Below are 72,089 nucleotides of genomic sequence, written 5' to 3' on the forward strand. Positions count from 1 at the left end.
AGGGGAGTTGACACATCTGCTCTCATATTCTTGATCCTCTCTCTGTCACTTGTTTTGTTCCCCAAGGAGTGTTAATGTTTTTGTTTTTTGGCTTTATGTTGTGTTTTCACTGCATTTGCCCAAAAAGTCTTGAGGCTATATAGTGTCATGGAAGTTTGACAAGTTAGTCAATTAAGAAAATATGTAATGTTTTTAGTACTTGTTTGTAATACTCTGTTTGAAATCTTGCTATTTACACTGTAAAGTACCCATACTAATGTTTAACCCCTTTGCCTCTGTTTTCTTTTTTGCAACAGATCTTCAATGGTGTGTTCCTGAAAGTCAACAAGGCCACAATGAACATGCTTCACCGGGTTGATCCATATGTGACCTATGGGTATGTAGACTTGTGCTGTCATACCTTTTTGAATGTGATGAATCCCTTATTTTTTGGTCTAAACGTAACAATTCCTCTCCTTTTGTAGATACCCAAATCTGAAGAGTGTAAAAGAGCTTATTTACAAGAGGGGCTTTGGTAAGTTGAACAAGCAGAGAATTGCCCTAACCGACAACTCTATCATTGAGAAGGTCTGTAATATTATTTTTAGCATTAGGGTATACAATTCTAATACATTCTATCTACTCACTTTTTCCTTGGATGACGCGTCAGGCACTGGGCGAACATGGAATCATCTACATTGAAGATCTTATCCATGAGATCATAACATTTGGACCACATTTCAAGGAAGCAAACAACTTTCTTTGGCCATTTAAGCTCAAGGCTCCATTAGGTGGCTTGAAGAAGAAGAGGAACCACTATGTTGAAGGAGGAGATGCCGGAAACAGGGAGAACTAGGGGTGGGCATGGTTTGGATTTTTGTAAATCCAAACTGGATCCATTTCAGAACCAGTTTTATGGTTCATAAAACCAAACCAGAACTGGATTGAAGAGAAAAACCGGTTTTAAATCGGTTTGTAAAAATAAAAACCGATTTTAAATCGGTTTTATAATTTAAATCCGGTTTTACTTATAAATCGGTTTTAAATCCAGTTTTACATATAAAACCGATTTTAAATTCGGTTTTTTTTTTTAATTCATATCTAAAATCTGGTTTTTTTAATTCAAATCTAAAATCTGGTTTTTTTTATAAAATCCAGCTTTAAAACCAGATTTTTTAAAACCAGTTTCTTCAACCAAAAATCCAATTTTAAAACTAGTTTTTAAAAATCCAATTTTCAAACTAGATATTTTAACAAAAAATTCACTTTTGAAACCAGTTTTTAGAAATTTAATTTTCAAACCATATTTTTTTAAAAGTAAAATTAATACTAAAGTCATTTTAAAGTGTGTAGGTTCATTACAAGTTTACAACTAGAATTTGGTTCTATATAAATCTAATGACAATAACTAATCTATATAACATTTAATCATTCTCAAGACATCAAAAGAATACCACAAAAAAATCTATATATATGTGTGTGTAATTTAATTCATTATTAATATATATTTTATATTCTAATATTATATTCTATCTTGATGACTAATTTTAGTATATACTTAAAATAGTTATTTATTTAATATATTATATTAAATCAATGGCATGAGATTTTGCATTTAGATATGTACCGCACCAATTATGCGACATGATGCTTATATTTGTAGAAAATTTTAACGTGAAAGAAATAACCAAGAGATTGTGGTCAACGAGGTTGCTCGTAAATCCAATTTGGGAGATTTTAAATCATGTCTTTATCAACATCGCTTGATAATATCTTCAGTACTGGTATCAAGTAATATATTTGTATGGTTATAGATATAAGAGAATGAATACAAAATAATTAAGCTATAAAACTCTAATGAAAACAGGTACAATAATATAAAGTCATGATTAAATATATTCATTGAGAAATATTTTACGTACTAATCTTTTTGTCAATTAAATTCAATCAAATTAGTTTTTTAAGATTTGGATCTTAATTTGGATTTGGATCTCGATCCGGATTTAAAACCATTTAAATGGATTGGATCAAAACCAAATTATAAAATAATATAATTTGGTTTGGATTTTTTTTGGTTTAAAACTGATTTTTTTTTAATGGTTTGGTTTGGATTTGGATTAAAATCCAAAATTTGGATTTTTTGCCAACCCCTAGGGAGAACTACATCAATGAGCTTATTAGGAGAATGAATTAGGTTGTGGGATTCTGTTCCAAGCACAGTGGATTCGGTCTTTATTTTGGAAGTAGTACATTTCTGACATTGATAAAATCTTTAAGGTTTATTTTATTTTTTTTTTTACAAAACAGTTTGTTGAGTTGTCCTTTAAACATTGAGTATTATCGGTTTATATGTTTTTTTAATCCCTCATTTAGTATTGCCGAGGTCTTTTTACAGATCAATTACATTTCTTCTTTGTAAATTGAATTGGCTCTTTCCTTAATCATAACTGATGACTTGTATTATGTCTAGTATAAAATATACTAGATTATGTTATATCTCAAAATTATTTGATGTTGGTCATAAATAATTACATACCAAATTTTTTAGTAGTGCAGAGGTAAATAATTACATATCTGTTTGGTTCACACTTTAGAAAGTGTAAAAGGCGTTTTCTTATGAAAACATAACCATTTTTTTTTCTATAAAATATATTTTTTTTTCACAAGGATATATATAAAATATTTTTTTATTTTAAAATATCTTCAAAGCTTTGCTATCTATACGTCATTTTAAGATGTGTCATAAAATTATTTTTCTTACGAGCTTAAATTGATAGAAAAGAAATATATGAATTGTTGTATTTTTAATATATTTTTTATGCAAAACTTTATTTTAAATTTTGTGTAAATTTATAGGTATTTTTTAAAATTTATCTTGTACTAAATTTTTTTATTTTAAAATCAATATAAATTGAACTAAGCACCTTTTTATCATGAAAATTTTGATACTATGTCATAAAATTATTTCTCTTGAAATTTAAAATAATACGAAAAGATACATAAATAATCATATTTTTAAAAATTATAGTAATTAAATAATTAATTAAAGTATTCAGTACTGGCGCCGCCGGTTGCCAGTTTGGTCACGAGTAAATGAGCCATTGGCCACTTGCATTCTGTGGTTGTAAGTTACGACAAACCAAATCGGCCTAAGATCCTATTATTTCATTATTAAATTCACTTTAAATTCCACACCATATATTACCTTCTATCAATACATATATTATTCTTACTATTGTTCTTATTATCATATGTAACAGCATCAATAGGAGGATATATAGATGCATGGAGTAAATATTAATTCGAACATTTCTATTATTTTTTAACAAAAGTTTAGGTCAATTGAGTATTGATTAGTTAATAAGCTTTGAGATTAAAACTTGATAAGTATTTATAGAGGTATTTATAAATTATTGATAAAAAGAATTGTCATAAGAAAAAAACCCTTAAACTTGCATTTTTAGTGTGAATATCCCACTCGCCCCTGACAATTATCTCGAAAGGACATCGAGATTTTTAAGAAAAAAAACACCTAATTCAGCTCCTGATTTTTTTTGGGACTGATTAGCCCCTGTGCAAAAAAAATTGATTTTTTTTTGTTGCACAAAGACCTCGTTGTCTTTTCGAAGTAATTGTCAAGAGCCAGATTGAGTTTTTTTTTTAAAGATCTCGTTGCCTTTCGAGATAATTGTCAGGGACTATTTTAAATTTTTTCTCGCATTTTTTATCATATGAAAATATAAAGTTATGAGCATTTATCAACACTTATATTGATTCCATTAAAATTTCTTCTTAATTCTTAAGTGGGTGGGGAAGCAAGTGGAAATATGAGTGTATTATCAACCATACAAAATGAATTTTGTGGTTCTAATATAATTTTAATTCTTCCCACGTGAAGAAGATGATAGCTCATACAATTTTATAGTACAATTTATTAAATGTAGAAAAAAAAACTTTTTTATTTTTCAATATTCATTATTGTCTTCTAATCTAAAATTTCTTCTAAACATTAAAAGTTGTCTCTATACAAGAACCAGAGCTTTGGAGAGAAGTGACGCAAGCATGGTCTATTGGATGGCGTCATTTTCTAATTATTAGGTGTTATATATTTTCTTAAAGATGCTGTTAAATTACTTATTAGTCGATATGTCCAAATTAAATTTTAAATATTAGATAATAAAGCAAATTAGAAGATTTAGAAATACACTCGTATATTTCCATTTTGCTTGTCTATCTAACTTTGTAGCAATTTTTCTCCCTTTTATGAGTGTATATTCACCTAAATTATATTATTGGAAACAAACAAAAAAAAGAAGTTAAAGGTTAGAATTTAGAAAGCATGTCGTCTTAGCACTTTAATAATTTGTCTATAAAATATTATTCACAACTAACAAAGTCAATCACTTTGGTTATAGTATGTAATAATTAATACAAAAATATATATGTAAACAAAAAATAAACTATTAAATCATCAGTCATTATTTGTCTACACATATATATAATGTTTAATTTATTTTTAATATATATTTTATTTATATATTAATATATATTTTATATAAATAACTAATTTTTAGCATACACAAATCTTGACAATAATAATGCATAAAATAAAAGTAATCACATTTTTGTGTGTGCTAATGACTAAGAACTCTACATACATATCCTCTTAATTGACTCCAAGTCCTCATTTGATTCAAGATGAACATTTGATATAAGATATTCTATTTGCATTAGTTAATTGTCTCATCTGAATCTATATTATCATATTATTTTATAGGGGTGAGCACAGGTAGCGGGTATCCGATTACCTATTCGAATTCGAACCGAACCAATTAAATTGGTTTTGGAATTAACGGATAATCAGGTCCAATTCGAACCAAACTAATAGCCTTTGTTATTGATTGGTTCGGATATCGATTTTGGATGTGCGGATTCCGAACCAATCCGTGAATCCGATCATATATTAATTAAATAATATATATATATATATATATATATATATATATGGTTTTTAGTGGCTTTTAGTGAAATTATTCACTATTAGTATGTTTAAATTTTAGTCCGTTTAGTTTTTAATGTATTTAGTGTTTAACATGTTTAGATTGTTTATATTAATGTTATATATTTATTGTACTTGTTGAATTTTTAAGATAAAAATTTGATTTTTTTATGAATTTTAAAGTCATCGAATACCCAATTATCCGAACCAAAGAAAAATATGCACATGCATGTGATGAAATTTAAAGGTAGTAGATAGATAGATTAATACGTGTCCATTATCATTATCAAGAAATGAATCATTATTAAATCTGCTTTTTTTCTTTTCCGGGTTTCAATAATGACACTGTTGCTTAAACGAATGAGATGTCTACACAATTTGAATTGTGTTAGCGTGGTTTCTTTTGGTTATATGTGATTGATTTTAAATTAACAAACATGAAAGATTTTTATTTTTGAAAAATTAATAATATTTTAAGAGGTAATTTAAAACTATACTAGGATATTATGAAATCTATTGTTATCAACAAACACTTCAGAATTCTATTTTGTTAAACATTATTGTTAGAATCAGGATATATTAAACATTAATGAGAAAATTCATGCCATTTACTAGAGAGAGATAAATAAATCATATAAAAAATAAAAAATTTAACTTTATCTTTCTCATTTTTTAATTATTATTATTATTATTATTATTATTATTATTATTATTATTATGTTAATAAAGATTTCAGATGTTGTGACTTGTGAGAGGGTAAGGGTATTATACACTTTGATGTAATTATTTTTTGCTATTACATAGAATAGGTTTTTAAAGAAAAAGGTTTTAAGAGTTTATTAATTATTTCTATATTATTAACATAAAAAAGTTGAATATTTTCCACGTTATATTCTAAACACATGTTATCACATGAGTAAAAATTATTTCTTTTTAAATGAATTACTTTGTTTATATAATATAATTAATATGATTAAATATCAGCATAAAATTTATAAATTAAATTAATCTCGTATTTAATTTCCATTTGTTTTTGAGATATATTGCTTGAAGCAACAAAATTCTTTTCATTAAAAAACAGTACTATAAATAGTATATATTACAATATAATAATATTTACAACCACATAGAAAGTCTACAACCTTAAAAACATTTGTCCCTCCCTCAGAAGCAGTTAAACACTCTGCTTCTTCATTCTCCACATTACTCTCTCATATAATATTATTGATTATTAATTGTTGAATCTTATATAGAATTCAACAAGATACTACCACCAATAACAACCATTGAATAAGAAGCCATCATCATTATCACTTAAATAAACAGAAACTTCTCTTTTTCCTTCTCATATGCTTCAACAACAACAAGAACAGTGAATTATATATAATCTTAAGAAGAAGATTATGGGAATATTGCATGATGATGTAGTGATATTCAGGGAGGCAGAGAAAGAAGGAGATCCAACAGTGATAACAGTGAACTGTCCTGACAAAACTGGTCTTGGTTCTGATCTGTGTCGTATCATACTCTTCTTTGGTCTTAGCATTGTAAGAGGAGGTAATTTCAAAATCTAATCTTTCTCTGATTTCTTAGTCTTTTGTTTGGATTTGAGACATGGGTTTGTTTTGTTTTGCTTTAATGTTGACTCTTTTTGAATGAATTATTAGATGTGTCAACAGATGGGAAATGGTGTTACATAGTATTGTGGGTGGTTGGGAAAGAGAATACAAGATGGAGTTTGTTGAAGAAGAGGCTAATTGGGGCATGCCCTTCTTGTTCCTCAGCTTCTGGAATCTCTTATTACTCCTCTGATTTCCATCCACCTAACCCTCCTCATGTCTTTCTTCTCAAGTTTAGTTGCTATGATCGCAAAGGCCTTTTACATGGTAATTCTTCATAACCCTTCAATCACCATATTTACATGTCTTTTCAATATATTTTTGTTCAAAGTCAAGAATCAAGATTTTGAGGTTTCTGATATACCTTTGGTTTTAGTTTTGAGTGAATACCCCACTCATGCCACATATTACCTTGTAGTAATAATTACAACAATTTAGTTAATGATTAGTCACTAATAGATTTAAAAATTAATTTATTCCAAATTTAATCTTCATTGAAAGATTTTTATCTTAACTATCATTAATTAATAAATGAAAGCCATTTAAATAAAAATATCTAAAACATATTTTTTTAACGATATTTTTAGTAATTAAAATTTTATACATATAAGTAATTAAATTGTAGTATTTTTATTAAAATTGGATCAGATAAATTGATTTGGCAAAAAAATCGATAAACCAAATCTTAAATTGGTCTAAATTAATTTTTTTTATAGAAAATGACTATAATACCCTTATTATAAAAAGTGACTAAAATACTCCTATTATATATATATATATATATATAGATTTTGAAAATTCTAAATCTTAACGATTTTCTTTTTTATGTGCCGTCATAGGGTTAAGATTTAGGGTTCTTAATATATATATATATAATAGAAGTATTTTAGACATTTTTTATAATAGGAATATTATAGTTATTTTTTATAAAATAGAATATTAATTTAAATTGGTTTAAAATTTGGTTCATCAATTTTTCAGCTAAATCGATTTGTCCGATCTAATTATGACAGAAATAACATGATTTAATCGATTATATATGTTAAATTTTAGTTGTTAAAAAATATCTTTAAAAAAAACATTTTAGAGATCTTTATTTGAGTGACTCCCTTAATAAATTGCTATATACATAAACATACATAATTCAAATTCTTAATATTTATTTAAACAGATGATTAAACTAATTTGTCGAACAACTTATAGCTAAATTAACAATTTATTTGACAACATTTTAAATCATCAAGAGGTGCATAAACTTACTGTATATCTCTTTGGCTTTTCCTCATTATAGTCCACAAAACTCCAATTTAGAACATAGAGGCTGAATGTTGTGACCATGTAAATCACAAATGCAACAAATCCTCCAACACTAATATATAATCTATGTGATATAATTGAAAGACTGAAAAAATTAAATAAATAATAAAAGGGTGAGGTAGATTGTTACTAGTGTGTTATCTTGATCCTTATAATATCATCCATTAACAAAGCCTGGGAAGATGCTCTGAGCAGCCATAACAAACACAAGCATTGCATTCATTCCTATCCATTCCAAGAACAAGAATGGCTTTCTAAATCCCCAAACATCAATCTGATTTTTCCATTAACAATATAATATTATTGTTAGAGAAGAAAGATAATAATTAATTAGGTAGTTGTTGAAATATTGTATTCTTCTAGCTACTTAATAATAAATAAATAAATAATATTCTTATGTATGTTATTGTTCACTTAATTACTTACCAGTATGTAGAGTGCAGAGAATACAATTCCTGCTGCCCCAGCTGTGAAACAAACATAGCCGAAGCTGTATAGTTGCTTGTTGATTGGGATAGCTGCATTTCAATTTTGAATTTTCCATGCAGATTAATTTTTCATGCAGATAATAGAGTTTAATTTAAGTTTAATTATTCTATTAGTCTCTATAATTTCACCAAATTTGTAATTAGATCTTTATATTTTTTCTTTTTTATTAGATTCTTACATTGCTTTTAATTTTTGCAATTAGATATTTTTCATATAAAAAATATTAAAGTAACAGAATATTTCTTGCAAAAAACATGCGGTCAAAGATTTAATTAGATTCTTAATTATGAATGTGTTTAATTTGCGAAAAAATATTCAGATAATTCTAATATTTTTTACATTAAAAAGGATTTAATTACAAAATTAAAAATAATATAAGGACCCAATTAAAAAAAAATATAAATACTTAATTATAAATTTAGCAAAATTATAAGAACTAACAAAATAATTAAACTTTTAATTTATTCTTTGTTTTACAATTTACAGTTAATGTCTCAATGAAGCTAATTGCAGATCAACTAGTTATTAGCATAGAAGAAAGCAATTCTGTTTTAGACATGTAACCGAATAAACTGAATTACCAGAATCAGTTAATGGCAGTTACTTCTATGAGTAGCTTACCATGTGTTAAATGAAGGATGATGCCAAGGATTAGTAACACAAACCCCATTGAGACCCATTGCTTTAACCTCTCTGAATGCCTCTGATGATAAAATAATAATGTTTTATAAATTAATTACAACAAATATAATATAATATTATAGGAATAAAGTAGTAAATTAAAGTAGTTAATAACCTTGAAGTAAATCAAGACATGACCATAGTGGATGCCAATGGTGCCAGACAGAATAGCTGATATGGAACTAATTAAAATGAACAAAAGAAAAAGTGAAATATAAAATAGTTAATTTCTTCTAATAAATCTTTCTATTTATTTTACATTTTCCCCAAAAAAAAAAAAAAAAAAAGTAAAGACAAACCTCAACAGGCCCTCAGGTTCAAAGGGAGCACGACACCAAGTTGGAGCATCTTTACGAAAATGCCCCTGACTTGGAGAACTTAATGTGCATGCCTGTTAATTATTAAAATGAAGAAAAAGAGGAAATAATTATTAATTAATGAAAAGCATAAAAATAGCTAGTTTAAAGTTATTAATTAATGAAATGACATAAGATGCCTTCAAGCGTGACCAAACAGGGTGAGAGACTGAGAGTAAAGATGGTTAATCCCCCAAACTTGTCTATCCACGTAGCCAACTGCATTACATGCTGCTCCTAAGTCTCCTCTCATGCCACATATTACCTTGTAGTAATAATTACAACAATTTAATTAATGATTAGTCACCAATGGATTAAAAATTTATTCATTCCAAATTTAATCTTCATTTAAAGCTTTTTATCTTAACTGTCATTAATTCATAAATGGAAGTCATTTAAATAAAAATATCTAAAACGTCTTTTTTTAAAAATATTTTTTAATAATTAAAATTTAATATATATAACTGATTAAATTGTATTATTTTTGTTAAAATTAGATCTTTGACAAAAAAATCGATAAATCAAATTTTAAACCGGTTTAAATTAATATTTTTCTATAGAAAATTCTAAATCCTAACCCTTCTCCTTTTTATGTGTCGTCATAGGGTTAAGATTTAAGATTCTCAATATATATATATAGAGAAGTATTTTAGACATTTTTTATAATAAGAATATTGTAGTTATTTTCTATAAAATAGAATATTAATTTAGATTGGTTTAAAATTTGGTTCATCAATTTTTCAGCTAAATCGATTTGTCCAATCTAATAATTTTGATAGAAATAACACGATTTAATCGATTATATATGTTAAATTTTAATTGTTCAAAAATATTTTTAAAAAAGACGTTTTAGAAATCTTTATTTGAGTGACTTCCTTAATAAATTGCTATACACATAAACATACATAATTCAAACTCTTAATATTTATTTAAACAGATTATTAAACTAATTTGTCGAACAACTTATAGCTAAATTAACAATTTATTTGACAACATTTTAAATCATCAAGAGGTGCATAAACTTACTGTATATCTCTTTGGCTTTTCCTCATTATAGTCCACAAAACTCCAATTTGGAACATAGAGGCTGAATGTTGTGACCATGTAAATCACAAATGCAACAAATCCTCCAAACCTATGCAACATGTAGTGTTAATTAATAATTAATCAAAGAATTTTTACAATCACATCACAATCTCAACCATTTAATTTCAGTAGAATTTGATTTGCCCCTCTCACCATCGCCATGTAAATGTCTCTATTAGAGCAACAACACAGTATACAAGACCTATTCTCTGCATGCACACACACAATATACAAATTAAAATTCTCATAATTGCATTAACATCTGACAATCAGACAATATAATTTAAATAAAAATTAGGGTAAAATATTTTTTATTCCTAACGTTTGCGATTTTTTTAAAAATACTCCTAACTTTTAGTTCTATTTAATTTTGTTCCTAACATTTTTTATTTGTGTCGAAATTACTTGTAGATGTCAATTTCATGTAAAATATTGAGGACAAAATTGAGAATTTTTAGGGATAGTTTTGACAAAAATAAAAAATATTCGAGATAAAATTAAATGAATAAAAAACATTAAAGACAAATTAAAATTAAATAAAAATAAATGTTAGGGGTATTTTTTAAAAAAAATTACAAACATTAAAAACGAAAAATATATTTTATCCTAAAAATTAAATGAGATTAATTTGCGTAAAAATAAACTGATATTAGATGTTAGTTTAAAGGAGAATTTAATATTGATATTTAGAAATTAAATTTATATTATAATAATTTAATTAGTTTGAGGATGATTGGGACCTGAAGAATGCCACACCATCTAATAAATTTCATGTCAACCCCATATGAAAGGTCATCAGGGGCATGAGAGTATCCACCTGAAGTTAAAACTTTATTAGTGTTCTAATAATAACATATTAACATGTATTCATGTGTATATATATGCATCTGATGAGGCAAAATTAAGAAGAGAATTATTATGGTTAATTATACCTTGCAAAAGTATACCCCAGAAGAGAAGTTTCAATGTTCTAATGAATATCTTCTTCACAGCATATTTAACCTTAGGGACTCTCTGCATTATTATTGAATCAACACTAATTATAACATAATATAATTTTGACTAGTATAATATATGATAGCTGATGTAATAACATTTTAATTACCTTGAATGCAAGAGCTATGGCAACTCCAACAATGAAAAGAAAGAAAGGCATAACAAAATCAGCCAATGTGCATCCATTCCAAGGAGAGTGATCAATTTCTGGATAAGCCCCCCCAGCATCATCAACCAATATCATCACCTTTACATACAATTATACACATAATATAAGCTCATAATACATAATATAAGCTCATAATACAAATTAAATAAATGTTTAATTATTTTGTCGGTCCTTATAGTTTTACTGAATTTTTAATTAGATTTTTATATTTTCTTTTTATTGAGTTTTATATCATATTAAATTTTGTAATTACTAATTAAGTCCTTACTGTGATGAAAACGTTAAATTAAAGTAGCGTTTGTTTTGAGGTACTAAGACAGAGACTGAGAGACTGAGACTCAGTATCATGTTTGTTGGTTTAGAGACTGGTACTAAATTTTGTTTCTGTCTTCAAAATTTCAGTATTTCAGTACCTCTAAAAAGTAGGGACACAGGGGACTAAAATTTTTAGAGATGAAAATTGAAATTTTAATAACATTTTATACCTAAAATACCCTCATTTCAATTAATTAATTCCAAATTTACCCTTTGTGTAAATTAAATTAGAGTTTCATTCTTGTTTCAATTTCTATCTCCCACTTTACACCAAACAGAATACTGAAATTTATTTCAATCTCTTTCTCTTAGTCTCTGTCTCTCAGTCTCAATCTTTCCTTCTCTGTCTCTCCACCAAACGCTACCTAACAGAATATTCCATTAATAAACAAAATGAATATACTTAACACTTGACTGAATATTCTGTATGATTTAACAGAATATTCTATTAATTTCAACATTTTTATCACAGTAAAAATTTAATTACAAAATCTGATATGATATAAGAACCTAATTAAAAAATCGATAAAAATATAAAAACTAACAGAATAATTAAACTTTATCAATAATTAAGACTTACCACGATAGTGAAACCTCTAAATGCATCAAGTGTTGCGATTCTCTTTGTTTTCTGTTTCATTGCTCCTTGATCTTTCTCATGAGAAATGACCGTTTTGTCCTTTTCATCATGATCAATAACAATAGAGCCATTCAAACCTTCTTCCATTCTCTTTGCTTCTCCATTATTATCATCCATGGTAGCTATTATTCAAAAGTAGTAGTGTAAAACTCAATTAAGACATGCAAGAGTTATATAGTAATTGCATCCAATTTAAGACTTGAAAAAGGTCACTGAGGTGAGAAAGACACCAAAAGGGTCCACTATTGTGAGAATACATTATATTGCTCAATAATAACAGTTTAATCCTCTTTTATGTCTTTAAGCTTTGACTAAAATTTTGTACTAATCACTAATCAGAATCCTCACCGCGGATACTATTATGGGCCTCAATTGGGCCTTAAATTATATAAAAGCCCAATTAATCCATATGAAAGCTCGAAAGTTTTATAGAATTGTGGTGATAATGACCAAAACAAAAGGGAAGAGTGAAAGTATGGTGTGGGCTTTGGCCCATCAAGCTTGTAACTATGCTGAAAAAAGAATGAACATGAATTTAAATTAAAAAAGTGATATGAATTTTTGTATATTAATATTTATTAATTATCCTAATATAAGCAAGGTAAACGAAATTAAACTGTAATGTTGATGAGATATTTATGTGAACTACTTTTGATGAGATAAGAGGATTGAATGAAGTTGTTTTGTCCTTTTGAATTTGACACTAAGTTCGATTTCATAGTCACAACTCATAATTAGGGTTGTACATAATTAAGATTAATCAAAAAATTAAATCTATTTTTGGTTAACTAAAAATTTATTTTAGGTTAATTAACTAAATTAGTTTTACATAATAAAATTAATTATTAAACAATAAAAAATTTAAAAATTGATTTTTAACCGATTAAAAAATAATCAATTTTCATAGAAAAACTAGTTTTTGCACAGAAAATTTGAATTTTTTTTACAGAAAAATCGATTTTACCAAACATATATTTGGAAAATATGCGTAATCCATTGTGGTTAAAAGAATTATTAGCATAATGACTTCAGCGGATAAAATTTCAAATCGGATTTAGACAAAGATTCTAGGAAGGAGCAAGATATTATAAGGTGAAATATATGGTAAAGATGTTGTTTTAAAGATGTGCTATGTGGCAAAATTTGAACCACACATTCTAAAACCACACTTTTAACTTAAAACCGTAGCCCTTTACAAAGAAAAGCGTCACCTAATGGAAAAAACTAGTAAATTAGAAGATTTAAGAGAAGAAATAATTAATCTATCAAAATTAATAGATCAAAAACTAATGATCTTAACTAATGTCAATAGTAATGACACTGAATTTTTAAAATCAATACAAAACGAGTTTTCCCAAAATCTTAATTTTACTTTAAGTTTTATTGAAGGTATTCAAAAACCAGAAAAAACTTATATTTCACACGGAGTTTCTAAAAAATATTATCATGGAGATAATTATCCCCATCTTCATCATACTTTTAATCCACAATTAAATTTGATAATAGATATGCTTGAAGAAATATTAGTCTCTCTAAAGTTTCAGAAAAATAAAGAAAAAGAAGAGCCTAATATAATAAATAAAATTGAACAAATTCTTGATAAACATTTCCAAAAAGAAATTCCTAAGAAAGAAGAAATCCAAAATAAAATCGATACAACAAATCTAATAATTAGACCGCCTCTAAAATTATGAATATTGATGAAAAATTAGAAGAAGTTACAATGCTTTTTAAACAATTAAAAATGGCTCAAGAAGACAACTTTTTGGAACAAGGTTTTCAGATTAAAGAAGAACCAGAAATCTCTGAAAGAGAAGAATATGTTTTAGACTATTCAAGTGATGATGAACCAGTACATCCAGTACAAGTAAAGGATGAAGCTGGAACATCTGGGAATAATAATCAAACCCAATTTAAATGGGAAACAGGTTTTGAAAATTATGCCTTTAAAAAAGGATTTATAAGCAAAAATTCGAAATATACTAAAATACCATCAAAATATAATCCTAAAATTCAAGATCTAGAAGGAGAAAAATGCTTGATCTAGATTGCAAAAAGAACGAAAAATAAATTTTCGAAGATTGGATGAACTCTTTTCTATTAGAAGCTTATACAAACCCAAAATTAAATGAATTATCTGAAATGGATATCTGGAATTTCATAGGTTTCCACACTAAAGGAACTATACGAAATTATATGTTATCAATAGATAATAAAATAATAGAAGAATTAGCTGCAAAAACAACAGCTTATGATAGAATAGCACACATAATGAAAGTTCTATACAAAGAATTTTTTGAAAAAAATGTTATAGATCATAGAAAAGAAATTTCTGAAAAAGAGTATTTAGAAGCAAAAAATCATTTGGCCAATATTCAAATATTCGATCTATGCTATATAGAATCCTATATTTGCGAATATAGAATATATTATTATAAATTAAAAGAAGAAGATAAAAATCATTATCTTAGCATGTATATCACAAAACTTCCATATCCTGCTAACGAAATCATCATGGGAAGATTTATAAGAGAAATAAATAATAAAACAATCGAAAATAATTTCGGTGGAGCAACATTTGCTATAAGAGAGGAAATAAAAGAACGCTGTATGCAAGAAGCCACTCAAAAAAGATTTAATAATATAATTAGAATTTGTTGTCAAGATAACGAAGAAATTCCTCAAAAATATGGTTCTAATAAAAATATTCGGAAATACCATCCTTATAAAAATATCCAAAGAAAAAGAAAATATCACTTTAGAAAAAGAAAATATTATCCAAATTGGAGAAAAAAGAGATATTTTAGGGAAAAAAGTATCAATAAAAAACCAAAGAATTATTGCCCAAATAAAAAAGAAAACTGTAAATGTTGGTATTGTCAAGAAGAAGGACATTATGCAAATGAATGTCCAAAAAAGAAGAATAAAAAAGACTTAACTAAACAAATGGAAATCGCAAAAACTTGTTTTATGGAACCTCTAGAAGAATCTGATGATGAACTAAAATATATTTTTGAATATGTCTCAGAAACAGACTCAGAGACAAACTCAGGAACTAAGTAATAGTGCTACGTTTATTACTGTAAAAATTACAGAAAAATTTATTAATGCCTTCATAGACACAGGGGCAACAAAATGTTTTGCAAGTTCAAATATAGGACTTAATTGGAAAAAGTTAGAAAATCCACTAAGAATTAGAATAGCCGATAAATCTATACACAAAATTAATTTTAAAGCAGAAATGATTGAAGTCTTCATTCAAAATTATAGATTCATCGTTCCATCTATATATAAATTAGAATCTGGAATAGATTTAATTATAGGAAATAATTTCCTAAAGCTGTATCACCCTTTTATCCAAGAATTAACATATATAGTTCTAAAAGCCCCATATGATTCCTCTCTAAATCAAAGGGCAAAATTAATAAAAATCTCAACTACTACTATAAGCGAAATTTTAAAATTCAAAATATTTTCAATTCTAGAAGAATGTTATTTGAACCTTTATTTCCAAATAAAAACTCCAAAAAATGACCTTGAAATTAAAATAGAAGAACTTTTAAATGAAGTTTGTGCTGAAAATCCTTTAGATATTAAAAATACAAACAAAGAATTAATAAGTATTAAGCTAAAAGTTCCTACAAGGGAAATAAATGTTCCAAATAGAATTCCCTACTCAGCTCGAGATAAGGAAGAATTTTCATCTGAATGTAAGGATCTTTTAGATAAAGGGATTATAAGACTAAGTAAAAGCCCTCATGCGGCTCCAGCCTTCTATGTTGAAAACAATAACGAAATTAAAAGAGGAAAACGAAGAATGGTTATTAATTATAAAAAAATGAATGAAGCAACTATAGGAGATGCTCATAAGCTCCCAAGAAAGGATTCCATTCTAGAAAAAATCAAAGGAGCAACTTGGTTTTCATCGCTCGATGCAAAATCAGGATATTGGCAACTTCGTTTAGACGAAGAAACAAAGAAATTAACTGCCTTTACTTGTCCAACAAAAGAATCAACAGGAGTATTACTCTACGAATGGAATGTCCTACCATTTGGACTAAAACAAGCTCCAGGTATTTATCAGAGATTTATGGAAGAAAATTTAAAAGATTTAAATGATTTTGTTCTAGTTTACATTGATGATATACTAATCTTTACAAAACAAGATAAAGAAGATCATCTTCAAAAATTACTAATTGTCTTAGAAAGATGTAAGGAAAAAGGTTTAGTCCTTAGTAAAAAGAAAGCTAAGATAGCAAAACAAGAAATAGAATTTCTTGGATTAATTCTATCTACTGAAGGGAAGTTAAAACTTCAACCAAATGTATTAGAAAAAGTAGATTTATTTCCTGATAAAATGGAAGATAGAAAACAATTACAAAGATTTTTAGGATGCATAAATTATATTAAGGATTTTTAAAGAATATAACAGATTATACTAAAAACTTATTTTCAAAAATAAGTATAAAAAAGAATTGGAAATGGGAAGAAAAGGATAGCCTGCAGATTCAGAAAATTAAAGAACTTTGTAAAAATCTTCCAGAACTTTATATTCTGGAAGAAGATGACTATTTAATAGTAGAAATAGATGCTTCAGACAAGACCTGGTCAGGCTGTCTAAAAGCTAAAAAAGCTGAAAAAAGCTTGAACAAAGAAAAAGAATCACTAGATTCTAAACATTCCTCAAAGGAATTACTATGCAGATATATTTCTGGAACATTTACACCAACAGAACAGAGGTATACTACCCATGAAAAAGAAACTCTAGCAGCAATAAAAACTATTAAGAAATGGAGGATTGATCTACTTCCAAAGGAATTTACATTACGAACAGACTCAAGTTATTTAACAGGTTTTATTAGATATAATTTACAATCTGATTATAATCAGGGTCGTCTGGTAAGATGGCAAATGTTTTTATTACAATATCCGATAAAAATCGAGTACATTAAAGGAAATAAAAATATTATTGCAGATACATTGACAAGAGAATGGAGTTCATTGTCAACACAATGAATCAAGAAATCCAGAAGCTTGAACAAGAGCTTGAAAGGTGCAATCATTGCCACCAGCTAAGAGCTAAAATTCAATCTATCAAGAAGGCCATGGAAGCCATGAAAGTTCCCCAGCAAGCAACATTACCTGCTCCAATACCAATGCTCGCAACACCATCAGAGTTCAGCCAGCTAAGCGTGGTGGACCAGCCACAAAACCCAAAACCAATTTTTTCTGAAAAAATCCCTGAAAATAAAACTCTGGCAGAAATAGTTAAAAAATCAACTCAGGATAAAAAATATTATGTCATATATAATGGCCCAATGAAAGGAGTTTACGATGATTGGGCTAAAGCAGCCCCATTCACCCATCAGCCCAAAACTATTCACAAAGGAGGATTCTTGACAATAGAAGAGGCAAAAGAATCCCTCAGAGAATATGAAGTGCTCCATCCAGAGCAAATTCTAAAAAGAGCAGAAAAAGCTCCAGTACAAATCCAAAGAACAGCCCAAACCCAAAGGACTGGACTAATGAAAAATATTCCCACAAGAGCCGAAATAAATGACAAAAAAAGGGTCTGTAGATCAAACTGTAGAGAAAACTTAAATCTGGTTCTAAATTGGACTCTAGACAAAAGAGCAATATTGGGATATTATCCCATTAACAAAGAACAGCTAACAAAGCTGGTAATCTTCCCAGAGGCTTCACCCTCTGATACATATCAGTTTTTCCAATACGGATTAATTGATACAATCCTAATTTTTGACAATTTAAATATCATTAAAGAATTTCCTGCAGGTTTTATAGATGCAGTGAAAAAATTCAAAAATATGATTGATGCAAGAGAACCAAGAGATATATCCCTAAAATTTACAAGTAGTCAGCCAATCTTCAATGAAGAAGGAGAATGTTTGATCCCAGCATTTCAAGTAATTTTCATGTCAGTCTTCCCAGGAGATTTTCAACCAATAGAACAAGTTCAAGATCTATCAATTTATAGTGACGAAGGAAGATTGGCCAGTACATTGGCAAGAGTCTTCGAGAGAGCCCAAAAAATAAACAAAGAATCCAGAACAAGAATAAACTACAAAAGCAGAAACACTCTAATTGTTTCTAGTAAGAAAAACCAAATTGAATCAAGAGAGATGAGACTTCTAGTGGATTTTGAATCAGCATTTTACAACTTTTCTGGATTACTGGAAAAACTTTCTGACGGGATAAGGAGGAATCTATGCCATTTACTAAAAGACAAAGAAGACCATAGGTGCCAGCTGTGCGCCTCAGAAATGTCTGAAGAAAGCAACAATGCTGAAGACCCCACCCACATGGGAAAAGAAGAGGATGAGACATCTGAGTCATCCATCAACATTATTGTTGAATGATGTAAGAAGGCACCAATAATGTAGTTGGTGCGAATTATTGCTCAATGACGTAAGCAATGACGTCATAAGAAGGGTAAGGATGGGATTTGTCCATCAAACCCAACCATTATAAATAGAGTGCTAAGTTATTTGATAGAGCATCAGAAATCAGAAAGCAGGAAGCTTAGAGTACTCACAGGCCAGGAGGGCGAAGAGGAAGTAGCTGAGGCGATTCTGGAGTCTGATCCATTAGAAAAATAATTCTAAGAAATTCCCCTCTGGAATTAATCTCCCCTCTGGAGAACAAAACACATATTGTAAAATAGCAATAAATAAAGAAGTTTATTCTCCAGAAAGGTACATCTTTATCCCAATCTTTTTAAGTTATGAATTATTTAGAAGATATAGAAATAACTGAAGAATCTGATTACTATAAGCTAACTGCTTTACTTGATAATGAAAAACAAGCTATTTTAAAAACGGAATTAGATCTTAAACCTAACGATAATTTTAATAAACAAAATCCTCTAAAAGAAATCTTTAATAGAAAAAATATAATATATTATGGAAAGATTCAGATTGAAACTCCAATAAAAATACAATCCGCAAATGGAGAACTTGAAATAGCTCTGATAAATGAACAAGATGTAAATAAACAAATTGGAAAAATTAAAGATCAACAAAAAAGATCTAAAATTGGATGGATTCATATTAGTACCATTCAAGTTTTAGTTAAATCCACATACATGAAAGGAATTAATTCTCCAATAAGTCTGGCAATCTGTGATAAAAGAATCACTAATCCTAGAGATCAAATAATTGGAATAATCCATGGTAACTTGGCAAATGTAAATGTTAAATTCAATGCTCATATTGGATACGCTATTCCTCTATCAACCGAAAATCTCGGCAGATCCTTAAGTCTGGCTTATAAATTCCATAAGATAGATTTAATGGAACAAAATGATGAACCATTTTCTATCACATATGCAATTAATTATGCGCTGACAAATAGTCATCATAGTATAGACTTCAAGGATAAAGAAAGAATTTATGTTGATGAACTATTTCAAAAGTTTGTAAAAACAGAAATTCCAAGAAATAAGGCTATTGAAAGCCCAGTTTTGTTATTAAAACAACCGTCAAGAAATTCATTTTCATCATCTAGTTTTAGAATAAGAGAATCTAAAATTAACAGCCCTCTAAGTCTATCTCATTTAAAAATTGAAGAAAAAGATTCTGAAATAAAGGAATTAACAAAAAGAATTGAAAAGTTGAATGAAACTTTAAATAATAAATTATGACGATAAATAAAGAAGAAATATACGTGTCTTATCAAGATAAGAAACAAGAATTCTTTGAAAGAGAAAATCATTTGAAATATTTAAAGTTTTCTGAAATAAACCAAAGAGCTTTCAAAACTTTGGTATTATCTTATAACAATCTGAAAAAAGAAGTCGAAGAATTAGAAAAAATAATAGAATCTTTAGAAAATAACAATGAAGCTATGGCAGAAGATGCAGAAATTCTAATATGAAAGATTTTCAAAAAAGTCTTATTTCTTTAAAAACAATTAAAAGGAATATGAAAACAAGAATAATGGCTATATCTATAAAAATAAGAAATTTGACAACTGAATCTTCAGATTTAGAAACAGAAATCAAGAAGGTAAACAAAAAGATATTTAGAACAAGAAAATTAATACAACGTTTTAAAACTAAAAAATCAGTCAAAAATTTAAAAGAAAATATTAAGAATAAACAAATTTATCGTGCTCGAATATTGCATTATCTTCACATACAAAATATGATTGCATTACAAGCTTTTGAATCAAGAATACATGTTCAAAATATTCAAGTAATACAACCTCTACAGGTTGAACCCCTAGAACAAGTACAAATTGAATCTGAACAAGAATTACAAGTATAAAATGACTGGTTTAGCAAATCAAACGATACAAGAATTAAAAAATGATTTAGATTTTCAGAAAAGTCAAAAAAGATATTATGAAGTAAGATTACAGAATAGTAACATTTACACAAGAAATAGAGAAGAAGTGGAACAATTCTGTAAAAATTGTATAGAAAGCATATCAAGAGAAATAGAAAATTTGTTAAAAGAAATAGAAAATTTTAATAATGCAAATCCAACCCAAGAAAAATATTTCAAAAACCTGCATTGATAAAAATTGGTATCAGAGCCAAGTTAACGATTAAGGATAACACTTTTCTCTTTAAAGCAACGCTTTTTAGTGACACGCTTTTTTGCCATAAAAGACAAAAATCTGTAAAGATGCATCTTTACAGTAGTAGGCACCTTAGTATAAACCAATCCCACACTTGAAACAATGTTCACTTTTCATCATTGCTTCAAAGCCTCTTTTACTATATATATATATATATATAGCCACCCACTCTAACATACTCTGATCTATACACAATCATCACGATATTATAATAAGCTAAAATATCATACTTATTATTTATATTTTAAAAAAAAAACTTATATATATATATATATATATATATATATATATATATATATATATAATGTATGTTACTATCTTATGTATAATAGTTATTTATCTTCTTTATCAATTATTCAAATAAGGCAAATTGGAACTTTATCTTAATCTCTCTCTTCTTTTAATTAATTCCATATTAAAGTTGATTAATTAATGGAAAGGCATCTAATTAGGCTATTATATAGTAGTGTAATCGTTCAATTTGAATCCTTCTTTGCATACAGCAATTATTGCATCCTTAATTAATGGTCCTATGTCTCCAAGTGCGAATATTTTATAGGCCATGTTTGAGAAGCTACTGTGGAAAATTTGTTCCAATGGGTTACTTTAATTTGAATAGGATCTTTGGATATGTTGCCCACATAAGTGATAAGAACGGATCAATGATCTTATGGCAATAAAATATGATGTAATTATGACAAATAATCTTCAATATTTCTGTCATGAGAAATTCTCCATATACAAGCATTTTTTTATACAAGTCTTTACAAGTTATTATATTAACGCGCTTGAACGTTACTGCACGTTCTTCTTCCTCTTCTCTTCTTTTTTTTCTTTCGTTTCTTACTTTCTCTTTCTCCTTCTTCAACTGTTACTGCACAATTTCACTGCATCGTCTTCTTCTTCTTGCTGCACATTCTTCTTCCTCTTCCTCCTCTTCTTCTTCTTTTCTTTCGTTTTTTGCCTTCTCTTTCTCCTTCTTCATTTACGTGCTTTTCTCTTTGTTTTCTTTTTTCGTTATTCTTGATTTCCATTATTTTTTGATATCAAGCTCTGAAATCATTTTTGAAGAAGAAGAAGCAGCAGAATATGAGGAGGAGAAAGAGAAAGAGTTCTGAATTATGCATAAAGTGTCCTTTGGGTGTATTTTCTATAATCGTTTGGGTGTATTTTCTGTAATCGTTTGGGTGTATTTCTGAAGTTTCATTATTTTCAAAACGATTTCAAAGCTTGATTTCAGAAACCATGAAAATCGAAAAAAAAGAAGTAAGAATACCAGTAATAAACAAGTAAAACAACTAATGAAAAGGCAAAGAGAATAACGAAGAAATATCGTTTGGGTGTATTTTCTATAATCGTTTGGGTGTATTTCTAAAGTTCTATTATTTTCAAAACGATTTCAAAGTTTGATTTCAGAAACCATGAAATCGAAAAAAAAGAAGCAAGAATACCAGTAATAAATGCAAGTAAAACAACTAATGAAAAGGCAAAGAGAATAACGAAGAAATATCGTTTGGGTGTATTTTCTATAATCGTTTGGGTGTATTTTCTATAATCGTTTGGGTGTATTTCTGAAGTTTCATTATCTTCAAAACGATTTCAAAGCTTGATTTCAGAAACCATGAAAATCGAAAAAAAACGAAGCAAGAATACCAGTAATAAACGCAAATAAAACAACTAATGAAAAGGCAAAGAGAATAACGAAGAAATACATGGAGGAGGAGGAAGAAGAAGAAGAAGGAGAAGAAGAGGAAGAGGAAGAGGAAGAGGAAGATGAGTTGTTCATAATCCACGGTGAGTGAAGAAGAAGAAGAAGAAGAAGAAGAAGAGGAAGAGGAAGAGGAAAAGGAAGATGAAGATGAGTTGTTCATAATTCACGGTGAGTGAGGAAGAGGAAGAGGAAGAGGAAGAGGAAGAGGAGTCGTTCATAATTCACGGTGAGTGTTGGAAATTAAATAACGCATTAAAAGGCTCTAATGTGTAGCAACTTGTAAAACTTGTAAGTCAAAAAGACTTGTATGTGTAGCAAGCCTCTTCTGTCATATAATAAAATGAGTGCTATACATCGCTTAATTTGTTTTGCAACTACTTATTATAATTTTTTTAAATATTATATGTATATTATTAAAAAATTATTAGTTATCATATATTTATGTATAAATATATTTTTTTATTTAATTTATTTTAGTATATATTTTATATAAATAAATAATTTAATGGTTGATTTTTATTATATATGAAGTATGATTTTTTTTTGGTATTAAGTTACTTAACTTTTTATATGGTTCAACTTATTACTTTTTTTTATTAAAAATAGAAAAACTCAAATTCACTATCTTTTAGGTGAGTATAAAAAAATTATACCATTTGAGATATAATTTTAACAAGTTGAACTTATTACTTATCTCTAAATTAATTAGCTTAAATACTTAATTTTAACAGGTTGACAATGATAGGTTTAAAAATTAAAGAATAATTAAGATGTCATTGTATGTGAATAGTAATAATACATAAAACAATAATGTTCTTTTTTTTAAAAAAAAAAATATATATGTCTGGCCATAAAGACAAATAATACAGCATATAGTTGTGTGTAGAAATAATATATATTAGCCAACCCATGTGTACATACATATATTATATGCATGGTTCCAAAATAGCCCAAGTTTCCTAAGAAGCAAAAAATGGTAGAAGAGATGAGAAAAATGAAGAAGTTGAGCTACCAAATTGTAACTGGGAGGTGGTTCATGATCTTTGCCTCATGCTTAATCATGTCAGTCTCATGAGCAACATACATGTTTGGTTTATACTCCAATGAAGTCAAATCCTCATTGGGATATGACCAATCTACCCTCAACTTGATTAGCTTCTTCAAGGACCTTGGTGCAAATCTTGGCATATTCTCAGGGCTTATCAATGAACTCACACCTCCATGGGTGATTCTCTCCATTGGTGCAGCCATGAACTTCTTTGGTTACTTCATGGTTTGGCTCTCTGTCACTGGCCACGTTGCAATTCCCCACGTTTGGCAAATGTGCCTATACTTCTACATTGGTGCACAAATCCTTCCATTCTATACTTTTCTATTTATGTTCCATATGCATCAATTTATTCTCCAAAAAAAATCAAACGTTTTAAATTTATCTTTGAAAGATACAGTTGTGAATCAAATTAATCATTTCATAAGTTAGATGATAAAACATAGCATAATCATTTTGCCACATATCATCATCTAATTCATTTTATGACACGTGAGATAAGTTTAAACTTTGAGAATCAAATTGATAAATACGTAGTCTTTTAGGTAGCGTTTGTTTAAGAAACTAAAAATGAGATTTAGTGTTGTGTTTGATGGTTAGAGATTAAAATTAAAAATTCTGTCTCAAAACTCAAAATTTTAGTACCTTCAAAAAGTGAGGATATAAAAAACTTAAATTTTTAGAGATGGAACTGAAATTTTAATATTTCTTTTAAAAAATACCCTTATTTAACCTTTTAAATTTTAAATTTTTTCCTTAATATCTATATTTATCTTAATTTAGACATAATATTGAGATATAACATAATCTAGTATATTTTATACTAGACATAATACAAGTCATCAGTTATGATTAAGGAAAGAACCAATTCAATTCACAAAGAAGAAATGTAATTGACCTGTCAAAAGACCTCGGCAATACTAAATGAGGGATTAAAAAAACATATAAACCGATAATACTCAATGTTTAAAGGACAACTCAACAAACTGTTTTGTAAAAAGAAAAACAAAATAAACCTTAAAGATTTTATCAATGTCAGAAATGTACTACTTCCAAAATAAAGACTGAATCCACTATGCTTGGAACAGAATCCCACAGCCTAATTCATTCTCCTAATAAGCTCATTGATGTAGTTCTCCCTGTTTTCGGCATCTCCTCCTTCAACATAGTGGTTCCTCTTCTTCTTCAAGCCACCCAATGGAGCCTTGAGCTTAAATGGCCAAAGGAAGTTGTTTGCTTCCTTGAAATGTGGTCCAACTGTTATGATCTCATGGATAAGATCTTCAATGCCGATGATTCCATGTTCGCCCAGTGCCTGACGCGTCATCCAAGGAAAAAGTGAGTAGATAGAATGTATTAGAATTGTATACCCTAATGCTAAAAATAATATTACAGACCTTCTCAATGATAGAGTTGTCGGTTAGGGCAATTCTCTGCTTGTTCAACTTACCAAAGTCCCTCTTGTAAATAAGCTCTTTTACACTCTTTAGATTTGGGTATCTACAAAAGAAGAGGAATTGTTACGTTTAGACAAAAAAAGGGATTCATCACATTCAAAAAGGTATGACAGCACAAGTCTACATACCCATAGGTCACATATGGCTCAACCCGGTGAAGCATGTTCATTTTGGCCTTGTTGACTTTCAGGAACACGCCATTGAAGATCTGTTGCAAAAAAGAAAACAGAGACAAGGGGGTTAAACATTAGTATGGGTACTTTACAGTGTAAATAGCAAGATTTCAAAATGAGTATTACAAACAAGTATCAAAAACATTACATATTTTCTTAATTGACTAACTTGTCAAACTTCCATGACACTATATAGCCTCAAGATTTTTTGGACAAATGCAGTGAAAACACAACATAAAGCCAAAGAACAAAAACATTAACACTCCTTGGGAAACAAAACAAGTGACAGAGAGAGGATCAAGAATATGAGAGCAGATGTGTCAACTCCCCTTTTTTTGTGACTCAACAACAAACAAAAATCTGCCTGTTCTAACATAAATTGAATAGTGTTTAACAAACCTATAACAGGGACTTTAATTCAAGTTGAAGCACCTCAATAATCATCACATTAAACATGGTTATAAAACAATAGTCATGAACTGTACTACTAACACCAAGTAAACCATAATAACACTCACACAAGAAATAACACAATAAACTCAACATTCAATGATTATAAGCAGTACCTGTCTCAACCTCAACAACTGCAAGATCTTTCTTGACTTGGGATCCATGGCATTGATACTGAAAAAACACAGTTCGAACAAGTAAGAATACCCAAATTACAGAATTGGTTAAAACTTGGGACACAGTATAAATAGCATAAATATGGAGTAACAAAGGAAACAACACATACCCACGAATGCGGATGATAAACAGGAGCTTAGCCTCTGGATCAATATAGAATCCACCTTTCAGCTTTGCTTCCCGCTTCAATTGGATCAGCTCCTTTTCCTGTAATATAAAAGCGGGTCAATGTGGCGCAATAAAGGAAACAGAAACAAACATTAAAACAGAGAAAAAGAGAAATAGATTAAGGTGAAATGCAACCTGCTCCTGGTATTCCTTTGCATATTGCTTTGTCCTGTTGTAAATGAGCTTGCGGCTTTCTGCTCTCTTCTTCTTTGCAGCATTAAACTCCTCCTTTTTCTTCAAGGCCCATTCCTCCTCCCTCTTCTGCTTTTTAAGCAGAGACTCGAGAACAATTGCTTTCACCTCTTCACCCATTTCTGCCATTCATTCAAAATAAAAATATCAGTTATAATTAAAATCCAACAAAGAATTCATTAGTTTCATTTATTATACTGACACATTTCAGCTCCAACTCAAAAGTTAAATTTTCAGTGTTTCAAAAAAGAAAACTACATGCTCTCTTAAAAAATAAAAAATAGGTCCTTCGAATGTTTTTTAACAATCCATTTACATCAAATTCATACTAAGAACAGAGAACCTCCAATGTTTTTTTTTAAATAATAATCTAATTTTCCACACAACATGCTGAATACAAGCTAATCAAATCACGAGATATAATAGGAATAACACGGACAAATCAAAAGAGTGACAAAAAAGAAATGAATCCGAAACAAGGAATGAAAATCAACAAACAATAGATCTGGAAATCGCAGAAGATTGACGGAAACACGAAGAGTGAAGAGAATAGACATTAACGTAGAGAATTGAGAGGAGACGAACCTGCTGAAAGTGGAATGCGAAGTCGCTCTGAGAGAGATTAGGGTTTTTGTGTGCAGCACTGAGATGAGAGGCTAAGTGAGGAAGGAGCTAGGGTTTTTGTAGTGCTCACTTCAGCTTAGCCTTCTCTTTCGTTTATTTACCATTCGTGGTCCCAATATTATTTTAACTTTTTTGGGCTTTAGCGTTTTGGATAAAGCCCACTATTGAGGAGAAAATATTAAAATCAGTGGCCCAATGTTGATATTTCATAATAACTAAAGACTATAAAAATAAGTGGAGGAAATTCTCTCAGAAAGAGGGATGGAACTCTCAACAGGAGTGATAAATTAGAACTCAAGGTTCTATCTCCGTGATCTTATCTCCAGCCAAGATTTCATTTCAATCTTCTTTCCACAACCATTACTTTAACTTACCTGTTCACACCAACGCTCCCCCAACTCCCACACTCCAGCCCCTCCCCCATCAGTCTTTAACCAATATGACCATACCAAACATGGATACCGAACCAATAGAAGGCACCACCATCACCCTCAATAATCAAACAAGTCCAGACTTTCAAGATGATTGCGTCAACCTGATCGAAAAAATTATCATCGACAAAGAGATAAAGTACAAAACCATCAAGAACTCGCTAATGGGAATTTGGGGCAATCCCCAGAACGGTACATGCATGATCATGTTTCAGTTAGACAGAGAGAAAAATGCCTTCATAGCTATTAATATGCTATACAGATCTTTCACCTATGATTACAGCCACTTATACATACAACTTGGTAAAGTTAATGGTACATTTTATTAAACAGAACCAATATTTTTCCCCAAGCTCTCACATACTTATTATACAGTACCCATGTTTAAGCAAATTACCGACGTTCGATTTAGTGCATAACAAGTAAGAGGGTGTTATGGAGGAGTAAGAAAGTAAGACCAATAGCTTGCAAGAGTTTTGGGAAAGATAAGTATGAAGATGGATCAAAGGATGTGGTGCATGCCACTATTAAAAAGAGGAAGAAGGTTCTTGCTTTGCAAAGGGACCTACTTCATCAGGTATATTCTACTTTATCCTAAAGTAGTGTTGTATTTACTCTATCCGTTTTAAAATATCTGTCACCTTGAAAACTCAGTACACTCACAATTCAATGTATCTAGATATATTTAGTATGGATGTACCAAGAGTATTATATATGCTTGTTTGTTCATCTAGAAGGCTACTGTAACTATGCTTATGTTGTGCTTCATAGCAAATGTTTACATGGCCAATCTCAACTCATCAATTGCAGATTTCAGAAAGAAAGAAACTAATTTCTTCCATAGACAGTGACAATATTAGTAAACCAGAAGGGGGCAGTATTTCTTATGAACATGGCACCAATGGCAGAAGCCATTCTTTTGAGAACCAAAATGGTAACATTCTAGGCATTTATGGAGGCTTTGATGAATCTAATCTAAGGATTCAAAATTCATCATCTTGACTATTCTAAAAGAATCAAACCGAACTGAGAAGAAGGCAGAGGAAAAAGTATACCTTACTGGGTTTGTCGTCCTCAACAAGAAGTGGAGTTGAGGAAAGTTGTCCTATTTCAGTGTCATCAGGGAGCGGCGGCGTCTGATGCGTTAATTTAGTTTGTGAATTTTATTTAAAAATTTGTTGTAATCAATTAATTGCTTTTAAATGCTACTTATACTAACATTTCTTGTAATCAATACAAATTAAATTTTAGAAAATACTACACTATCTTTTCATATCTTATTAACATTCATCATTAAAATACATAACACAAAATATATCACAATGAAGAATGTCACAAGTTTAGAGATGAATCTTTTCTGGTCAGAATTTATTATTGGGCCCAAGTGTTTTACAACTGAGTACTAAAAAAAACTCAATTTTTTCGATCATGTCAGTGATTTAAAAAGCTTTATTCGAACTAAGAGAAATTAAATTTATGGGGCCATAATTTATTATTGGATATATTTTTCTAAAGGCATGCCAAGAGTGCAACAGTGCCACAGAAAATGAAACCGGAAAATATCATTAGGTAATTAGTTAGATATTTAATATATTATTGTCCAAGTCAACAAGAAATTTAGTCAACTCCAATTATTTATAGATTTAGTACCTAGTATATATAGTAGCTTGTTAGGTTGATTGGTCGGGTTGGCAAATAGGGTAACATAAATATTGAAACAAAATTGGTTGGTGAATATTAGCCACAAGATATTCTTATTTTCATGCCATGCATGATGCATATGTAGGGTTTATATAATTATATTCTATTATATTTTGTAACGAATAAATCAAGCATAGTACATAATGTATATATTTGTCGGTTTGAAAATAAAAAAGGGTGATACTGTGCTAGTGTTATTTAGGGGTCAACAAGGGACCTAGCTAGATTATTATTATTATTATTGTTATTATTATTATTATTTGTTAGATTAATATAGATTTCAACTTTATATACTTGTTGTTTTGCACTTTAATGAAGCATTCAACGGAATCACATTAGATTTCAGAGAATGAACTGCAAATGCGGTGGCATTTAGATTTTATTTATTTATAGTACTAATTTTTAGCTAAACAAACAACTAGAGAAAAGAAAAGGTTAACCATTCATAAATAACTTTTTTTTTTATTGTTAGGTATAGACGTATAGTTCACAATTTTTTTTTTCATTTTGTGTTTTCCCCATAGTATAGACTATAGTTCACAATTCAGCAGTTTTTTTTTCCCTTTTTCCTACAGTATAGACTATACTTCCCATTTTATTGAGTAATCATAGTATATTTCTTAGTAAAAAAGACAAACAAACGTTGGTCCTTGGTTTGGGCCTTGGGCTTTAGTTGGGCTTTACCGTACTCTATTTCAGACCTATATATACCTATCTATAACAAAAAAAAAATCAAATTACCAATTCGAAAAAAGTAGTAGTATACTATAAGAAAAATATATCTATTCGGTAATTTTATTGTGACTACGATAATTATAGTGTTTCAAAAAAATTACTAAAATTAAAGTAATATTTTTTTATTGTTAAATAATGCCTTTTTAAGTATTGTTTAAAAAAAGTTACTAAAATATAGAAAAAAAAATGACTTTAATTTTAATAATACTTGCATAATCACCGTAATCATTATAGTATAGTCATACTAGAATCTATCATATCTATATCAGTGGAGGCAGCTTTATATGAAAGGAGAATAAAACTTTGAAAGATTTAGATAAAATTGGTTCATAGAAAAGAAAAGAAGCGCATAAGAGAGAAAACAAAGAGTATTAAATCTTCTACTACACGAGTTCATTAAAGCAACATGAAATGAACATATAATAAGTCATACATCAAAAAAACTATGAATACATACAATTTTTTTTTTGTTCACTTTACATTATCTTTATTATGTGACACATCTATGTTGCCTGTGGTAGTGGCTGCAAGATTTTCACCTTTTGGATCTCTCATTTCTTCCTTATGTGTCTGAATTTCCACCCTAAACTTCTTATAAATGTCACCTTTATAGAATTCCCTAGTCCTCAAGACCAAAATAAATGAGACTAAACGAGGTGAATTTGTTGCCCTTCAGTTCTAGAGCCATGAGATTCTTTTTATTCACCAAATTCTTGAATACCTCTATTTGGATGAGTGGCTTGGGGTGTTTACCTACCTTCTCTTATTGACAAAGGATGTCATTAAAGTCACCTATGAGACAGCTTGGTTCCTCCTCCAAGTCATTTGATTATTCCTCCAATGCTTGCCATGTCTTCCTCCTCTGTTTGAACACAGGATTGCCATAGATAAATCCACATTTCCACTCTGGGTTGTTGTTGCTTTTGATGTTTGCAATGATGTAGTTTTGGCTCCAAGAGTAAACAGAAACATTGATATTTTCATTCCATAGTAGACATAGACCGCCGGACAAGCCCCGGGGTTATACACAAAAGCTATTTTTAAACTGCAGCTTTCTAGCATACTTCTTTACATTTTCTTCTCTACATCTAGTTTCCATTAAGTAAACTATCGCTGGCTTGTGCTTTTTGCACAAATTTTTAATTCAGAAGCTGTCGGGGCCGCCGCCATGCCTCGACAGTTCCAACTTAGGACAATCATGGCTGGGGTGTGGGCATATTTGGGACCGCCTCCTCGGTCTTGAATGTTGGTTCTTGCTCTTTCATGTCCATATTGTTGTCTTGTTCAGCCGCTTCTGTCCTGCTCCGCTTGCTATTTCTTGACTCTTGATCTTTATTCCACTTGACTTCAGCGAGAATTTTGGTGTCTGTGACTTCCCTTTTCCTCTTGATCTTCAAACTGTGTTGCATTCCTATGCTTAGAATCTCCTCCCAAATTTTTGGATCCTTGTTAACTTGGTTGCTAGCTTCCGATTCTTCATTCTCTTCGTCCGAAGCCAGCTCCACATAGTAAGTTTCTCCCTCCTGGTTTTTGTGTACTTGCTTCATCTTCTTGTTTTTCTTCATTGCCCAATTACCTGCTTCTTCTCTCATGGCCCATTTAAGGCCGATATTTTTGTATGCTCCTTCCGTCTTTGGCTCTTCTATATGTTTTGTTCTTGCTTCCTTACCCATCTTCCATTGGCTTGTTAAGGTATTGAGCGGATTCCCAGATTGGCAGATAAGGTCTTGGTGGCCTGCTTTGATGCTTGCATAATGTGATTGGAGATCTGATGGATTTTTTGGATTATTGGTGCTGTTTATGTTTGGGCCTGGTTCATATGGGACATTATTTTTTCCTTCATTCTGCTGGACCTGCATCTCATGCTTCCTTATTTCTTGAGCCCATGTTGGATTGGGTTGCATCCAATTAGAAGGCCCAACTTGGTCTCTTTCTTGACTTGGATGCGTGATTACTTTCTCTGTCCCTTTCTTCTTACTAGAAGCTTCTTCTTATCTCATGATGCCTTTTCCTTTTACTCTTTGCAGATTGTGAATGACTGATTCGAGGAGGTTGAGTAGGCTCGCTTCACGGTACTCTATGTCTCTTTCTTGTGGCAGTCGGCTAACTTCTCTCAGGTCAAACATCTTGTCGCCGCTTTTTTCTTCAGTCTGTTGTTCCTTGCTTTCTCCTGATTGGGTCTCCATTCCTACCGTTGCTTTTATCCGCTGGATATTGTAGTTGTTTTCAGAGCTTTGGCTATTCCCTTCTTCGCCTCCCCGCGACTGACTTCCACGTGCTTCGTCGTTCTTTCTGAGGTGTTTTTCCCAGTCTTCTTCTTCCTCCCTTGTTGTGTACAGTGGTCTAGCTCTATCCACTGCTAATCTTGCTTCATATTTTGGCTTGGTGGTATCCCAACAAGCCATAGCTACTGGTTTGTCACAGTTCTTCTTCTCGTGGCCTATAACACCGCACTTGAAGCAATAGCTATCCAACAATCTCTCGTACCGGAAGCTTATCCAGGTTTTGGGTTTGTCTCCTCTATTCATCCAAAACCCAGTTTGGAGGGGTTAAGTGATGTTGATCGCTACTCTGATTCTTAGGAAGTTCCTCTGTAAGGTTCCCTCCTTAATGGGGTTTTCAACCTCTCCAACAATTCCAATCATATTACCAATACTCTTTGCTGTTTCGGCATTTAACTTCTCTATTGGTAACCCATGCACTTGTATCCAGAACTCCATGAAGTCATGGCTAACGTCCAGTATTGCCTCTCCATACAGCCACCTCTGCAAATTCATTAGGTGCCCTTTAACGTTCCAGGGACCATTTTTTATGATCCTATTCCTTGTGCGTCTGTCTTTAAAGCTTACAAGAACTTTGTTCCTTCCTACCTCTGATATTGAAACGTTCTGGGGATTGCCCCACATTCCCATTAGCGAGTTCTTGATGGTTTTGTACTTTATCTCTTTGTCGGTGATAATTTTTCTGATCAGGTTGACGCAATCATCTTGAAAGCCTGGACTTGTTTGATTATTGAGGGTGATGGTGGTGCCTTCTATTGGTTCGGTACCCATGTTTGGTATGGTCATATTGGTTAAAGACTGATGGGGAGGGGCTGGAGTGTGGGAGTTGGGGGAGCGTTGGTGTGAACAGGTAACAAATTTAAAGTAATGGTTGTGGAAAGAAGATTGAAATGAAATCTTGGCTGGAGATAAGATCACGGAGATAGAACCTTGAGTTCTAATTTACTCTCCTGTTGAGAGTTCCATCCCTCTTTCTGAGAGAATTTCCTCCACTTATTTTTATAGTTTTTAGTTATTATGAAATATCAATATTGGGCCACTGATTTTCATATTTTCTCCTCAATAGTGGGCTTTATCCAAAATGCTAAAGCCCAAAAAAATTAAAATAATGTTGGGACCTTGAATGGTAAATAAACGAAAGAGAAGGCTAAGCTGAAGTGAGCACTACAAAAACCCTAGCTCCTTCCTCACTTAGCCTCTCATCTCAGTGCTGCACACAAAAACCCTAATCTCTCTCAGAGCGACTTCGCATTCCACTTTCAGCAGGTTCGTCTCCTCTCAATTCTCTACGTTAATGTCTATTCTCTTCACTCTTCGTGTTTCCGTCAATCTTCTGCGATTTCCAGATCTATTGTTTGTTGATTTTCATTCCTTGTTTCGACTTCATTTCTTTTCTGTCACTCTTTTGATTTGTCCGTGTTATTCCTATTATATCTCGTGATTTGATTAGCTTGTATTCAGCATGTTGTGTGGAAAATTGGATTATTATTTAAAAAAAAAACATTGGAGGTTCTCTGTTCTTAGTATGAATTTGATGTAAATGGATTGTTAAAAAACATTGGAAGGACCTATTTTTTATTGTTTAAGAGAGCATGTAGTTTTCTTTTTTGAAACACTAAAAATTTAACTTTTGAGTTGGAGCTGAAATGTGTCAGTATAATAAATGAAACTAATGAATTTTTTGTTGGATTTTAATTATAACTGATATTTTTATTTTGAATGAATGGCAGAAATGGGTGAGGAGGTGAAAGCAATTGTTCTCGAGTCTCTGCTTAAAAAGCAGAAGAGGGAGGAGGAATGGGCCTTGAAGAAAAAGGAGGAGCTTAATGCTGCAAAGAAGAAGATAGCAGAAAGCCGCAAGCTCATTTACAGCAGGGCAAAGCAATATGCAAAGGAATACCAGGAGCAGGTTGCATTTCACCTTAATCTATTTCTCTTTTTCTCTGTTTTAATGTTTGTTTCTGTTTCCTTTATTGCGCTTTGCATTTTTCTCCGCCACATTGACCCGCTTTTATATTACAGGAAAAGGAGCTGATCCAATTGAAGCGGGAAGCAAAGCTGAAAGGTGGATTCTATGTTGATCCAGAGGCTAAGCTCCTGTTTATCATTCGCATCCGTGGGTATGTGTTGTTTCCTTTGTTACTCCATATTTATGCTATTTATACTGTGTCCCAAGTTTTAACCAATTCTGTAATCTGGGTATTCTTACTTGTTCGAGCTATGTTTTTTCAGTATCAATGCCATGGATCCCAAGTCAAGAAAGATCTTGCAGTTGTTGAGGTTGAGACAGGTACTGCTTATAATCATCGAATGTTGAACTTATTGTGTTATTTCTTGTGTGGGTGTTATTATGGTTTACTTGGTGTTAGTAGTACAGTTCATGACTATTGTTTTATAACCATGTTTAATGTGATGATTATTGAGGTGCTTCAACTTGAATTAAAGTCCCTGTTATAGGTTTGTTAAACACTATTCAATTTATGTTAGAACAGGCAGATTTTTGTTTGTTGTTGAGTCACAAAAAAAGGGGAGTTGACACATCTAGGGATGTCAATGGGGCGGGGCGGGGGCGGGGGATGCCTCTCTGCTCCCCATCCCCGCCTCCAGAATTAATCCCCATCCCCGTCCCGATCCCCGCCGTGGGGGGATAATTGTCCCCATCCCCATTCCCCGCGTTCCCCGTATTCCCCGCGGGGCCCCATTCCCCATCCCCTTATGTTTAACATTCATATGAAAATTATAGTAAAAAATATCAAAAAAATAAAAAACAAACTAGAAAATACTATTACAAACACACAAACATATCTTATCCAAGATTATAAGTCCACAAATACAACATAGTAAATTATAGTCCATAAAATAAAATCTTAAAATACAATTTCCATTCTAAAAACAATAATAAGATATAGTCTTTAATATCAAGTGGAAACTGGAGAGAGTTGGGGCTATGGGAGAGAATAGCGTATGGTGCTGTGAGAGTTTTAGAGTTTGAACAAAGTGGAGATGGAAGAGAGTTGGGATTGAAAATAGAGAGTAGATGGCACAACAAACAACACAGTGAGTAGGGAAGACTGAATAATAGGGTTAGAGTTTTTTAATTGGTGAAATTACTAAAAAACCCCTATGTTAGAAATAAAGTAAGGTTATTTAAGAAATTTCAAACATTCGGGGAATTATCGGGGATGGGGCGGGGATCCCCGCTCGGGTCCCCACGCCTATCTCGGGGGAATTTCGCTCCCTATCCCCATCCCCACGGGGAAAATTCCCCACCATCGGGTCCCCATTCAGGGCGGTCCCCGCGGGGATCCCCGCCTCCTGGGGATTTTTGACACCCCTAGACACATCTGCTCTCATATTCTTGATCCTCTCTCTGTCACTTGTTTTGTTCCCCAAGGAGTGTTAATGTTTTTGTTCTTTGGCTTTATGTTGTGTTTTCACTGCATTTGCCCAAAAAGTCTTGAGACTATATAGTGTCTTGGAAGTTTGACAAGTTAGTCAATTAAGAAAATATGTGATGTTTTTGGTACTTGTTTGTAATACTCTGTTTGAAATCTTGCTATTTACACTGTAAAGTACCCATACTAATGTTTAACCCCCTTGCCTCTGTTTTCTTTTTTGCAACAGATCTTCAATGGCGTGTTCCTGAAAGTCAACAAGGCCAAAATGAACATGCTTCACCGGGTTGAGCCATATGTGACCTATGGGTATGTAGACTTGTGCTGTCATACCTTTTTGAATGTGATGAATCCCTTTTTTTTTGGTCTAAACGTAACAATTCCTCTCCTTTTGTAGATACCCAAATCTGAAGAGTGTAAAAGAGCTTATTTACAAGAGGGGCTTTGGTAAGTTGAACAAGCAGAGAATTGCCCTAACCGACAACTCTATCATTGAGAAGGTCTGTAATATTATTTTTAGCATTAGGGTATACAATTCTAATACATTCTATCTACTCACTTTTTCCTTGGATGACGCGTCAGGCACTGGGCGAACATGGAATCATCGGCATTGAAGATCTTATCCATGAGATCATAACAGTTGGACCACATTTCAAGGAAGCAAACAACTTCCTTTGGCCATTTAAGCTCAAGGCTCCATTGGGTGGCTTGAAGAAGAAGAGGAACCACTATGTTGAAGGAGGAGATGCCGGAAACAGGGAGAACTACATCAATGAGCTTATTAGGAGAATGAATTAGGCTGTGGGATTCTGTTCCAAGCATAGTGGATTCAGTCTTTATTTTGGAAATAGTACATTTCTGATATTGATAAAATCTTTAAGGTTTATTTTGTTTTTCTTTTTACAAAACAGTTTGTTGAGTTGTCCTATAAACATTGAGTATTATCGGTTTATATGTTTTTTTAATCCCTCATTTAGTATTGTCGAGGTCTTTTGACAGGTCAATTACATTTCTTCTTTGTGAATTGAATTGGTTCTTTCCTTAATCATAACTGATGACTTGTATTATGTCTAAACTATGCTCACTCTCTGAATTTTCAGAATACTCTGACCCAAATGGTTGTTCACCAAAATTTTTTGAAGGCATGATGGAACTATGATTACTGAAGTTAGCAGATAGGCCTTCCCTTGAACTACTGAAATCATTATCTGCAACAGCCACTTCAGTGTGGTAGAAATAACCCTCCTCTACAGGGTCGACCACTTCAATGTGATCTGTCAGCTCACTAATGCCATTATCCATCATTAGATTTGCAGAGGATTCTACAGGGGTGGAAGTACATTCATCTAAACTTTTAGTCGAATCAATGTCCAAACCACCATAATTATTCCGGAAATAAACTTCAGTTGATGGCGTTACATCAACAACCAAATTGTCCACATTCTCATTCTGACCTTTAAATTGTATTATATTTATATATCAAGTCATCAGTTATGATTAAGGAAAGAGCCAATTCAATTCACAAAGAAGAAATGTAATTGACCTGTCAAAAGACCTAGACAATACTAAATGAGGGATTAAAAAAATATATAAACCGATAATACTCAATGTTTAAAGGACAACTCAACAAACTGTTTTGTAAAAGGAAAAACAAAATAAACCTTAAAGATTTTATCAATGTCAGAAATGTACTACTTCCAAAATAAAGACTGAATCCACTATGCTTGGAACAGAATCCCACAGCCTAATTCATTCTCCTAATAAGCTCATTGATGTAGTTCTCCCTGTTTCTGCCATCTCCTCCTTCAACATAGTGGTTCCTCTTCTTCTTCAAGCCACCCAATGGAGCCTTGAGCTTAAATGGCCAAAGGAAGTTTTTTGCTTCCTTGAAATGTGGTCCAACTGTTATGATCTCATGGATAAGATCTTCAATGCAGATGATTCCATGTTCGCCCAGTGCCTGATGCGTCATCCAAGAAAAAAGTGAGTAGGTAGAATGTATTAGAATTGTATACCCTAATGCTAAAAATAATATTACAGACCTTTTCAATGATAGAGTTGTCGGTTAGGACAATTCTCTGCTTGTTCAAGTTACCAAAGCCCCTCTTGTAAATAAGCTCTTTTACACTCTTCAGATTTGGGTATCTACAAAAGGAGAGGAATTGTTAAGTTTAGACCAAAAAATAAGGGATTCATCACATTCAAAAAGGTATGACAGCACAAGTCTACATACCCATAGGTCACATATGGCTCAACCCGGTGAAGCATGTTCATTGTGGCCTTGTTGACTTTCAGGAACACGCCATTGAAGATCTGTTGCAAAAAAGAAAACAGAGGCAAGGGGGTTAAACATTAGTATGGGTACTTTACAGTGTAAATAGCAAGATTTCAAACAGAGTATTACAAACAAGTACCAAAAATATTACATATTTTCTTAATTGACTAACTTGTCAAACTTCCATGACACTATATAGCCTCAAGACTTTTTGGACAAATGCAGTGAAAACACAACATAAAGCCAAAGAACAAAAACATTAACACTCCTTGGGGAACAAAACAAGTGACAGAGAGAGGATCAAGAATATGAGAGCAGATGTGTCAACTCTCCTTTTTTTGTGACTCAACAACAAACAAAAATCTGCCTGTTCTAACATAAATTGAATAGTGTTTAACAAACCTATAACAGGGACTTTAATTCAAGTTGAAGCACCTCAATAATCATCACATTAAACATGGTTATAAAACAACAGTCATGAACTGTACTACTAACACCAGGTAAACCATAATAGCACCCACACAAGAAATAACACAATAAGCTCAACATTCAATGATTATAAGCAGTACATGTCTCAACCTCAACAACTGCAAGATCTTTCTTGACTTGGGATCCATGGCATTGATACTAAAAAAACACAGCTCGAACAAGTAAGAATACCCAGATTACAGAATTGGTTAAAACTTGGGACACAGTATAAATAGCATAAATATGGAGTAACAAAGGAAACAACACATACTCATGGATGCGGATGATAAACAGGAGCTTAGCCTCTGTATCAACATAGAATCCACCTTTCAGCTTTGCTTCCCGCTTCAATTGGATCAGCTCATTTTCCTGTAATGTAAAAGCGGGTCAATGTGGCGGAGAAAAATGCAAAGCGCAATAAAGGAAACAGAAACAAACATTAAAACAGAGAAAAAGAGAAATAGATTAAGGTGAAATGCAACATGCTCCTGGTATTCCTTTGCATATTGATTTGCCCTACTGTAAATGAGCTTGCGGCTTTCTGCTCTCTTCTTCTTTGCAGCATTAAGCTCCTCCTTTTTCTTCAAGGCCCATTCCTCCTCCCTCTTCTGCTTTTTAAGCAGAGATTCGGGAACAATTTCTTTCACCTCCTCACCCATTTCTGCCATTCATTCAAAATAAAAATATCAGTTATAATTAAAATCCAACAAAGAATTTATTAGTTTTATTTATTATACTGACACATTTCAGCTCCAACTCAAAAGTTAAATTTTCAGTGTTTCAAAAAAGAAAACTACATGCTCTCTTAAACAATAAAAAATAGGTCCTTCCAATGTTTTTTAACAATCCATTTACATCAAATTCATACTAAGAACAGAGAACCTCCAATGTTTTTTTTAATAATAATCCAATTTTTCACACAACATGCTGAATACAAGCTAATCAAATCACGAGATATAATAGGAATAACACGGACAAATCAAAAGAGTGACAGAAAAGAAATGAAGCCGAAACAAGGAATGAAAATCAACAAACAATAGATCTGGAAATCGCAGAAGATTGAAGGAAACACGAAGAGTGAAGAGAATAGACATTAACGTAGAGAATTGAGAGGAGACGAACCTGCTGAAAGTGGAATGCGAAGTTGCTCTGAGAGAGATTAGGGTTTTTGTGTGCAGCACTGAGATGAGAGGCTAAATGAGGAAGGAGCTAGGGTTTTTGTAGTGCTCACTTCAGCTTAGCCTTCTCTTTCGTTTATTTACCATTCAGGGTCCCAACATTATTTTATTTTTTTTGGGCTTTAGCGTTTTGGATAAAGCCCACTATTGAGGAGAAAATATTAAAATCAGTGGCCCAATGCTGATATTTCATAATAACTAAAAATAATAAAAATAAGTGGAGAAAATTCTCTCAGAAGGAGGGATGGAACTCTCAACAAGAGAGATAAATTAGAACTCAAGGTTCTATCTCCGTGATCTTATCTCCAGCCAAGATTTCATTTCAATCTTCTTTCCACAACCATTACTTTAAATTTGTTACCTGTTCACACCAACACTCCCCCAACTCCCACACTCCAGCCCCTCCCCCATCAGTCTTTAACCAATATGACCATACCAAACATGGGTACCAAACCAATAGAAGGCACCACCATCACCCTCAATAATCAAACAAGTCCAGGCTTTCAAGATAATTGCGTCAACCTGATCGGAAAAATTATCACCGACAAAGAGATAAAGTACAAAACCATCAAGAACTCGCTAATGGGAATGTGGGGCAATCCCCAGAACGATACATGCACGATCATATTTCAGTTAGACAGAGAGAAAAATGCCTTCATAGCTATTAATATGCTATATAGATCTTTCACCTATGATTACAACCACTTATACATACAACTTGGTAAAGTTAATGATACATTTTATTAAAAAGAACCAATGTTTTTCCCCAATCTCTCACATACTTATTATACAGTACCCATGTTTAAGCAAATTGCCGACATTCGATTTAGTGCATAACAAGTAAGAGGGTGTTATGGAGGAGTAAGAAAGTAAGACCAATAGCTTGCAAGAGTTTTGAGAAAGATGAGTATGAAGATGGATCAAAGGATGTGGTGCATGCCACTATTGAAAAGAGGAAGAAGGTTCTTGCTTTGCAAAGGGACCTACTTCATCAGGTATATTCTACTTTATCCTAAAGTAGTGTTGTATTTACTCTATCCGTTTTAAAATATCTGTCACCTTGAAAACTCAGTACACTCACAATTCAATGTATCTAGATATATTTAGTAAGGATGTACCAAGAGTACTATATATGCTTTTTTGTTCATCTAGAAGGCTACTGTAACTATGCTTATGTTGTGCTTCATAGCAAATATTTACATGGCCAATCTCAACTCATCAATTGCAGATTTCAAAAAGAAAGAAACTAATTTCTTCCATAGACAGTGACAATATTAGTAAACCAGAAGGGGGCAGTATTTCTTATGAATATGGCACCTGAGAACCAAAATGGTAACATTCTAGGCATTTATGGAGGCTTTGATGAATCTAACCTAAGGATTCAAAATTCATCATCTTGACTATTCTAAAAGAATCAAACCGAACTGAGAAGAAGGCAGAGGAAAAAGTATACCTTGCTGGGTTTGTCGTCCTCAACAAGAAGTGGGGTTGAGGAAAGTTGTCCTATTTCAGTGTCATCAGGGAGCGGCAGTGGACGCAGGGAGGAGCGGCGTCTGATGCGTATTGTAGCAGCGAGGGTAGGCGAACCAGAGAGAAGAAGATGAGAAAATGGTGTTACCTACCTCTCTTCTTCTTTGAATCTGAAACTGAATCTGAAACTAAAAGATAAAGGAAAAAAGTGTAAATAACAAATGTTAAAGGAATCAAAATTTAATTAATAAATTTTTCAAAAAAAAAAAGGGGTACATTTTGTAATTATTTTTATGGTGGTTAATAATAAACCTACAAAAATGTAGGAGTAAGGAATACTTGCCCTAATTTAGTTTGTGAATTTTATTTAAAAATTTGTTGTAATCAATTAATTGCTTTTAAATACTACTTATACTAACATTTTTTGTAATCAATACAAATTAAATTTTAGAAAATACTACACTATCTTTTCATATCTTATTAACATTCATCATTAAAATACATAACACAAAATATATCACAATGGAAAATGTCACAAGTTTAGAGATGAATCTGCTAAAGTGAATGAGATGAATGAAAGCCACAAGAGTGTCGATTAATGGGTAGTGTTAGTTGAAGTTGGTCCGTGTAATACGTGGCTTGTAAGTGAAGAATAATGAATTAAGATTTGGCCACGTGACACACTTTGTCGTATACATCATACCACGTCTTCTGTTATTTTAGGGTTCATTTAAACGGAGATTAAAAAAAAATTTAAATTAAATTTTTGTATTATATTTAATTTAAAATAAATATAAAAATAAAATAAAAATATTTTTAATTATTAAATAAAATATTATTAAAATTTTAATTTTTTATTTTTTAAAATACCGAAGAGATTAAAATTTTGAATTTAAAATTTTAATTTCAATCTCTAATCATTAAATATAATATTAAATTTCAATTTTTTCTCGGTCACAAAAAAAAATCTCAATTTTCTCTAAAACTAAATACTAATTTAAATACCAAAAGTTTTACTGAGTTATGTGTTTTAACATTAGATTTTATTATCATTATGAACTCATACAGTAGAAGTTCTAGAGTCAATTTTTGTGTGAAAATGATATCTACATATATATAATGTTCTAAATCTAGGTTAATTCCTAAGTCTTATATCAAGTTAATTGATGTATTTAGTGGGGATATCTAATTTGGCAAAGAAAAAGCTGTTTTTTCTTTCATAATAAAGGTATGTCATATATATTATTTTATATAAAAAGAATTAAAAAATATTTAGTATATATTTTTAATTTTTTTTTATTCGTGTCCATAAAAATTTTAACCGAAATATAATTTACCAAAAATAAATTCTTTAACATCTTATTAATTATTTTCACATTTATTTTTATTATGTACATTTAAAATCCTAGTACTTAATAAAATTTGATCAACTGTTGGGCCACAATTGATTAATGTAGCATTATCTCTTTTTGATTCAAGAGATGATGTGTTATATAAAGATTATATCCATGTACAATTTGACCAAAGCATGGATAAGAATTGATTAATCAATATATTTTTGTCTATTCAAATTTGAATCATGAAAATTAAAAAAAAAAAACAACCTACTTGATTCAATAATAACTTTAAAGCTTGAAACCATATAACTTATAGTTTCACTAGTTAAATCATCAAACTTTAGTGGTTTGCCTTTCTTCATAAGGTGAGGGGAAAAAAAGGTGAATTGAAAGATGAGTAATGTAATATACGTGACAAGAAAATCAATAAAGTGATGAAGCCCCGTGCATATATATACTTTATTTTTTATATATATGATATATGATATGATATGAAAACATTTAAATTTAATTAGTCATTCCTCTTTCAAATTTAACAATCCATATCCATCTATCGCTGTTGTTACTTATTGCATCCTTTTGTGGACTATATTAGTAGCCTCACTTGTTGGACATAATCAAAGTCTAATATATAAAAAATAATAGTCATATTAAGTGTATACTATATTAATATAAAATATATAATAGAATATAAATATACGTTAAAAATAAATAAAATAATAACTAATTTTAATATATAAATAACATTTTTGGACTAAAAACATATGATTAGAATAATTCATTATTATTGATTGATTTAAATAAATAAATAAAATTGAGGCAGCATAACTCGTCTTTTACTAAGCACCATTTTGCACCTATATGAATTGCAACAGAATGTGACATGTCTTCACTAATCACTTAGTCAAATATGGTTGGATTAATCCTACTCTTAGGAATGCACATCGGATAATATCTGTATATTTGCGGTAATTATCCGCATTCGATCTGAATTTTGTGGATATTATTCGATCCGCAGAACCATCGGATCGGATCGGATCTGCACTATGGTAGGATCGGATTATGGATTCGGCAGTGATATCCGCGGAGCCGATCCGCATATCCGCACATCACATATAAATAGCATAGTTTAAGAAAATAAACCTTAATGTGATATGAATTTTAGTATGTTATTTTATGAATTTTATGATATTTTGTTTTTAATTTTTTATATTGTACTTCAACTTAAAATAATTAAACTTAAATCTTGTTATTATTTTATTTTTGTTATTCAATAAAACTATTATTGATAATATTTTGGGAGTAAATAGGCTTAAACAGATAAAAAAATGAATTTTCTGGATATTTTTTTATAAAAGCAGCCAAACAGAATCTTAAAATAAATTTTTTGAATTATGCGGATATACTCGATATCCGATCCGATCGGATCCGACAAAAAAAAAGTTGTGGATATCGTATCCGATCTGATCCGATGAGTGCAGTATGGATCGGATAGAATTTTAGGCTATATCCGATCTGATCCAATCTGTGTGCAGTCCTACCTACTCTTAAGAATTTTTTCTGGTCAGAATTTATTATTGGGCCCAAGTGTTTTACAACTGAGTACTAAAAAAAATTCAATTTTTTCGATCATGTCAGTGATTTAAAAAGCCTTATTCGAACTAAGAGAAATTAAATTTATGGGGCCATAATTTATTATTGGATATATTTTTCTAAAGGCATGCCAAGGGTGCAACAGTGCCACAGAAAATGAAACCGGAAAATATCATTAGGTAATTAGTTAGATATTTAATATATTATTGTCCAAGTCAACAAGAAATTTAGTCAACTCCAATTATTTATAGATTTAGTACCTAGTATATATAGTAGCTTGTTAAGTTGATTGGTCGGGTTGGCAAATAGGGTAACATAAATATTGAAACAAAATTGGTTGGTGAATATTAGCCACAAGATATTCTTATTTTCATGCCATGCATGATGCATATGTAGGGTTTATATAATTATATTCTATTATATTTTGTAACGAATAAATCAAGCATAGTACATAATGTATATATTTGTCGGTTTGAAAATAAAAAAGGGTGATACTGTGCTAGTGTTATTTAGGGGTCAACAAGGGACCTAGCTAGATTATTATTATTATTATTGTTATTATTATTATTATTTGTTAGATTAATATAGATTTCAACTTTATATACTTGTTGTTTTGCACTTTAATGAAGCATTCAACGGAATCACATTAGATTTCAGAGAATGAACTGCAAATGCGGTGGCCTTTAGGTTTTATTTATTTATAGTACTAATTTTTAGCTAAACAAACAACTAGAGAAAAGAAAAGGTTAACCATTCATAAATAACTTTTTTTTTTTTATTGTTAGGTATAGTTCACAATTTTTTTTTCATTTTGTGTTTTTCCCATAGTATAGACTATAGTTCACAATTCAGCAGTTTTTTTTTTCCCTTTTTTCTACAGTATAGACTATACTTCCTATTTTATTGAGTAATCATAGTATATTTCTTAGTAAAAAAGACAAACAAACGTTGGTCCTTGGTTTGGGCCTTGGGCTTTAGTTGGACTTTACCGTACTCTGTTTCAGACCTATATATACCTATCTATAACCAAAAACAAAAAAATCAAATTACCAATTCGAAAAAAGTAGTAGTATACTATAAGAGAAATATATCTATTCGGTAATTTTACTGTGACTACGATAATTATAGTGTTTCAAAAAAATTACTAAAATTAAAGTAATATTTTTTTATTATTAAATAATGCCTTTTTAAGTATTGTTTAAAAAAAGTTACTAAAATATAGAAAAAAATGACTTTAATTTTAATAATACTTGCATAATTACCGTAATCATTATAGTATAGTCATATTAAAATCTATCATATCTATATCATGTGGAGGCAGCTCTCTATATGAAAGGAGAATAAAATTTTGAAGGATTTAGATAAAATTGGTTCATAGAAAAGAAAAGAAGCGCATAAGAGAGAAAACAAAGAGTATTAAATCTTCTACTACACGAGTTCATTAAAGCAACATGAAATGAACATATAATAAGTCATACATCAAGAAAACTATGAATACATACAAATTTTTTTTGTTCACTTTACATTATCTTTATTATGTGACACATCTATGTTGCCTGTGGTAGTAGCTGCAAGATTTTCACCTTTTGAATCTCTCATTTCTGCCTTTTGTGTCTGAATTTCCACCCTAAACTTCTTATAATGTCACCTTTATAGAATTCCCTAGTCCTCAAGACCAAAATAAATGAGACTAAACCAGGTGAATTTGTTGCCCTTCAGTTCTAGATCCATGAGATTCTTTTTATTCACCAAATTCTTGAATACCTCTATTTGGATGAGTGGCTTGGGGTGTTTACCTACCTTCTCTTCTTGACAAAGGATGTCATTAAAGTCACCTATGAGACAGCTTGGTTCCTCCTGCAAGTAATTTGATTCCTCCAATGCTTGCCATGTCTTCCTCCTCTGTTTGAACACAGGATTGCCATAGATAAATCCACATTTTCACTCTGGGTTGTTGTTGCTTTTAATGTTTGCAATGATGTAGTTTTGGCACCAAGAGTAAACAGAAACATTGATATTTTCATTCCATAGTAGACATAGACCGCCGGACAAGCCCCGGAGTTCTACACAAAAGCTATTTTTAAACTGCAGCTTTCTAGCACACTTCTTTACATTTTCTTCTCTACATCTAGTTTCCATTAAGTAAACTATGGCTGGCTTGTGCTTTTTGCACAAATTTTTTAATTCAGAAGCTGTCGAGGCCGCCGCCATGCCTCGACAGTTCCAACTTAGGACAATCATGGCTGGGGTGGGGCATGTTTGGGCCCGCCTCCTCGGCCTTGAATGTTGGTTCTTGCTCTTCCATGTCCATATTGTTGTCTTGTTCAGCCGCTTCTGTCCTGCTCCGCTTGCTATTTCTTGACTCTTGATCTTCATTCCACTTGACTTCAGCGAGAATTTTGGTGTCTGTGACTTCCCTTTTCCTCTTGATCTTCAAACTGTGTTGCATTCCTATGCTTAGAATCTCCTCCCAAATTTTTGGATCCTTGTTAACTTGGTTGCTAGCTTCTGATTCTTCATTCTCTTCGTCCGAAGCCAGCTCCACATAGTAAGTTTCTCCCTCCTGGTTTTTGTGTACTTGCTTCATCTTCTTGTTTTTCTTCATTGCCCAATTACCTGCTTCTTCTCTCATGGCCCATTTGAGGCCGATATTTTTGTATGCTCCTTCCGTCTTTGGCTCTTCTATATGTTTTGTTCCTGCTTCCTTACCCATCTTCCATTGGCTTGTTAAGGTTTGAGCGGATTTTCAGATTGGCAGATAAGGTCTTGGTGGCCTGCTTTGATGCTTGCATAATGTGATTGGAGATCTGATGGATTTTTTGGATTATTGGTGCTGTTTATGTTTGGGCCTGGTTCATATGGGACATTATTTTTTCCTTCATTCTGCTGGACCTGCATCTCATGCTTCCTTATTTCTTGAGCCTATGTTGGATTGGGTTGCATCCAATTAGAAGGCCCAACTTGGTCTCTTTCTTGACTTGGATGCATGATTACTTTCTCTGTCCCTTTCTTCTTACTAGAAGCTTCTTTTTCTCTCATGATGCCTTTTCCTTTTACTCTTTGCAGATTGTGAATGACTGATTCGAGGAGGTTGAGTAGGCTCGCTTCACGGTACTCTATGTCTCTTTCTTGTGGCAGTCGGCTAACTTCTCTCAGGTCAAACATCTTGTCGTCGCCTTTTTCTTCAGTCTGTTGTTCCTTGCTTTCTCCTGATTGGGTCTCCATTCCTACCGTTGCTTTTATCCGCTGGATATTGTAGTAGTTTTCAGAGCATTGGCTATTCCCTTCTTCGCCTCCCCGCGACTGACTTCCACGCGCTTCGTCGTTCTCTTTGAGGTGTTTTTTCCAGTCTTCTTCTTCCTCCCTTGTTGTGTACAGTGGTCTAGCTCTATCCACTGCTAATCTTGCTTCATATTTTGGCTTGGTGGTATCCCAACAAGCCATAGCTATTGGTTTGTCACAGTTCTTCTTCTCGTGGCCTATAACACCGCACTTGAAGCAATAGCTATCCAACAATCTCTCGTACCGGAAGCTTATCCAGGTTTTGGGTTTGTCTCCTCTATTCAGCCAAAACCCGGTTTGGAGGGGTTGAGTGATGTTGATCGCTACTCTGATTCTTAGGAAGTTCCTCTGTAAGGTTCCCTCCTTAATGGGGTTTTCAACCTCTCCAACAATTCCAATCATATTACCAATACTCTTTGCTGTTTCGGCATTTAACTTCTCTATTGGTAACCCATGCACTTGTATCCAGAACTCCATGAAGTCATGGCTAACGTCCAGTATTGCCTCTCCGTACAGCCACCTCTACAGATTCATTAGGTGCCCTTTAACGTTCCAGGGACCATTTTTTATGATCCTATTCCTTGTGCGTTTGTCTTTAAAGTTTACAAGAACTTTGTTCCTTCCTACCTCTGATATTGAAACGTTCTGGGGATTGCCCCACATTCCCATTAGCGAGTTCTTGATGGTTTTGTACTTTATCTCTTTGTCGGTGATAATTTTTCTGATCAGTTTGACGCAATCATCTTGAAAGCCTGGACTTGTTTGATTATTGAGGGTGATGGTGGTGCCTTCTATTGGTTCAGTACCCATGTTTGGTATGGTCATATTGGTTAAAGACTGATGCGGGAAGGGCTGGAGTGTGGGAATTGGGGGAGCGTTGGTGTGAACAGGTAACAAATTTAAAGTAATGGTTGTGGAAAGAAGATTGAAATGAAATCTTGGCTGGAGATAAGATCACGGAGATAGAACCTTGAGTTCTAATTTATCTCTCCTGTTGAGAGTTCCATCCCTCCTTCTGAGAGAATTTCCTCCACTTATTTTTATTGTTTTTAGTTATTATGAAATATCAACATTGGGCCACTGATTTTAATATTTTCTCCTCAATAGTGGGCTTTATCCAAAATGCTAAAGCCCAAAAAAAATAAAATAATGTTGGGACCTTGAATGGTAAATAAACGAAAGAGAAGGCTAAGCTGAAGTGAGCACTACAAAAACCCTAGCTCCTTCTTCACTTAGCCTCTCATCTCAGTGTTGCACACAAAAATCCTAATCTCTCTCAGAGCGACTTCGCATTCCACTTTCAGCAAGTTCGTCTCCTCTCAATTCTCTACGTTAATGTCTATTCTCTTCACTCTTCGTGTTTCCTTCAATCTTCTGCGATTTCCAGATCTATTGTTTGTTGATTTTCATTCCTTGTTTTGGCTTCATTTCTTTTCTGTCACTCTTTTGACTTGTCCGTGTTATTCCTATTATATCTCGTGATTTGATTAGCTTGTATTCAGCATGTTGTGTGGAAAATTGGATTATTATTTAAAAAAAAACATTGGAGGTTCTCTGTTCTTAGTATAAATTTGATGTAAATGGATTGTTAAAAAACATTGGAAGGACCTATCTTTTATTGTTTAAGAGAGCATGTAGTTTTCTTTTTTGAAACACTGAAAATTCAACTTTTGAGTTGGAGTTGAAATATGTCAGTATAATAAATGAAACTAATGAATTCTTTGTTGGATTTTAATTATAACTTATATTTTTATTTTGAATGAATGGCAGAAATGGGTGAGGAGGTGAAAGCAATTGTTCCCGAGTCTCTGCTTAAAAAGCAGAAGAGGGAGGAGGAATGGGCCTTGAAGAAAAAGGAGGAGCTTAATGCTGCAAAGAAGAAGAGAGCAGAAAGCCGCAAGCTCATTTACAGCAGGGCAAAGCAATATGCAAAGGAATACCAGGAGCAGGTTACATTTCACCTTAATCTATTTCTCTTTTTCTCTGTTTTAATGTTTGTTTATGTTTCCTTTATTGCGCTTTGCATTTTTCTCCGCCACATTGACCCGCTTTTACATTACAGGAAAAGGAGCTGATCCAATTGAAGCGGGAAGCAAAGCTGAAAGGTGGATTCTATGTTGATCCAGAGGCTAAGCTCCTGTTTATCATCCGCATCCGTGGGTATGTGTTGTTTCCTTTGTTACTCCATATTTATGCTATTTATACTGTGTCCCAAGTTTTAACCAATTCTGTAATTTGGGTATTCTTACTTGTTCGAGCTGTGTTTTTTTAGTATCAATGCCATGGATCCCAAGTCAAGAAAGATCTTGCAGTTATTGAGGTTGAGATAGGTACTGCTTATAATCATTAAATGTTGAGCTTATTGTGTTATTTTTTGTGTGGGTGTTATTATGGTTTACTTGGTGTTAGTAGTACAGTTCATGACTGTTGTTTTATAACCATGTTTAATGTGATGATTATTGAGGTGCTTCAACTTGAATTAAAGTCCCTGTTATAGGTTTGTTAAACACTATTCAATTTATGTTAGAACAGGCAGATTTTTGTTTGTTGTTGAGTCACAAAAAAAGGGGAGTTGACACATCTGCTCTCATATTCTTGATCCTCTCTCTGTCACTTGTTTTGTTCCCCAAGGAGTGTTAATGTTTTTGTTTTTTGGCTTTATGTTGTGTTTTCACTGCATTTGCCCAAAAAGTCTTGAGGCTATATAGTGTCATGGAAGTTTGACAAGTTAGTCAATTAAGAAAATATGTAATGTTTTTAGTACTTGTTTGTAATACTCTGTTTGAAATCTTGCTATTTACACTGTAAAGTACCCATACTAATGTTTAACCCCTTTGCCTCTGTTTTCTTTTTTGCAACAGATCTTCAATGGTGTGTTCCTGAAAGTCAACAAGGCCACAATGAACATGCTTCACCGGGTTGATCCATATGTGACCTATGGGTATGTAGACTTGTGCTGTCATACCTTTTGAATGTGATGAATCCCTTATTTTTTGGTCTAAACGTAACAATTCCTCTCCTTTTGTAGATACCCAAATCTGAAGAGTGTAAAAGAGCTTATTTACAAGAGGGGCTTTGGTAAGTTGAACAAGCAGAGAATTGCCCTAACCGACAACTCTATCATTGAGAAGGTCTGTAATATTATTTTTAGCATTAGGGTATACAATTCTAATACATTCTATCTACTCACTTTTTCCTTGGATGACGCGTCAGGCACTGGGCGAACATGGAATCATCTACATTGAAGATCTTATCCATGAGATCATAACATTTGGACCACATTTCAAGGAAGCAAACAACTTTCTTTGGCCATTTAAGCTCAAGGCTCCATTAGGTGGCTTGAAGAAGAAGAGGAACCACTATGTTGAAGGAGGAGATGCCGGAAACAGGGAGAACTAGGGGTGGGCATGGTTTGGATTTTTGTAAATCCAAACTGGATCCATTTCAGAACCAGTTTTATGGTTCATAAAACCAAACCAGAACTGGATTGAAGAGAAAAACCGGTTTTAAACCGGTTTGTAAAAATAAAAACCGATTTTAAATCGGTTTTATAATTTAAATCCGGTTTTACTTATAAATCGGTTTTAAATCCAGTTTTACATATAAAACCGATTTTAAATTCGGTTTTTTTTTTTAATTCATATCTAAAATCTGGTTTTTTTAATTCAAATCTAAAATCTGGTTTTTTTTATAAAATCCAGCTTTAAAACCAGATTTTTTAAAACCAGTTTCTTCAACCAAAAATCCAATTTTAAAACTAGTTTTTAAAAATCCAATTTTCAAACTAGATATTTTAACAAAAAATTCACTTTTGAAACCAGTTTTTAGAAATTTAATTTTCAAACCATATTTTTTAAAAGTAAAATTAATACTAAAGTCATTTTAAAGTGTGTAGGTTCATTACAAGTTTACAACTAGAATTTGGTTCTATATAAATCTAATGACAATAACTAATCTATATAACATTTAATCATTCTCAAGACATCAAAAGAATACCACAAAAAAATCTATATATATGTGTGTGTAATTTAATTCATTATTAATATATATTTTATATTCTAATATTATATTCTATCTTGATGACTAATTTTAGTATATACTTAAAATAGTTATTTATTTAATATATATATTAAATCAATGGCATGAGATTTTGCATTTAGATATGTACCGCACCAATTATGCGACATGATGCTTATATTTGTAGAAAATTTTAACGTGAAAGAAATAACCAAGAGATTGTGGTCAACGAGGTTGCTCGTAAATCCAATTTGGGAGATTTTAAATCATGTCTTTATCAACATCGCTTGATAATATCTTCAGTACTGGTATCAAGTAATATATTTGTATGGTTATAGATATAAGAGAATGAATACAAAATAATTAAGCTATAAAACTCTAATGAAAACAGGTACAATAATATAAAGTCATGATTAAATATATTCATTGAGAAATATTTTACGTACTAATCTTTTTGTCAATTAAATTCAATCAAATTAGTTTTTTAAGATTTGGATCTTAATTTGGATTTGGATCTCGATCCGGATTTAAAACCATTTAAATGGATTGGATCAAAAACCAAATTATAAAATAAATATAATTTGGTTTGGATTTTTTTTGGTTTAAAACTGATTTTTTTTTAATGGTTTGGTTTGGATTTGGATTAAAATCCAAAATTTGGATTTTTTTGCCAACCCCTAGGGAGAACTACATCAATGAGCTTATTAGGAGAATGAATTAGGTTGTGGGATTCTGTTCCAAGCACAGTGGATTCGGTCTTTATTTTGGAAGTAGTACATTTCTGACATTGATAAAATCTTTAAGGTTTATTTTATTTTTTTTTTTACAAAACAGTTTGTTGAGTTGTCCTTTAAACATTGAGTATTATCGGTTTATATGTTTTTTTAATCCCTCATTTAGTATTGCCGAGGTCTTTTTACAGATCAATTACATTTCTTCTTTGTAAATTGAATTGGCTCTTTCCTTAATCATAACTGATGACTTGTATTATGTCTAGTATAAAATATACTAGATTATGTTATATCTCAAAATTATTTGATGTTGGTCATAAATAATTACATACCAAATTTTTTAGTAGTGCAGAGGTAAATAATTACATATCTGTTTGGTTCACACTTTAGAAAGTGTAAAAGGCGTTTCTTATGAAAACATAACCATTTTTTTTTCTATAAAATATATTTTTTTTTCACAAGGATATATATAAAATATTTTTTTATTTTAAAATATCTTCAAAGCTTTGCTATCTATACGTCATTTTAAGATGTGTCATAAAATTATTTTTCTTACGAGCTTAAATTGATAGAAAAGAAATATATGAATTGTTGTATTTTTAATATATTTTTTATGCAAAACTTTATTTTAAATTTTGTGTAAATTTATAGGTATTTTTTAAAATTTATCTTGTACTAAATTTTTTTATTTTAAAATCAATATAAATTGAACTAAGCACCTTTTTATCATGAAAATTTTGATACTATGTCATAAAATTATTTCTCTTGAAATTTAAAATAATACGAAAAGATACATAAATAATCATATTTTTAAAAATTATAGTAATTAAATAATTAATTAAAGTATTCAGTACTGGCGCCGCCGGTTGCCAGTTTGGTCACGAGTAAATGAGCCATTGGCCACTTGCATTCTGTGGTTGTAAGTTACGACAAACCAAATCGGCCTAAGATCCTATTATTTCATTATTAAATTCACTTTAAATTCCACACCATATATTACCTTCTATCAATACATATATTATTCTTACTATTGTTCTTATTATCATATGTAACAGCATCAATAGGAGGATATATAGATGCATGGAGTAAATATTAATTCGAACATTTCTATTATTTTTTAACAAAAGTTTAGGTCAATTGAGTATTGATTAGTTAATAAGCTTTGAGATTAAAACTTGATAAGTATTTATAGAGGTATTTATAAATTATTGATAAAAAGAATTGTCATAAGAAAAAAACCCTTAAACTTGCATTTTTAGTGTGAATATCCCACTCGCCCCTGACAATTATCTCGAAAGGACATCGAGATTTTTAAGAAAAAAACACCTAATTCAGCTCCTGATTTTTTTGGGACTGATTAGCCCCTGTGCAAAAAAAATTGATTTTTTTTTGTTGCACAAAGACCTCGTTGTCTTTTCGAAGTAATTGTCAAGAGCCAGATTGAGTTTTTTTTTTAAAGATCTCGTTGCCTTTCGAGATAATTGTCAGGGACTATTTTAAATTTTTTCTCGCATTTTTTATCATATGAAAATATAAAGTTATGAGCATTTATCAACACTTATATTGATTCCATTAAAATTTCTTCTTAATTCTTAAGTGGGTGGGGAAGCAAGTGGAAATATGAGTGTATTATCAACCATACAAAATGAATTTTGTGGTTCTAATATAATTTTAATTCTTCCCACGTGAAGAAGATGATAGCTCATACAATTTTATAGTACAATTTATTAAATGTAGAAAAAAAAACTTTTTTATTTTTCAATATTCATTATTGTCTTCTAATCTAAAATTTCTTCTAAACATTAAAAGTTGTCTCTATACAAGAACCAGAGCTTTGGAGAGAAGTGACGCAAGCATGGTCTATTGGATGGCGTCATTTTCTAATTATTAGGTGTTTATATATTTTCTTAAAGATGCTGTTAAATTACTTATTAGTCGATATGTCCAAATTAAATTTTAAATATTAGATAATAAAGCAAATTAGAAGATTTAGAAATACACTCGTATATTTCCATTTTGCTTGTCTATCTAACTTTATAGCAATTTTTCTCCCTTTTATGAGTGTATATTCACCTAAATTATATTATTGGAAACAAACAAAAAAAAGAAGTTAAAGGTTAGAATTTAGAAAGCATGTCGTCTTAGCACTTTAATAATTTGTCTATAAAATATTATTCACAACTAACAAAGTCAATCACTTTGGTTATAGTATGTAATAATTAATACAAAAATATTATATGTAAACAAAAAATAAACTATTAAATCATCAGTCATTATTTGTCTACACATATATATAATGTTTAATTTATTTTTAATATATATTTTATTTATATATTAATATATATTTTATATAAATAACTAATTTTTAGCATACACAAATCTTGACAATAATAATGCATAAAATAAAAGTAATCACATTTTTGTGTGTGCTAATGACTAAGAACTCTACATACATATCCTCTTAATTGACTCCAAGTCCTCATTTGATTCAAGATGAACATTTGATATAAGATATTCTATTTGCATTAGTTAATTGTCTCATCTGAATCTATATTATCATATTATTTTATAGGGGTGAGCACAGGTAGCGGGTATCCGATTACCTATTCGAATTCGAACCGAACCAATTAAATTGGTTTTGGAATTAACGGATAATCAGGTCCAATTCGAACCAAACTAATAGCCTTTGTTATTGATTGGTTCGGATATCGATTTTGGATGTGCGGATTCCGAACCAATCCGTGAATCCGATCATATTAATTAAATAATATATATATATATATATATATATATATATATATATATATATATATATATATGGTTTTTAGTGGCTTTTAGTGAAATTATTCACTATTAGTATGTTTAAATTTTAGTCCGTTTAGTTTTTAATGTATTTAGTGTTTAACATGTTTAGATTGTTTATATTAATGTTATATATTTATTGTACTTGTTGAATTTTTAAGATAAAAATTTGATTTTTTTATGAATTTTAAAGTCATCGAATACCCAATTATCCGAACCAAAGAAAAATATGCACATGCATGTGATGAAATTTAAAGGTAGTAGATAGATAGATTAATACGTGTCCATTATCATTATCAAGAAATGAATCATTATTAAATCTGCTTTTTTTCTTTTCCGGGTTTCAATAATGACACTGTTGCTTAAACGAATGAGATGTCTACACAATTTGAATTGTGTTAGCGTGGTTTCTTTTGGTTATATGTGATTGATTTTAAATTAACAAACATGAAAGATTTTTATTTTGAAAAATTAATAATATTTTAAGAGGTAATTTAAAACTATACTAGGATATTATGAAATCTATTGTTATCAACAAACACTTCAGAATTCTATTTTGTTAAACATTATTGTTAGAATCAGGATATATTAAACATTAATGAGAAAATTCATGCCATTTACTAGAGAGAGATAAATAAATCATATAAAAAATAAAAAATTTAACTTTATCTTTCTCATTTTTTAATTATTATTATTATTATTATTATTATTATTATTATTATTATTATGTTAATAAAGATTTCAGATGTTGTGACTTGTGAGAGGGTAAGGGTATTATACACTTTGATGTAATTATTTTTTGCTATTACATAGAATAGGTTTTTAAAGAAAAAGGTTTTAAGAGTTTATTAATTATTTCTATATTATTAACATAAAAAAGTTGAATATTTTCCACGTTATATTCTAAACACATGTTATCACATGAGTAAAATTATTTCTTTTTAAATGAATTACTTTGTTTATATAATATAATTAATATGATTAAATATCAGCATAAAATTTATAAATTAAATTAATCTCGTATTTAATTTCCATTTGTTTTTGAGATATATTGCTTGAAGCAACAAAATTCTTTTCATTAAAAAACAGTACTATAAATAGTAATATATTACAATATAATAATATTTACAACCACATAGAAAGTCTACAACCTTAAAAACATTTGTCCCTCCCTCAGAAGCAGTTAAACACTCTGCTTCTTCATTCTCCACATTACTCTCTCATATAATATTATTGATTATTAATTGTTGAATCTTATATAGAATTCAACAAGATACTACCACCAATAACAACCATTGAATAAGAAGCCATCATCATTATCACTTAAATAAACAGAAACTTCTCTTTTTCCTTCTCATATGCTTCAACAACAACAAGAACAGTGAATTATATATAATCTTAAGAAGAAGATTATGGGAATATTGCATGATGATGTAGTGATATTCAGGGAGGCAGAGAAAGAAGGAGATCCAACAGTGATAACAGTGAACTGTCCTGACAAAACTGGTCTTGGTTCTGATCTGTGTCGTATCATACTCTTCTTTGGTCTTAGCATTGTAAGAGGAGGTAATTTCAAAATCTAATCTTTCTCTGATTTCTTAGTCTTTTGTTTGGATTTGAGACATGGGTTTGTTTTGTTTTGCTTTAATGTTGACTCTTTTTGAATGAATTATTAGATGTGTCAACAGATGGGAAATGGTGTTACATAGTATTGTGGGTGGTTGGGAAAGAGAATACAAGATGGAGTTTGTTGAAGAAGAGGCTAATTGGGGCATGCCCTTCTTGTTCCTCAGCTTCTGGAATCTCTTATTACTCTTCTGATTTCCATCCACCTAAGCCTCCTCATGTCTTTCTTCTCAAGTTTAATTGCTATGATCGCAAAGGCCTTTTACATGGTATTCTCCATAACCATATTTACATGTGTTTAATGTCTTGTTCTTTTCAACATCAATCTATTTAGTAATATTTAGGTTTGGTTTGGTAAATCTTTTCGAGTCAAGAATCAAGACTTTGAGGTTTCTGATATACCTTTGGTTTTAGTTTTAGATGTTACTCCTTTCACTAAATTACTTTATTCTCAATGTTTGGAGGACTAATATATGGAACAGATCATATAGGGTTTGATAGAGAGAACTAACAAAGTAAATGGTTTTTGTTTGAATGGTGACAGATGTTACAGAGGCTCTATGTGAACTAGAGCTTGTCATAAAGAAAGTGAAGGTATCTACTACACCTGATGACAAAGTCATGGATCTCTTTTTCATCACAGATACAAGGTTTTTACATCTAAAAGAACGGATCTGATTAAGTACTACCAGTGCATCAAAATTAAACTCTGAATTTATTTTCATTTTGTAGAGAACTTATGCATACTGAAAAGAGAAAGGAAGATACCAAAGAATATTTAAGAGGAGCATTGAAGGATGCCATCATTGATATTAGACATTGAATTGGTAGGGCCGGCGGCGGATATTTGCTCGCTGGCATCATCGTTTCTTCCGGCGGCAATTACCGATGAAGAAACGATTGGAAACAGAACGCTAATACGGTCGGATGAAGTGACTATTACTATGGACAACACTCTTAGTCCTGCTCATACCCTTGTCCAAATCATGTGCCAAAATCACAAAGGTCTTATCTATGATATCATGAGAACTCTTAAGGACTACAACATTCAAATTTGTTATGGTAGATTCTATGTTAAAGAGAGAGAAAAATGTGACATTGATTTGTTCATCATCACAAAAGGAGATGGGAAGAAGATTGTAGATCCGAAGAAGCAGCATTCTTTGTCGTCCCGGCTTAGGACGGAGCTACTCCATCCGGTCAGAGTAGGCGTCCATAGCCGGGGACCCGACACTGAGCTTCTCGTTGCCAATCCTGTCGAGTTGTCCGGCAAGGGACGTCCTCTCGTCTTCTACGACATTACTCTTGCTCTCAAAATGCTTCAAACTTGCATTTTTTCGGTAACTATTTATATTCTGATTATTACTCAAGTGAAGATATCTTTAGAATTTATAAAAAGATAATAGTTAAAAATCGTTAAATAATTTAACATATTTTACTGAACTGCTAAACATATATAACAAGTTTGGTATTCGCGTCTTAGTTTGATAAGTAGTCACCTTTTTTTTATTGTTAGAATTTAAAAAATGAATAATTTAGTCCAGACATATGACATACTGAAAATCGTTAAATAATTTAACATGTTTTATTCGTTATTGCGACAGGCTGAAATCGGAAGACATGTGATCGGAGACCGGGAATGGGAGGTATACAGAATCTTACTTGATGAAGGAGGAGAAGGGTTATCTCTTCCGAGGAACAAGATTGAAGAAGGAGTTTGGAAAATGCTGATGGGTTGGGAGTGATAGATCCATGATTTTGTTCATAGTCTAGTGTACAATTGTACATATACATATAACAAGCTCCTTAATTTTTATCTTATAGTTTATTAGGTGTTATCTCTTTTAATTTATCATATTTGTCAAGTTATACATTTGTAATTCTAACTTATATGTATATATAAGAAAAATGATAAGGCCATAGCAATTAAGAAGATCAAATAAAGGAAAATGGAATGTAATATATTGTAAAGTAGTAGAAATATATAATTGATACACAAATATCTTACTTCTTTATAATAGTTCATGAGTTTGTCTTTAATATATGGACAATGAATCTTAATCAATTAATTTCTTCTTAGATATTTTCTTAGGATACATTTTTCATGATTTTATTGCACAACGTTGTAGTCTTATACCCCACACCAATCTTAATGCTATTGAAATAATTTGATGAATTGGACTCAAAACTTTAGTGATAAGGTCTCTTTCCATCCAAAAACATTTGCTTTAGTTTGTTCATTGATTTCTATGGATGATGTTATAATATTATTGTGGGGTTCCTTGAAGTAGTATGATATTTCTCTTAATAGACATGTGCACTCTATTTAATTAAAATATTTGCTTACTTTTAGTTACACACATGTATTAAATAACTTATGAGAAATATCTTAACATCATTGATAAATTGAGCTAGAGAAAACAAATAGGACAATTAAAAAAATATTACTATATATTAAGGTAAAAATTTGCGTGCAATACTTTTTATATAAAATTGACAGTTGAGAATCGTTAAATAATAATTTAGTTAAATCTATTAAATTATCTAACGATTCTTAACTATGAACTTTATGTAAAAATAATTACATGTGAGTCTCCACCGTATATTAATTAACATGATTAATTGATTTCTAACTAAATTAGCCTAGAGTTTCCAATATATTCCTAATTTGTGGAAGATGCCAGCAACCAAACCCCAGAAAGTGATTTCAGCAAAGATGACATATAATAGAGTACCCAATCTCTCTGAGTGCCAAACATTGTTAAACACATGCTCTTGGATCCAATTTACCTGGTTCATATCATCCCAAAAAAATTGTTATATATTATGCTTCTAGCTAGCTACTTGAGATCAAGATTAAAGTGAGAAAAAGAATATTATAGTTGGATAAAAATATGGAAATTAAAGCATATATTATATTTATATAGGTTTAATTATACTGTGAGTTTTTATAATTTTTTTAATAAAAAAATTATTTTAATTAGGTTTTTATATTTTGAAAATTTGTATTATTAGATCCTTATATTGAATTGAATTTTGTAATCAAATCCTTGGAATAACCAAAATATTACAAAAGAAATAAAAAGAAAAAGTAAACGCTCCTATATATAATTCAATACATATATATCTAATTTTGTAAGGTTAGTTAAATGTAAATAAAAGTTTATTCAATTTAAGAAAAACTTACATAATAATGCTAAACTGTGTTTAAGGGCTTTATTATATTGCAAAAGTTTATTCAAATATGCCAAGACTAGATTAATTTTTTAATTAAAAATTAAGTGAAATTATATGGATTTACACATGACCAACACTAATATATAATCTATGTAATATAATTGAAAGACTGAAAAGAATAAATTAAATAAATAATAAAAAGGGTAAGGTAGATTATTACTAGTGTGTTATCTTGATCCTTATAATACCATCCATTAACAAAGCCTGGGAAGATGCTCTGAGCAGCCATAACAAACACAAGCATTGCATTCATTCCTATCCATTCCAAGAACAAGAATGGCGTTCTAAATCCCCAAACATCAATCTGATTTTTTCATTAACAATATAATATTATTGTTAGACAAGAAAGATAATAATTAATTAGGTAGCTGTTGAAATATTGTATTCTTCTGGTTCTAGCTACTTTATAAATAAATTTAAGAATAAAATCCAAAACAGTCCTTGGCAATTACTTCGAAAGACAACGAAGCCCTTAACAAAAAATAAATTATCAAAAGTCGAATTGGATATTTTTTTTTTGGATCTTGTTGTCTTTTTGTAGTAATTATCAGTGATCGGGTAGAGTATTCACTCAATAATATTCTTATGTTATTGTTGACTTAATTGCTTACCAGTGTGTAAAGTGCAGAGAATACAATTCCTGCTGCCCCAGCTGTGAAACAAACATAGCTGAAGCTGTATAGTTGCTTGTTGATTGGGATAGCTGCATTTCAATTTTGAATTTTCCATGCAGATTAATTTTTCATACAGATAATAGAGTTTAATTATTCTGTTAGTCTCTATAATTTTATAAAATTTGTAATTAAATTTTTATAATTTTTTTATTGGGTCGTTAAATGCTTTTAATTTTACAATTATGTTTTTTCATATAAAAAACATTAAATTAACAGAATATTTCGTCCCAAAATTATATAGTAAATATTTAATTAAGTTCTTAATTATGAATGCGTTTAATTTGTAAAGAAATATTCAGTTAATTTTAATATTTTTTATATTAAAAAGGATTTAATTACAAAATTAAAAACAATATGGAGATCTAATTAAAATATATATATATATATATAAATACTTAATAATAAATTTGATGAAATTATAAGAACTAATAGATTAATTAAATTTTTAATTCATTCCTTGTTTTACAATTTACAGTTAATGTCTCAATGAAGCTAATTGCAGATCAACTACTTATTAGCATAGAAGAAAGCAATTCTGTTTTAGGCATGTAACTGATAGGGGTGAGTACGGGTAGAGGTACTGATTCTCCGTCCGAATTTGAATCGAACCAATTAAATTGGTTTTGAAATTAATGGGTAATTGGGTTCAATTTGAACTAAATCGATGATTTTTGTTAGTGATTAGTTCGGGTATCGGTTTTAGAGGTGCAGAACTTGAACCAACCCGCGAACTCGATTATATATTAATTAAATAAAAAAATAAAAAATATATATAGCTTTTCCATTAGACAATGATTATTCATTATTAATATGTTTGAATTTTAATGAGTTTAGTTTTTAATGTATTTGATGTTTAACATGTTTGGATTATTTCTATTGATGTTACATGTTTATTGTACTTGTTGAATTTTTAAGATAAAAATTTGGTTTTTTTTATGAATTTTAAAGTCATCGGCTACCCAATTACTCGAACCGAACCAATCAATTTTTAATTGATTTGGTTTAATTCGGATACATATACTAAAAAATGTAAATTCGAACCAAACCGAACCAATTATATTTTGATCGATTCGGTTCTAATTTTACCATAAATCCGAACCAAATATATCCGTGCTCCCCTCTAGTAACTGAATTACCAGAATCAGTTAATGGCAGTTACTTGTATCAATAGCTTACCATGTGTTAAATGAAGGATGATGCCAAGGATTAGTAACACAAACCCCATTGAGATCCATTGCTTTAACCTCTCTGAATGCCTCTGATGATAAAATAATAATGTTTTATAAATTAATTACAACAACTTCGTCTTTCTATATAATATAATATAATATTATAGGGATAAAGTAGTAAATTAAAGTAGTTAATAACCTTGAAGTGAATCAAGACATGACCATAGTGGACGCCAATGGTGCCAGACAGGATAGCTGATATGGAACTAATTAAAACGAACAAAAAAAAAAGTGAAATATAAAATAGTTAATTTCTTCTAATAAATCTTTCTATTTATTTTACATTTTCAAAAAATAAATAAATAAATAAATAAAGACAAACCTCAACAGGCCCTCAGGTTCAAAGGGAGCACGACACCAAGTTGGAGCATCTTTACGAAAATGCCCCTCACTTGGAGAACTTAATGTGCATGCCTGTTAATGATTAAAACGAAGAAATAATTATAATTAATGAAAAGCATAAAAATAGGTAGTTTAAACTTATTAATTAATGATATGACATAATAAGATGCCTTCAAGCGTGACCAAACAGGGTGAGAGTAAAGATGGTTAATCCCCCAAACTTGTCTGTCCACATAGCCAACTGCATTACATGCTGCTCCTAAGTCTCCTCTCATGCCACATATTACCTTGTAGTAATAATTACAACAATTTAATTAATGATTAGTCACCAATAAATTAAAAATTAATTCATTCCAAATTTAATCTTTATTTAAAGGTTTTTATGTTGACTATCGTTAATTAATATACGGGAATAAAAATATTTAAAATGTCTTTTTGTTAAAGATATTTTTTAGTAATTAAAATTTAATTATAGAAATTTTTGAACTAAATTTTGAACTGGACAAAATTAATATTTTTTATAGAAAATGACTATAATATCTTTATTATAAAAAATAACTAAAATATTACTATTATATAATTATTTTTTATAAAAAAATATTAATTTAAACCAATTTAAAATTTAGTTCATCAATTTTTTAACTAAATTGATTTGTTCAATTTAATTATGACAGAAATAGTACGGTTTAATCGATTATATATGTTAAATTTTAATTATTAAAAAATATTTAAAAAAAAAAGATATTTTAGATATCTTGACTTTCTTAATAAATTACTATATACATAGATATGCATGATTTGAACTCTTAATATTTGTTTAAATAGATAAGTAAACTAACTTGTGGATCAACTGAGCTAAATTAACCATTTATTTGACAACATTTCAAATCATGAAGAGGTGCATAAACTTACTGTATATCTCTTTGGGTTTTCCTCATTATAGTCCACAAAACTCCAATTTGGAACATAGAGGCTGAATGTTGTGACCATGTAAATCAGAAATGCAACAAATCCTCCAAACCTATGCAACATGTAGTGTTAATTAATAATTAGTCAAATAATTTTTACAATCTCAACCATTTAATTTCAGTAGAATTGGATTTGCCCCTCTCACCATTGCCATCTATACGCAGTAAAAATGGATAGATGTCCAGGATTTAGGGTGGAATCTTGGAACTAAATGTCTCTATTAGAGCAACAACACAGTATACAAGACCTATTCTCTGCATGCACACACACAATATATATAATATACAAATTAAATTTCTCATATTTGTTATTCAAGAATATAAATATAAATTAACATTTTACTTAGTGTTTGCGATTTTCTTTAAAAATATCTCTAATGTTTAGTTCCATTCAATTTTGTTCTTAATATTTTCTATTTGTATCAAAATTACTCATAGACATTAATTCCATGTAAAATATTGGGGTTAAAAAAAATAATTTTTAGGGATAATTTTGACAAAAATCGAAATCGTTCGAAATAAAATTAAATAAATCGAAAACATTAGAAATAAAATTGAATAAAATTAAATATTAAAAATATTTAAAAAAATCATAGACATTGTGGACGAAAAATATATTTTATCCTAAAAATCAAGTTAGATTAATTTGCGTAAAAATAAACTGATATTAGATGTTAGTTTAAAGGAGAATTTAATATTGATATTTAGAAATTAAATTTATATTATATTATAATAATTTAATTAGTTTGAGGATGAGTCGGACCTGAAGAATGCCACACCATCTAATAAATTTCATGTCAACCCCATATGAAAGGTCATCAGGGGCATGAGAGTATCCACCTGAGGTTAACACTTTATTAGTGTTCTAATAATAACATATTAATGTGTATATGCATCTGATGAGGCAAAGTTAAGAAGAGAATTATTATGGTTAATTATACCTTGCAAAAATATACCCCAGAAGAGAAGTTTCAATGTTCTAATGAATATCTTCTTCACAGCATATTTAACCTTAGGGACTCTCTGCATTATTATTGAATTAACACTAATTATAACATAATATAATTTTGACTAGTATAATATGATGATAGCTGATGTAACATTTTAATTACCTTGAAAGCAAGAGCTATGGCAACTCCAACAATGAAAAGAAAGAAAGGCATAACAAAATCAGCCAATGTGCATCCATTCCAAGGTGAGTGATCAATTTCTGGATAAGCCCCACCAGCATCATCAACCAATATCATCACCTTTACATACAATTATACACCTAATATAAGCTCATAATACAAATTAAATAAAGGTTTTTTGGTGTGAATAATTTTACTGAATTTTTAATTAAGTTTTTTTTTATTGAGTTTTATATCATATTAAATTTTGTAACTAATTAAGTTTTTACCATAATAAAAATGTTGAATTAACAGAATATTCTATTAGGTAGCGTTTGATGGAGAGATAGAGATGGAAAGATTAAGACTGAGAGACAGAGACTAAAAAATAGAGATTGAAATAAATCTTAATATTTTATTTGGTACAAAGTAAAAGACAGAAATTAAAATAAGAATGAAACTCTAATTTAATTTGCATAAAAGGTAAAATTAGAATTAATTAATTGAAATGATGGTATTTTAGGTATAAAATGATATTAAAGTTTTAGTCTCAATTTTTAAAAATTTTAGTTCCATGTGTCTCTACTTTTTAGAGATACTGAAATACTGAAATTTTGAGGATAAAGACAAAAATTTTAGTACCAGAACTAACAAACATGATACTGAATTTCAGTCTTCTAATCTCTATCTCAGTACCTCAAAACAATATCTTAATAAACAAAATGAATATATTTAACACTTGACTATTTAACAAAATATTTTATTAATTTTAACATTTTTATTACGACAAAAAATTAATTACAAAATATGATATAATATAAGAATCTAATTAAAAATTCAATAAAAATATAAGAACTAACAAAATAATTAAACTTTAAATAAACAACTATTTGTATGTATACATGCACACATATTTATAATTGTTAAAGTATATATTTATTTCATTTTAATATATACTTTATCAATAATTAAGACTGACCACGATAGTGAAACCTCTAAATGCATCAAGTGTTGCGATTCTCTTTGTTTTCTGTTTCATTGTTCCTTGATCTTTCTCATGAGAAATGACCGTTTTGTCCTTTTCATCAAGATCAATAACAATAGAGCCATTCAAACCTTCTTCCATTCTCTTTGCTTCTTCATTATTATCATCCATGGTACCTATTAGTATTCAAAAGTAGTAGTGCAAAACTCAATTAAGACATGCAAGTTATATAGTAATTGCATCCAATTTAAGACATGAAAAAGGTCACTGAGGTGAGAAAGACACCAAAAGGGTCCACTATTGTGAGAATACATTATATTGCTCAATAATAACAGTTTAATCCTCTTTTATGTCTTTAAGCTTTGACTAAAATTTTGTACTAATCACTAATCAGAATCCTCACCGCGGATACTATTATGGGCCTGAATTGGGCCTTAAATTATATAAAGCCCAATTAATCCATACCGAAAAAACAAAGTATGAACATGAATTTAAATAATACTAGTATGGTGTGGGCTTTGGCCCATCAAGCTTGTAACTATGCTGAAAAAAAGTATGAACATGAATTTAAATTAAAAAAAGTGATATGAATTTTTGTATATTAATATTAATTAATTATCTAATATAAGTAAGGTAAACGAAATTAAACTCTAATGTTGATGAGATATTTATGTGAACTACTTTGGGGTAAAAGAATGAAAATTCTTTCAAGTGATAAGAGGATTGAATGAAGTTGCTTTGTCTTTTTGAATTTGACACTAAGTTTGATTTCATAGTCACAACTTATAATTAGGGTTGTACATAATTAAGGTTAACCAAAAAATTAAATCTATTTTTGGTTAACTAAAAATTATTTTAGGTTAATTAACTAAATTAGTTTTACATGATAAAATTGGTTATTAAACAATAAAAAATTTAAAAATTGATTTTTAACCAATTAAAAAATAATAATTTAAAAAATAATCAATTTTCATCGAAAAACTAGTTTTTGCACAGAAAATTTGAATTTTTTTTTTACAGAAAAATCGATTTTTGCATAGAAAATTTTGATGATTTTTGAAAAAAATCAGTTTAAGAGATGATCTAAAACTCATATATTTAAGAGATGTGAATAATAATAATAATAATAATAATAATAATAATAATAATAGAAAGATAAGTTAGACAAAATAATATTTTAAGTAAACCTTTTTCGGTAATTATATATTTTAAAGTAATTTTGCTTACTACTGTCCAAACATTATCATCACTTTTGTCAAAATTAATTTACAAATAAGTACCAAACATATATTTGAAAATATGCGTAATCCATTGTGGTTAAAAGAATTATTAGCATAATGACTTCAGCGGATAAAATTTCAAATCGGATTTAGACAAAGATTCTAGGAAGGAGCAAGATATTTAGTATAAACCAATCCCACACTTGAAACAATGTTCACTTTTCATCATTGCTTCAAACCCTCTTTTATATCCTAATACATATAGCCACCCACTCTAACATTTAAAGTAGGTTTATTAATTAGTTCAAGTCTATAAAATTATGATTAATATCTGCACGATTTAGCTGATCATCACGATATTATAATAAGCTAAAATATCATACTTATTATTTATATTTAAAAAAAAAACTTTATCTATTATCATCACATGTGTGTATATATATTCAATAATAATGTATGTTACTATCTTATGTATAATACTTATTTATCTTCTTTATCAATTATTCAAATAAGTCAAATTGGAACTTTATCTTATTCTCTCTCTTCTTTTGATTAATTCCATATTAAAGTTGATTAATTAATGGAAAGGCATCTAATTAGGGTATTATATAGCAGTGTAATCGTTCAATTTGAATCCTTCTTTGCATATAGCAATTATTACATCCTTAATCAATGGTCCTATGTCTCCAAGTGCGAATATTCTATAGGCCATGTTTGAGAAGCTACCGTGGAAAATTTGTTCCAATGGGTTACTTTAATTTGAATAGGATCTTTGGATATGTTGTCCACATAAGTGATAAGAACGGATCAATGATCTTATGGTAATAAGATATGATGTAATCATGACAAATAATCTTCAATATTTGTGTCACATAATAAAATGAGTGCTATATATACATTGCTTAATTTGTTTTGCAACTACTTATTATAATTTTTTTAAAATATTATATATATTTTTATAAAAATTAATTATCATATATTTATGTATAAATATATTTTTTATTTAATTTATTTTAGTATATGTTTTATATAAATAAATAATTTAACAGTTGATTTTTATTATATATGAAGTATGATTTTTTTTGTATTAAATTACTTGACTTTTTATATGGTTCAATTTATTACTTTTTTTATTAAAGATAGAAAAATTTGAGACTTTTTAGGTGAATATAAAAAAATTATGTTATTTGAGATATAACTCATTAGCTGGTTCAACTTATTATTTATCTCTAAATTAATTAGCTTAAATACTTAATAATAACTCTCTCATCACTTTCGGAAACAAAATATTGAAAGGGTACTCACTTTTATGGGTTATCATCATGCAAAGTCCATGCCCTATGCTAAAATTGTGGCTATTATAATATTATTCTACTAATTTGATAGCTGCCCTTTTCACTTTCTCTAGAAAGCACCAAAGCATCCCTTTCTATTACCACATTGCCAAATTGCTCATGAAGGATTTCTATTCTAACATATATATATATATATATATATATATATTATATATATATATATATATATATATAATATATATATACAAGTTTAATCACCTGTGCCATGCATGTGATAAGATTGAAATTATAATTTTAAGTTGTTATATTAAGTTTTTTTATTATAATAATTTAATTAATAAAAAATAACGTATGCGTTGTTTTTTTTCTTAATATAGTGTTAATTATATTAACTATAAAATAGTTAGTTTAATCTACTTTTTTCAATAAATCAGGCATATACTCAATATAACCATAATAGTTTAGTAATACTTAAATCTACCAACAAAGTTTTATATTGGTATACTGTGAAGTAAGAAATATCAAAATCAGCTCAAAATGTAGAACAAATTAATAAAGAATCATAATGCAGAAAGTTTTGTAATAAACAATAAATAATTTAAATATACTGAATAACAATTCAATGCAATCCTTTGATACCTACAAAATATATACATGAAACAACACTGTATCAATGTTTGTATATAATTATATGATTAACGTAATTATAAATTATTTGTCAGAGAATAAAATTATACGAATTTTTATGATAATTTTAATATTCTCAAACTATTAATGTACAATAAGAATTCATCTATTAGTTCCTAAAATTTTTAAATTTTTTTAAGTGATAGTAATAAATTTTAATAAATAAATAGATTTAGTAAGACATTTTGTTATTATCGTTTTATTATAGGCTCTCAAAAACTTCTCTATATACCACATTCATTGTGCAGTAATTTCCAAGTGTATTAACCCGTGTCATGTACGTGATAAAATTAAAATTATAATTTTAAATTATTTTGTTAAGATTAATTTAAATTATAATAATTTGATTAATAAAAATATAACATGTTATGTATTATTTATTTTTTCTTAAGCTAGTGTTAAATATTAACTCTAAATAGTTATTATTAGTTTTAGTAATCTACTTTCTTCAATAAACATATATACTCAATGTGACCATAATACTTAATAATACTTCGACCCACCAACAAATTTTATATGTTATTTTACTGTCAAATAAGAACATATCAAAATTAGCTCAAAATAAATAATAAATTATTAGAGAATTCTAATGTACAAAATTCTCTAATAAACAATGAATAATTTAAATCTACTAAAAAATAACTCAACACTTTTCTTTGATGTCTGCAAAACATATACCTAAAATAATATTATATCAATGTTAGTATATAGTTTTACAATCATCGACCGTATTTACTATACATGACTTCTTCTTAAAAGTTATTCTATACACGTGTGCAGTCGGAAGATAAATTACTGTACTTTATTTTATTTTTCTAAGTTATTATAATTATGCATTATTCATTAAATGCTAATTGTAATATTGTAATATAATTATAATAAAGATATTTTTCTAAAACAAATTTAGAAGAGAGAATAGTACTTTTATTTTGGAGGGAAAATGAATTCATGAGGAATTGACATCTCACTTTTGTTAGTTGATAATGTATTAAATATTGATTTTATATAATTATAATAAAAATATTTCTCTAAATTAGTATAATCATACATTATTCGTTAAATGTTAATTGTAATATAATTATAATAAATATATTTTTTTAAAATAAATTTAGAAAAGAAAATAGTGATTTCATTTTAGAGAAAAAATGAATTCATGAGGAATTAATACCTCACTTTTAGTAGTTGGAGAAAAATTCCAGTTTTAGTATATTTTGTCATTATTATACATTTTTCTCTAATCATATATCCATTATTTTTTTTCTTTGTTTCAGCATTTTGAACCTGGGTTTAACTTCTCGTAGTTCTCACTTCTTAGTCATTCTATTAGATGTAGTTGATAACTATTGAAATTCTTTGATTAATATAGGAAAAATATATTATATGATAGAATTAATATGAGTATTTTTATTATTAAATAAACAAGTTAATATAAAATAAAATTATACATAAAAAACAAAGAAAATAAAATTAAATAGCAAAAGTGATAAAAAGATTTTTTATAATTTTATTTTGTCATTTTTATGTATAGAAGATTAGAAAATAGTAAATTTTTAACTAAATTAATTATATTTGTTGTATTAATTTAAATAAGTAATAAATTATCTTATTTAATTTATTCCTTAAATTTATATATCATAAAATTAAATCAAATAATTAATATACATAATTTTAAATTGTGTGATACTTAAATATCTATTCAAATTGTTGTATTTAATTTAAATAAGTAATAAATTATCTTATTTTAATTTATTCCTTAAATTTATATATCATAAAAATTAAATCAAATTAATATACATAATTTTAAATTGTGTGATACTTAAATATCTATTCAAATCAATTAGTTGATATATTAATTCATCATAATGAATTGACTTTAATGAGTTAAACAAAATAATACAGAAGCATGCTACGTTGATTCTATCATTAAGGTAAAAATTCGATTTTTATATGATAGAATAGAAATATAATAGCGCAAGAAGAAAGAAGATAAACATTTTAGATCCTAAGTTGTTTTATTTGAATGTTGCAATGTGGGTATCATATTATTTTACTTATTCTACCCTATGGACCCTTTTGTAATTTTATTTCAGTATCAATAAAATTTCACTACCTTTGAGTACTAAATTAAAATTCAAAATGAAACTAAAAAAAGTAAAGAGTATAAATTATTGATCGAAAAACACTCTAATAAAAAAAGTCAAATTAACTTTAATATTAAATCATTAATATGATTTTAATTTTATATAATAGTTAGAAAATATATTAGTGAATAGCTTTAATTAGTATTTGGTAAAATATTCATTTAGAATAATTAAAAAATATAAATTATGATATTATTAAAAAATAATACATTTTTATGTTAAAAAAATTATATTTAAATAAAATATTTATAAATAGTAACATAGCTTTATAAACATTAATCATTAATCAATTATGAACTAACATAAAATTATAATAAATTTTATTTATGAAAAATAATTAATAATTAATATTAATAAATATAAAAATCATCCAAACACTTTAATTAAAAGTACAAATGGTTTAATTATTCATTATTAATAATATTTTGTTCATAAAAAAATGAAAAATAATTATTCAGATTTAGATTTTAGAAAAATAACGTATAAGTAACAATAATTTATTTTATCATTATATTATAAATTAATGAATTAAACTACTGATATAATGAATTATAATTAATTAATTGTATAAATTATAATAAATTATATGATTTAAAAAGAAAAAAATAAATAAAAGAATAAAAATAGAGAATAGAAGACTACAATAAAATAAATTGAATGTAAGTTTTTTTTTACAAATTTTATATCACAACTGCTTCAATAATAATAAATAAAAATACATCAACTTAATATCTAAGAAAATAGGATGAGATAAAATAATAACACAATTCTAAAATAAAAGCTTAAATTAAATCATAATATCATTGCACAACACAAATTAAAAGTAATTTCACACTACAATATACCACACAAATAGATAAATGACTTAAGCTTAATTATGGATTTTTTATTTATTTATGCAAACATGATAACACCATGGTCTATAAATGCTTAATGGATAACATATCATATATTGCTCTAAATGATGAGCACGGGAGTTGAAGAGTGTGTGTTGATTTGTATTCATGATAGTTGTCTTCTTGTGACGGCGCCTCATAGAAAGAAAAAGAATTGTTGTAAAAGCTACCCAATGAAAGAGTAATTAATAAATGAATGATATTTTCTTCTAGCATATGATTTTATAGTGGTAAATAAAAATGAAATGAATAAATTTTGTATTTTTATATTAGAAATAGAATTTGATATTTATCCTAATATTAAATAACTAATTAGTTATATTTAAATAAATAAAATAAATTAAATAAAATATTTTTTAAGAATTAATCAAATCAATTAGTCAATACAAATAATTAGTATAATTAATTTATTTGATTTATTGAATTCAAAAATAAATTTAAAAATAATTGATTGAACTAATTAGTGATATAATTAATTTATTATAATTAATTGGATTTAAACGAATTAAAAATAAATAGGAAAACAGGAAACAGTAATTTTTTTTTAACTAAATTAATATGTATTTATTGTATTAATCAGTATAAGTAATAAATCTATGTTATTATATATCTTATTTAATCTTGCATGGCACGGGTAATTATAAGTTATATTTTGATTTCTAATTATTTACGTACATAATGATTAAAATATATAACATAAATATCGAATTATATAATTCTATGATATAATTATAAT

At 29.6% G+C, this 72,089-nt stretch overlaps 9 protein-coding genes and 2 pseudogenes across 12 annotated transcripts in view; 6 read left to right on the top strand and 5 right to left on the bottom strand.

Annotated features, from left to right (window-relative positions):
* LOC130962629 (60S ribosomal protein L7-4-like) overlaps positions 1-835 on the top strand; it is a 1,634-nt gene extending 799 nt beyond the window's left edge. Inside the window, exons 4-6 of the mRNA XM_057888816.1 lie at positions 297-376; positions 465-567; positions 650-835. Of these exons, the coding sequence (XP_057744799.1) occupies positions 297-376; positions 465-567; positions 650-835 (369 nt within the window). The remainder of the gene's footprint in view (positions 1-296; positions 377-464; positions 568-649) is intronic.
* Positions 836-6,111: 5,276 nt separating this feature from the next.
* On the top strand, positions 6,112-8,640 carry LOC130961165 (ACT domain-containing protein ACR10-like). 4 transcript variants are annotated; one of them, XM_057886894.1, is made up of 3 exons: positions 6,112-6,535; positions 6,646-6,864; positions 8,344-8,640. In XM_057886894.1, the coding sequence occupies exons 1-3, from the start codon at positions 6,382-6,384 to the stop codon at positions 8,385-8,387; spliced, it is 417 nt and encodes a 138-aa protein (XP_057742877.1). In that variant the 5' UTR covers positions 6,112-6,381; the 3' UTR covers positions 8,388-8,640. The 4 variants fall into 4 exon arrangements, with proteins under 4 accessions (XP_057742877.1, XP_057742875.1, XP_057742878.1 ...); XM_057886892.1 differs by having other exon boundaries at positions 8,351-8,640; XM_057886895.1 differs by having other exon boundaries at positions 8,358-8,640.
* Positions 8,641-10,770: 2,130 nt separating this feature from the next.
* Positions 10,771-12,764, bottom strand: LOC130962630 (uncharacterized). The gene is made up of 5 exons (XM_057888817.1): positions 12,587-12,764; positions 11,632-11,769; positions 11,459-11,540; positions 11,267-11,343; positions 10,771-10,788 (listed from the first exon to the last, which is right to left on the bottom strand). Exons 1-5 carry the CDS (start codon positions 12,761-12,763, stop codon positions 10,771-10,773), a joined length of 492 nt encoding a protein of 163 aa, XP_057744800.1. The 5' UTR covers position 12,764.
* A 4,873-nt stretch (positions 12,765-17,637) lies between these two features.
* Positions 17,638-19,023, top strand: LOC130962631 (uncharacterized). Its single transcript, XM_057888818.1, has one exon. The coding sequence runs from the start codon at positions 17,638-17,640 to the stop codon at positions 19,021-19,023; it is 1,386 nt and encodes a 461-aa protein (XP_057744801.1).
* Positions 19,024-25,103: 6,080 nt separating this feature from the next.
* LOC130961164 (60S ribosomal protein L7-2-like) lies at positions 25,104-26,752 on the bottom strand. Its single transcript, XM_057886891.1, has 6 exons — positions 26,567-26,752; positions 26,373-26,470; positions 26,203-26,260; positions 25,592-25,671; positions 25,404-25,506; positions 25,104-25,321 (listed from the first exon to the last, which is right to left on the bottom strand). The coding sequence occupies exons 1-6, from the start codon at positions 26,750-26,752 to the stop codon at positions 25,106-25,108; spliced, it is 741 nt and encodes a 246-aa protein (XP_057742874.1). The 3' UTR covers positions 25,104-25,105.
* Positions 26,753-34,119: 7,367 nt separating this feature from the next.
* On the top strand, positions 34,120-36,693 carry LOC130961391 (60S ribosomal protein L7-2-like). The gene is made up of 6 exons (XM_057887253.1): positions 34,120-34,305; positions 34,419-34,516; positions 34,629-34,686; positions 36,021-36,100; positions 36,189-36,291; positions 36,374-36,693. The coding sequence occupies exons 1-6, from the start codon at positions 34,120-34,122 to the stop codon at positions 36,587-36,589; spliced, it is 741 nt and encodes a 246-aa protein (XP_057743236.1). The 3' UTR covers positions 36,590-36,693.
* Positions 36,694-37,535: 842 nt separating this feature from the next.
* LOC130961393 (60S ribosomal protein L7-2-like) lies at positions 37,536-39,202 on the bottom strand. Its single transcript, XM_057887254.1, has 6 exons — positions 39,017-39,202; positions 38,806-38,903; positions 38,636-38,693; positions 38,025-38,104; positions 37,834-37,936; positions 37,536-37,751 (listed from the first exon to the last, which is right to left on the bottom strand). The coding sequence occupies exons 1-6, from the start codon at positions 39,200-39,202 to the stop codon at positions 37,536-37,538; spliced, it is 741 nt and encodes a 246-aa protein (XP_057743237.1).
* A 7,095-nt stretch (positions 39,203-46,297) lies between these two features.
* On the bottom strand, positions 46,298-46,825 carry LOC130962633 (protein PXR1-like). The gene has a single exon (XM_057888819.1). The coding sequence runs from the start codon at positions 46,823-46,825 to the stop codon at positions 46,298-46,300; it is 528 nt and encodes a 175-aa protein (XP_057744802.1).
* A 2,332-nt stretch (positions 46,826-49,157) lies between these two features.
* LOC130961392 (60S ribosomal protein L7-2-like) lies at positions 49,158-52,132 on the top strand (annotated as a pseudogene).
* A 3,954-nt stretch (positions 52,133-56,086) lies between these two features.
* On the top strand, positions 56,087-58,572 carry LOC130960571 (ACT domain-containing protein ACR10-like; annotated as a pseudogene).
* A 641-nt stretch (positions 58,573-59,213) lies between these two features.
* LOC130963670 (uncharacterized) lies at positions 59,214-65,168 on the bottom strand. The gene is given in 14 exon segments (XM_057889771.1): positions 59,214-59,360; positions 59,968-60,111; positions 60,419-60,510; positions 61,658-61,739; positions 61,850-61,916; positions 62,033-62,124; positions 62,223-62,339; positions 62,965-63,073; positions 63,167-63,227; positions 63,230-63,275; positions 63,784-63,860; positions 63,962-64,043; positions 64,133-64,270; positions 65,109-65,168. Coding segments are annotated over 14 exon segments (1,314 nt in total).
* Positions 65,169-72,089: the final 6,921 nt, after the last annotated feature.

The sequence above is a fragment of the Arachis stenosperma genome, chromosome 2, assembly GCF_014773155.1.
Source record: "Arachis stenosperma cultivar V10309 chromosome 2, arast.V10309.gnm1.PFL2, whole genome shotgun sequence".
NCBI classification, from domain to species: Eukaryota; Viridiplantae; Streptophyta; class Magnoliopsida; order Fabales; family Fabaceae; genus Arachis; species Arachis stenosperma.

Bases quoted from the DNA above. Each gene is read 5' to 3' on its own strand.
- LOC130961165 (XM_057886892.1), top strand. From the start codon at position 6,382: ATGGGAATATTGCATGATGATGTAGTGATATTCAGGGAGGCAGAGAAA. The intron at 6,536-6,645 runs GTAATTTCAAAA...ATGAATTATTAG, and splicing joins TCTTAGCATTGTAAGAGGAG to ATGTGTCAACAGATGGGAAA. The intron at 6,865-8,350 runs GTAATTCTTCAT...ACCAGTATGTAG, and splicing joins TCGCAAAGGCCTTTTACATG to AGTGCAGAGAATACAATTCC.
- LOC130962630 (XM_057888817.1), bottom strand. From the start codon at position 12,763: ATGGATGATAATAATGGAGAAGCAAAGAGAATGGAAGAAGGTTTGAAT. The intron at 11,541-11,631 runs GTAATTAAAATG...ATAATAATGCAG, and splicing joins CCATAGCTCTTGCATTCAAG to AGAGTCCCTAAGGTTAAATA. The intron at 11,344-11,458 runs GTATAATTAACC...TTTTAACTTCAG, and splicing joins CTGGGGTATACTTTTGCAAG to GTGGATACTCTCATGCCCCT.
- LOC130962631 (XM_057888818.1), top strand. From the start codon at position 17,638: ATGGAGTTCATTGTCAACACAATGAATCAAGAAATCCAGAAGCTTGAA.
- LOC130961164 (XM_057886891.1), bottom strand. From the start codon at position 26,752: ATGGCAGAAATGGGTGAAGAGGTGAAAGCAATTGTTCTCGAGTCTCTG. The intron at 26,471-26,566 runs GTTGCATTTCAC...TTTATATTACAG, and splicing joins CAAAGGAATACCAGGAGCAG to GAAAAGGAGCTGATCCAATT. The intron at 25,322-25,403 runs GTCTGTAATATT...ATGACGCGTCAG, and splicing joins ACAACTCTATCATTGAGAAG to GCACTGGGCGAACATGGAAT.
- LOC130961391 (XM_057887253.1), top strand. From the start codon at position 34,120: ATGGCAGAAATGGGTGAGGAGGTGAAAGCAATTGTTCTCGAGTCTCTG. The intron at 36,101-36,188 runs GTATGTAGACTT...CTCCTTTTGTAG, and splicing joins GAGCCATATGTGACCTATGG to ATACCCAAATCTGAAGAGTG. The intron at 36,292-36,373 runs GTCTGTAATATT...ATGACGCGTCAG, and splicing joins ACAACTCTATCATTGAGAAG to GCACTGGGCGAACATGGAAT.
- LOC130961393 (XM_057887254.1), bottom strand. From the start codon at position 39,202: ATGGCAGAAATGGGTGAGGAGGTGAAAGAAATTGTTCCCGAATCTCTG. The intron at 38,694-38,805 runs GTATGTGTTGTT...GTGTTTTTTTAG, and splicing joins TTTATCATCCGCATCCATGA to TATCAATGCCATGGATCCCA. The intron at 37,752-37,833 runs GTCTGTAATATT...ATGACGCATCAG, and splicing joins ACAACTCTATCATTGAAAAG to GCACTGGGCGAACATGGAAT.
- LOC130962633 (XM_057888819.1), bottom strand. From the start codon at position 46,825: ATGGGTAAGGAAGCAGGAACAAAACATATAGAAGAGCCAAAGACGGAA.